The sequence below is a fragment of the Cucumis sativus genome, chromosome 3 (assembly GCF_000004075.3).
Source record: "Cucumis sativus cultivar 9930 chromosome 3, Cucumber_9930_V3, whole genome shotgun sequence".
NCBI lineage: Eukaryota > Viridiplantae > Streptophyta > Magnoliopsida > Cucurbitales > Cucurbitaceae > Cucumis > Cucumis sativus.
In genome coordinates, this window is record NC_026657.2 from 4,894,248 (window position 1) to 4,966,336 (window position 72,089).

At 30.1% G+C, this 72,089-nt stretch overlaps 5 protein-coding genes, 1 long non-coding RNA gene and 1 pseudogene across 7 annotated transcripts; all 7 read right to left on the reverse strand.

Moving 5' to 3' along the window:
* Nucleotides 1-4,496: 4,496 nt before the first annotated feature.
* On the reverse strand, nucleotides 4,497-8,793 carry LOC101213222 (organic cation/carnitine transporter 4). The gene is made up of 2 exons (XM_004149890.3): nucleotides 8,288-8,793; nucleotides 4,497-5,898 (listed from the first exon to the last, which is right to left on the reverse strand). The coding sequence occupies exons 1-2, from the start codon at nucleotides 8,682-8,684 to the stop codon at nucleotides 4,742-4,744; spliced, it is 1,554 nt and encodes a 517-aa protein (XP_004149938.1). The 5' UTR covers nucleotides 8,685-8,793; the 3' UTR covers nucleotides 4,497-4,741.
* Nucleotides 8,794-20,012: 11,219 nt separating this feature from the next.
* LOC101212983 (putative polyol transporter 2) lies at nucleotides 20,013-22,584 on the reverse strand. 2 transcript variants are annotated; one of them, XM_011652241.2, is made up of 3 exons: nucleotides 21,825-22,584; nucleotides 21,382-21,728; nucleotides 20,013-21,266 (listed from the first exon to the last, which is right to left on the reverse strand). In XM_011652241.2, the coding sequence occupies exons 1-3, from the start codon at nucleotides 22,039-22,041 to the stop codon at nucleotides 20,223-20,225; spliced, it is 1,608 nt and encodes a 535-aa protein (XP_011650543.1). In that variant the 5' UTR covers nucleotides 22,042-22,584; the 3' UTR covers nucleotides 20,013-20,222. The 2 variants fall into 2 exon arrangements, with proteins under 2 accessions (XP_011650543.1, XP_031739214.1); XM_031883354.1 differs by having other exon boundaries at nucleotides 21,382-22,584.
* A 4,160-nt stretch (nucleotides 22,585-26,744) lies between these two features.
* LOC116402595 lies at nucleotides 26,745-29,475 on the reverse strand. Its single transcript, XR_004215044.1, has 3 exons — nucleotides 28,751-29,475; nucleotides 27,990-28,027; nucleotides 26,745-27,110 (listed from the first exon to the last, which is right to left on the reverse strand). It is a non-coding gene; the product is annotated as an uncharacterized LOC116402595 (long non-coding RNA).
* A 1,747-nt stretch (nucleotides 29,476-31,222) lies between these two features.
* LOC101211540 (alpha-farnesene synthase-like) lies at nucleotides 31,223-36,694 on the reverse strand. Its single transcript, NM_001280745.1, is given in 7 exon segments — nucleotides 31,223-31,630; nucleotides 31,721-31,972; nucleotides 33,180-33,327; nucleotides 34,823-35,041; nucleotides 35,147-35,516; nucleotides 35,807-36,086; nucleotides 36,505-36,694. Coding segments are annotated over 7 exon segments (1,686 nt in total). The 5' UTR covers nucleotides 36,619-36,694; the 3' UTR covers nucleotides 31,223-31,327.
* A 9,021-nt stretch (nucleotides 36,695-45,715) lies between these two features.
* Nucleotides 45,716-46,597, reverse strand: LOC101212504 ((+)-gamma-cadinene synthase-like). Its single transcript, XM_031882979.1, is given in 2 exon segments — nucleotides 45,716-46,361; nucleotides 46,466-46,597. Coding segments are annotated over 2 exon segments (726 nt in total). The 3' UTR covers nucleotides 45,716-45,767.
* Nucleotides 46,598-46,665: 68 nt separating this feature from the next.
* Nucleotides 46,666-48,428, reverse strand: LOC116401664 (annotated as a pseudogene).
* Nucleotides 48,429-62,893: 14,465 nt separating this feature from the next.
* On the reverse strand, nucleotides 62,894-65,789 carry LOC101211697 ((+)-gamma-cadinene synthase). The gene is given in 7 exon segments (NM_001305699.1): nucleotides 62,894-63,247; nucleotides 63,331-63,579; nucleotides 63,682-63,820; nucleotides 63,902-64,120; nucleotides 64,584-64,965; nucleotides 65,136-65,427; nucleotides 65,553-65,789. Coding segments are annotated over 7 exon segments (1,704 nt in total). The 5' UTR covers nucleotides 65,682-65,789; the 3' UTR covers nucleotides 62,894-62,953.
* Nucleotides 65,790-72,089: the final 6,300 nt, after the last annotated feature.

Consider the following 72,089-nt stretch of genomic DNA (forward strand, 5'->3'; position numbering starts at 1 on the left):
CCTAGCTCATAAAGAGTAATGAGATTTATGTATATTGGTTGTAATTTGAAATGTTCAAATTTATTTTAGGAATTAGTATAATGTTTCACAAGTTATAGCAAAATAAATTAAATTAAAATAGCAAAATAAATTAAAAAATATATAAGTTATAGCAAAATTTTGGATTTTATCAATGATAGTGACAGTTATAGCATATAAGTGTTATCAGTGATAGAATTAAAAAAATTTCCTATAGGTTGTAAATATTTTGTAAAATTTGCTATTTTTGAAAATTTTCTAATTAACTAATAGTTTAGTTTAATTTTATTGAACTAAATTTGATTAAATTAAATTAATTTAAAATTATAAGATATTGGAGAGATATTCATTAAATAAGATTTAAATGAAATATTAATTAAACATAATTGAATTAATTGTTAATTGATTATTTAAAAATTAATTAATTAGTAGATTTGAAATTTCTATCAATTTAATGTTTTTAAAATTAATAAAATCTCATAATTCTCTCGTACTCTCTCAAGAAAAGGGAGTTATAAATGTATAGAAGAATAACTGTTTTTCATAATTAATTAAGCCAATGCTTATGCTCTCTCCAAAAATAGTTTTTCTCTTAAACTTTTTTCCATTTTAATTGGTTCCCACAAATCAATCTCATCTCAAAGAATAGGAAGGTCTCTGACGGATGGTGTCCCAATTTATAGTTTTCTTTTTCTTTTCATTTCATTTTTCTCGTCTCTTCAAAAGAAAGTGTGGGAGACAAATAGACGTGCGAAAGGGGGTTTGATGTATGTTAACACCTGAGTCAACTGAAACCAAGCAAAGAGCACTATGGTTAACTCTAGTGTAACTCACAATTTCATAACAGTGACAGAAGCCTGACGATTGAACCTTCATTGGAGGAAGGATACAAAAAAAATGAAGGTCGTGAATTCTACAGCTTTACTCATCGTCGGACTAGTGAAATGAACGGCAATACAGTTGAGAGGATGTAGCAATCCCGTAGACTTCGTGGTTGTAGATATGGATGACTTTGATGTAATACTCGGAATGAAATTTATCCTTGAACATCAAGTGATCCTAATGCCTTCAGCCACTTGTCTAGTGATCACAGGGTCTGCCCCCACCGTTGTTCAGACAGACCTTCGCCAACCTAAAGGATTGAGAATGATCTCGGTCATGCAACTGAAAGAGGGTCTCAGTCGAGGTGAAACAATGTTCAGGGCCATCTCGTCTGAGCCTTCAAATAGACTGGGGGAGACAGTTTGCAAGACACAAGATGTGTCGTAGAGAAGTATTGTGATGGGATGCTTGATAGTTTACCCAAGTCAAAATCGTCTATGAAGAATGCTTGCATGGCACTGTCGAAGTTAACTGAACTTTAGAGACAGTTGAAGGGATTGTTTAGTGTAGGATTCATTAGACCTGCAAAAGCTCCATACGAAGCCCAAGTCTTTTTACAGAAGGAAGAGAATGGAAATCTGCAGTTGTGTGTCGATAACCGTATCTTGAATCAAGCCCTGAGAAAAGGCCAACTCTTGGGTTCGTGGATGTGACTCAATATGTTAAAGTTCATACTGTTGCGTCTGATTATGCGTTGGATGGTGTTCTGGTACATAATAGGCACCCTCATCGCATTTGTGAATCAAAAGTCGAGTACCGCAGAAAAGAGTTATACGGTGTTTAAAGAAGAAACACTTGTCATATGATACACTGTCTGAGAAATTTGAGACTATATTCACGAGCATCCACTTATGTGAGAGAGACGAACAATATTGTTACCGACCACTTCAGTACTCAGTCGAAACTAACTTTGTGTCAAGCAAGATGGCAGAAAGACATGCATGCACGGACTTAATTTTGGGTCGAAACATAGGAAAAGATCGAGTAATCAGGGAGTTGATGGCCTTAGTCAGAAAAATGATCAAGTGATTCGGTGCATGTAGGCTTGTATACATGCATATAAAATTAATGTCCTAATGCGGGATGCGTCGAGAGAATCCTTGCAGAAAAACTTTGTCACTAAAAATGATGTGAGTTTTGCTAAAGTCTGTAAGATAGAACAAAAGAATTGGGTTCAGTTACTGAAGATAGCCTGATTTTGTGTTAACGCTATAATGTGTTTGTCAATTGATAGAAGCTCGTTCGAGATTGTTTGTGGCATGCAACTCGTACTGCGGCACCTTGTTGATACTCCCTATGCTAAGAAGGGTCCTCAAGCTCGCAATTTTACCAATAAGTGTAAATCAGACATCACTCGGGCCAGTCTAGAGGAAGCCTCGAAGCGATTGAAAAGGTAGGCAGATAAGAAGCGTCACTCCCTGAACTTTCGTGTGGGAGAACAGGTCCTCGTTAAACTGCGATCTGAATAGACTCGGTTATGAAGATATAGAGACCACCACCTCATGAGAAGATATGAGGGACTAGCAGAAGTGGAAGAAGTTCTTGATGAGAGAGCGAAGAAAGGTAGAAGACCCATGAGGAGGATACATGAATTCCTAGCTAAGTGGAAGAACCTCTCCGTGGAAGAAATAAGTTGGAAACGTATCGAAGACCTTGAAGCGTGAAAGCAGAAGATCGAAGAATTCCAACTTTGCCAATCGATAAGGACGTCAACTGTTTAAGTAGGGGAGAATGTCAAGGTCATACTTGTTCAGGGCATTGTTTGCCTATGGTCGTATGCCCAAGTACCTTCGATTTATCTTATCTTTATGCTTGTATTTAGTGTAGCTAATTGCTTTTCTTTTTAAGTCATAAAGCTTGGGTGTGACGTTTCGACATTTTCATATGCAAGCCTACGAGAGCTGAAAATGTTCAAAATGTACTATAGGGGAGGCATAGCATAGTTAAATTCATGTCCAAGCATTGTCGCACTCTTTGCAAACAAACATTTTTTCTTGCAACTGAGAGTCTTCATTCCATATTATAACGTCGATTTCAATGTCTTTCTTTTTTTCTCGTGTTTTATAAACAACTTTCTCAAGAACGCAAAGAAAAGTTACATCATACGTCGAGTTTGCCCGTGACTTTCAAATTTTGATCGACTGACTTGCATTGAGTTCGAACAAGTATCGCACAATCATTCGTCCCTAGTTTGAAAGACTACGATTGTGACACCTTTGACACTTGTTTTCCACTTCCACTGACTGCCTTGCATGCCTAGGGTCATTTACTTGGTTGCATAGCACATCCACTTGGCTCTAAAAACACCCTTCACAAACAATGTTGTCTAGCATGCCTTTCATGGCCATAAAGCCCTCACATGTGGCTCTTCCCTTGAACGCTTTAAAAAACATCCAATTATTCTTTAACGCCAAGAAATACTCAATTAAACCCCAATTTTTAATGGGTGTCCAAGAACCAACCAAAAAATTAAGAAAATCTTACTAAAACTCACCCAACTTAGTAAATCCGGTGAACGGGGTGGCACTTCACGACAACGATGAAAAACGATGGAGATCCCAGGTCGTAATGAATGGCGAGGAAAAAACCCACAATAATGAGGCGGTGATGAGTCGAATATTTGAGAAAGCATGGGACTAGGGTACCAATGAACATGGGTGGAGACATGACGAGTGACGAATGAACCAAGTTGTTGGCGACTCGGAGGCAAGACTCTAATATATAAATAAATATGAGACCCATTTCCCTTTTTCTTTTGGAATAACAAATATATATATAAAACCTTTTTCTTCCTCCAATATTATATACACTTAATATTCTTTTTTTCTTTTCCTAATTATAATTCTCAAATCTTCCGATTCCTTTACAAATTCAAACTCCAAATAAATATCTTAAATCCAAAATTTCAAAACTAACCGAAACATCCAAATCTTCGTGAATTTACATATTTTGGATTTTCTCAACAATAATAGTTTAATTTAATCATTAAAAACCAAATTATAATTCAATTAATTCAAGGTAATTAAATAAACTTTTTGAAAGTTTGGGATGTTACACTTTTTATTAAAATATATCATTCACACGTCTCCGCATGAATGTTTATGACATTTGCAACTATTACAAGGTGGGTCAACGTATCTATAATGTCACCGTGATAAGGGTGTGATAAGACATTCATGCTCAGCATATATAATAGATCCTTAAGTTATTAATTAAACATGATCCACATGTATGTCGTTGACATACTATTCAAGATTTCATATGAAAACCTCAAATTCTTACTTTTAATGAATAAATTAATCATCTAATTAATTTCTATGCTTGAGGAACAATTTTCAACCTACACATATGCAAAATAAGATATTCAAACTACAACTTACAATTTTTCACTAGAAACTCAAATTTTCCTAACACAAAATTGTGGTTTGTCGATGTAAAAAAACAAAGACAATTATATAGAAGAAAAGAACAGAAATTTTTTTTGTATTCCATAAAAATAAGTTAAAAGATCTCTAATGCAACAACATTGGAATAAAAAGAACAATGGCAATACATTAAATTTGCACATTTACAAAAACCATCAAACATACTTCAAGTTTTTTTAAAAATGATATAATTGTTGTTCCTAAAAACTTACACAATACTATCCCTAAATCAGAACTATAGAGAAGCCTTGTATTTGTAATGCAATTACAGCCTACTTTTCTCTATCTATTGCCAAAACCAATAAAGAAGAATCAACAAAATTGTGTTTTGAACTTTAATTAATAAACAAAACAAAAAGTGTGGCAAGCCAAGAACATAATTAAAGTCACAATAACATTCCCCAGTCTTCGAAAAGTTAGGCATCACAATTCAAATTACAAACTCTTTCCCCATCTTCCATTCCTCCCATTGTATCATACAAAGGCTTATTCAAAGTCTCCGGCAAGTAAAAGGCCAAAGCTCCTCCCACAATCCCACACCCTGCAAACACCGCGAACGGCAGCCCTCCTCCCATCACCACCACAAACGGTGCCAATATCGCCCCCATCTGCGATGCCTGAGTTGCACTCCCTAAGGCAGCGTTCCTAACAACCGTCGGAAACAGCTCCGCCGTGTAAATGTACAGGAGATTATAAGTCCCTGCCATCCCAAATATTCCCAACACTCCACACCCCATTCTAATGACCTTCCAAATCCCCACTCCCTTCATTAAACTCCCAGCCCAACAGAACACCCCGCTGAACCATAATGTCCCTATTGCCAACGGCTTCCTCCCACACACGTCCAACAGCACCGCCGTGATCAAGAACGCCGGCATTTCCGCCACTGCGTTAACTGCTACGTTCATGTAAATGTTCGTGTCGAGATTCACAACATTCAAGCTCAACCCATAGTACACAACAGCGCACATGAAATTAATAGCCACAGCTAGTATCAACCGTATTCGAGTAATAGGAGAGCGGATGACATCCAGTAGTGAGCCCGATTGGGTGGATCCTTGGATTTCGTCGCGCTTGGTGTCTTCATCTAGGGCGAGAAACACTCCATCGGGGAGGTGGTTTCCATTTGCTTTGGCTATAGCAGCCATGAGGTTTGTGGCCTCGGTGACCCTGCCACGGACGAGGAACCACCGAGGGGATTCAGAGAGGAAAGGAAGGACAAGGAGAATGAAGAAGAAGGAAGGGAGAGAGGAGGCAATGTAGAGATGGCGCCATGAATTGAAGAAGTAGGCAATGGCGGAGAGGGCAGCAATGCCGAAGGAGAAGAAGTAGAAGGTAGACATTCCAGCGATGCCGCGTTTGGTGGGGCCGACGGGCTCGGTTGCAAGGACAAAGGCGCAGAGACCGACACCGCCGGTGCTGAAGCCGGTGAGGAAGCGGAGGAGAGTGTAGATGTAGTAAGTGGGAGAAAAAGCGGTTGCAATTCCAAAAATGGCGTTCAGAATGCATACTACTGTGAGAGATCCTTTTCTTCCCAATTTAGAATCTGAAAGATGCCCAAAAACTCCTGCACCTGCATCAACATACTATTTCAATTTTTAATAACCACCCTCATTTTCCATTCTATGTATTAATTCAATTACTTTCAAATTTAATTGCAAATTCTTAACCCAATGTAATCATTTTACTATTTTCACACAAAATTAAAACTACTCTTCCTACGTTATCATCCTACATCATCTATTATAATGTTATCACTCGAAAGATTATTCTACTCATTATGGGTAATTTTGGACTAAAGAGCAAAGTTGTCCCAAGAGATTTTGTGGGCGTAAATGGGCCAAAACCCAATCCGAACTGCTTGATCATTAATTACCTAGCAAAAACCATCAGATATTATCCCATCTGAGTCGTCTTACCAATGGAATCAGAAAAAAAAAAGATCTTAAATAGATTTGAAACACGATCCTAAAAGGATCAAAGCAATGAACTTTATAAATATACTATGGAGTAACTGAGCACGATAGATCGCAAGTTGATTCACTAGAGGCCAAAATTGATCTGTTAGAGAAGGAGAGGAGTTCATCAATTTTTTTTACAATGTTCTTAAATACACCGGACTTGAGTTTGGACCTCGAAAACATTTATATTAATAACATAAAGCTTCTCTATGTTTTATCTTATACTTCAATTGAAACACTCTATCACTATGTAAATACAATCATATCCTTCCAAAGACCAACAACTAAAAAGAAAGAGGCTTCAATTTCCACAAGACTGTCAATGGAATAAGCCAGAGGCGCAAACCCTTTTTGACCCACTAATAGTTTATTCTCTATTCCATTTTGGAATATTCTTCTCAATTCTCAACCTTACCTTCATACATCCAAATACGATATATGTTCTCGACATCTATTATATGATATCACGTCCATATCAAATATGATATATCTTATCGACATCTATATACACACACACACGAAGATAAGACATGCAAGTTTATGATTTAATTTCTATTTAAAATGAAAAAAAAAAAAGGAAAAAAGGAAAAGGAAATACTGTATTGATATGGGAAAATTTTGAATGCTAATTTGACAGTTATTATTCAATTTGGACAACCACAAAGCCAATCACTTTATTTTGCTTTGTTTTGGTTTTTGTTTTCTTAATTAAGGATAATTGCTTTTGTCTTCCATTAATCCTATCGTCTTCCAAAATTTTATAAAATTATTAATATATATATATATATATAGGAAAATTTTTATTTTTATTGTTGTAGAAGGTTTAATATTTCAAGTTTAGTTGTACTGAATCTCTTTCTTCTATTTTTCTATTTGTAATCAATGTGTAGAATTTTTCCACGCATGCTTTGAAAGCCAAAAGCCTTATATGATTTGACTAGTCGGGTGGGGCAAGACCGCGAACACATTTAACGCATTACAATAATGCTTATAATACTACTTGTTTAGTATGATAAAGGTAAAGGTATTTGGAGGCATTCTAATAACTAATATAAATTTATCTCAGTTTAATAATTAAAGTTTTTGCTCGAATTATAGGTTTTTATTTTAGTTAAGTTGCAAGACATATGCTTTTTTTTTTTCTTAATCTCATTTTAAATATTTTCAGGTGGTTGATTTTGATATTCTAAAATATTTATTTTATTATGTTGTAGATATCTCTAATACACATGACACCGCCTTGACCAAAACCAAAGCAAGTTTTTTCTTTTTCAAATTTTTAAGGCATATTAAATTAAACATATTTTTTTAAAAAAAAATTGTAAGACAAAAAGAATTAAACATATTTAATTTTAAAGTTGGTATGACAAACACTAACCCTACTTTCTTTGGGGTAAAATTTTATTTGTGTTTTAGTATTTTATTTGTTTTTAGAGTATAAATAATTTGTTATTTTTAGTATTTTGAAAAACAACTTTTCTGCACTTGGTTCAAACTTACAATGATGATGTCAATACTATCAATCCCAGTTCAGTTCACTTCTTTTAACAAAAGAGAGACTGAATTAAATCTGTATCTTTGTTAAAGAAATATGTGCTAGGGAAGGGAAATACAACAAACAAAAAAACAATAAAAGAGAAAATTTTGTTTTTACTTGAGTTTAATAATTTTGAAACTGACAAAAAGTTGTTTTTTTTCTTTTCAAAAGAGGCAATAAGATAGAACTTGTTTTTACTTGAGTTTAATAATTTTAAAAGAGAGGTTTTAAAGTAATTTTGAAAAGATAATGATTGAGATAACGCTTTTCAAGTTGATTTTAATTGAGTAGCAAGTAAAGCTGGCACAAAAAATGCTTCTCAACATTCAATTCAATCATATCCAAATGGCTAAGAAATTTGTTTGGTTTCAATTATCATAATCAACGTTATGAATTAACAAAAATAAGAAAAATAAGAAACATATATAGTTATAGAGAGAGAGAGAGAGAGATGGGAAACTGACCAATCATACAGCCGCCAAAAAACAAGGCCTGAACCAATCCAACCTTATACTTATCACCGCAAATCAATCCCCATTCAGACACCGTCGATATCCCCGCCCCTCCGCTCCACCTCCACCACCCTGCTTCTATCCCACAAACCCCACCCTTCTCCTCATCACACCCCGAACCGGATCCAACACAAACCCATTCCGGCTCCCGGTCCGCGAATATCATAACCATAGTATGAAACGCCTCAAGCGCCCATGCCAGGCTCGTCAGGACAAAGTGCTTCAGTTGCCATCTCCCAAACTCCCCGCAGTGCTTCTCTAGCATCTCGTCCACCGTCAACCTTTCCGATATTTCCTTCTCCGGCGCCCCCAGAAGAGGCCACCGGATTTCCCCCGACGTCTCCCTCATTGCCCTCCCTCGCTCCCCAAATCTCTCCTTCTTTTATATATAATTTCTCTCCTCCCCAAGAGAGAGCGATGGTTTCTTTTCTTTTTTTTTTTGTGTGTGTGTATTTTGGAATGTGATGCATCTGTTTATATATACACACAATTTTCTTTTGGGTTACGGGAACACTTGGCGCGTATGGCCCACCATTGTCCATGAGGATGTTGGGTGTTCACTGTTTTCAGATTTGAAAATTATCTTCATCACTCCTAACCATTACCTTTTTTTAAAACAAAAAGGATTTAAACATATTGTTGTCTTGCCATTTGTGATATATTCATATAATTATTATTATTCTCTCTAGGTATGGTTAAAACTTAATTACAATTCCTAGATGTGATCGTAGATTTTTTTTTTGTTTATTCACTACAATTTTAATGTTTTGAAAATATACTACAATTTAAAAATTATCCAATATATATTATTTAAAAGACAAACATAAATACAATTTTAAACATACAAATACGAGTCTTTCATAAAATAAAACAAAACGACCAAAATACTTACACTATAACAAATTTGAAAACAGAAAAAGCTCACCGACCTATCATGAATTTCTTTTTAAAATGCTCCAAAATTATCATCTGGCACGTCTAATATTTCTTTTTAGTATTGATTTGAATTGTCAAATCTCAACGATTTTTTTAAGATCTTTTTTAAATTTTTTATATTTATCACACGACATAGACCATCAAATAATAACAGTTAAAGAAAATAAAAGAAAAATTTGAGAAAAAAGAATAAAAGGAAGAATCAAAATTGAAAATTTGCTATAAAGTAAGGACAAATATAAAATTTTAAAAAAATAATCGGTTTAATAGAGTTTTCTTAAATTGTTTTATGGGTTGTATATATTTTGAAGTTTTTTTCCATTTATAAAAATTAACTTAGAAATATTTGAAATACATTGTTTTAAATATATTTAAAATACTTTTTTTTAGATATTAATATAAGATAATTTTTAAAAATAACCAAATATTAAGGCAAAAAATGTAATTGCACTAATGTAATGTATTGTGTTATATATGATTTATAATTTTTTGTTGGGGAAACGTATAATCAATAATTAGGATTATTATAAAATATAATGAGGTAAAATTGTATTTTATGTTGAGTGAGATGTGAAGTTGGAAATTTATAAAATATATAAATAAAAAAATGAAATCAAGCTTCACATGTTAGAGAGGCAAATAATAAAGTAATGGATAATAAAATAACAAATATAGAGGATGAGAAAGAAAAAATAGATTGATTCTCACTAAACTCAAGATTTTGTCCAGATTTTGAAGTTTTGACTTCAGATGGGTGAGGGAGGATGAGGCATCCACCTCGAAGTTTATTTTATTTTATTGTTTATTATTAATGATTTTGATCTTTCACTTCCCAGATTTAGGTATCTATAACACTAATTGAGAATATCAAATTTAAAATCTCATCATTTTGGGCGTAAGTATATAGTTCATATATTTGCGAAATAAGCACTGGAAGAGGCCAAAAGGTCATCACAAGAGGGTAATGAAGTTATTGGAATCCCAATACGGTATCACGTGGTGGGGATTCAATACTGACCTTCCATTACAATCAATTTTTATATTACAAACAACCATTTCATTTTTTATTTTCTTCTCTTTCAAATATATCACTTTTAGTTTTCATCACTCTATAAAAACACTCAAATTCTTAAATAAATTAATACATAAAGCAATCTTAAAGTAACCTAAAACAAAAACAAAATTTAGCAACTTTTTCTTTTAGTTTCTACAATTTTTATATCATTTTTTGAAGACACACATTTATATAAGCTCAACTTTTAGAGAGCGAGATCTTTTCCTAACAATTGGTCTATTGGTTTTTAAAGCTATATTTCTCTCCCCTACTATTTTACCTCTAAACTTATTCCACACCTATAATTATCAAATTTCTAACCAAATTTCACTCTTCAATTTAGTTAAATAAATAAAAAAAATATTTAATTAAATTCAAATTTAACGACAGATCACTATATTTTAATATTTGATTGTGACAAAATCTTTCATAATTTTATTTCGACTTATCAATTTTTCTTTTTTCTTCATTTTGGATCAGAAAATGGAAGAGTTGTGTGAATAAAAAAATGCAAAAGAGGTTCATGGCCGAGGGTACGGTAAAGATGCCCAAATAATAGTTATTTTGGAATGTACTTGTTGTGTTCAAAACGACGTTAATAAGGATTCAAATTTAATGACACTACAAATTCAAATCCAATAATTTATTAAATATTCAATCCATAAATATTTGATTAATTTTAGTTCCATAAAACCATAAATTCTAAATCAAATATTCCATGATTATTTGTCAGGTTGAACTTCATGACCCTTTTTTTTTTTGGTTTTTATCGATTTTTTTTATTATTTTGCATTATCCAATTGTACAATGTAATTGACATTCACCGTTTAACTGCATTCCAAATAAATAAATAAAATATATATTTTATTTTGTTTCAATGCTATTATGTTTGTCGTCGTTTGTTAAATCGATTAATAACGATACACAGTTTTCCAATATTGCACTTACAACATCAATTTTAAAAAATAGATATAATTTATTTCCCAAACATCAATTAATTGATTGACACGTAAGCTTGCATACAAAAAGTTCAAAAGTAGTTAGTTTAGCTATTTTTCAAAAATATCTTTAAAGTTTGTGATTTTTCAAATATAGCAAAAAAATAATCAAATCCATGATTTTATATGTGTGGGCTAAACATGATTTTTTTTTTACTATTTTCGCAAATAATAAAGTACGTGTTATAGACGTAGGTTATGTTTGAATTGAATTAAGAAAAAATGTTTTCAATAAATTCATCTTTGTTACGCTCTTTTTTCTAAAAATTGTTTAAAATATACTTAAAATTTTGGTTTAAATGACTTCCAAACACTTTTGTTTTTTTTTTCAAAACAATTTATTTTCTAAATTAAACCCTTGAAAATGTAATCCAAACAGATTAATTGTTATAACTTATTTTGTTATTTTTGCAAGTGGCCAATTAAAAATATAAATATTTATGTATTTGATTTAGGATACGAATTTTTTAAAAACAAACACAAGAGTACGAATTAAAAAAAAAAAAATTATCATAACTCTTCTTGCTTATTCCTTCTCCTGAACAAAGATGATAGTAATTTTTTCCATTTTCGATAATCCTTCCTTTTTCGTAATCTTTTCACCCTTTATTTCCTTTCTTCCTCCAAACAGTCCTTAAGATATGAATTATAGTAAGTAGAAGTATTATAATCAAAATGTAAGTAAGTATAATAAGTATCTTTACAACCTGATAGAGTAAAAATGAAACGAATGTGAAAGGGATGAACCTCAATTATTATAAGGTGAAAAAGAAAGGGCAATGGGCATGTGGACCCACAAAGCCACGTGTTTAAAAAGTTCAAAAGGAAGGAATCTTTGAAGGAAAGGGCTGAGGAAAAGGGTTATGTATTAATAAAATAAAAGCTTCTCTATGCGTTTTATAGTTCACTTGGAAAATACAAATCATATCCTTCCAAAAACCACCAGTTTAAAAGAGAAAAAAGGCTTCAGTTTTCACAAGATGGAAGAGGCGCAAACCCTTTTTGACCCTCTCATCGCTTCTTTTCTATTACATTTTCCAATATTCTTTTCATTTCTCAACCTTACCCTCATACCTCCAAATATGGTATATCTTATCCACATCCATTATATCATATCACGTCCATATCAAAAATAATTTGACAAAAATTAAAAAACAAAAGGAAGTAGCTCACTCATCTTATCAAACAAACAACAGAGTTATGTTCATTTTTGTAAGGCAAACATTCAACATCCCTTGTTTAGGAGGAAAGTTAGAAAACATACCTTTCAAAATAAGTAATTTTTTTCGTATACGTGCTTCCTAACAAATTCAAATTTTCAGTTTCAATTTAAACATTGAAAATAGACACTAATAAAATTCTATCAATCTAATTATATTTTTATAAATATTTATATTTGATAATGTCATTCTTTTTAGTAGACGTAGTTTCATTTTTCTTTTTCTTTTTCTTTTTAGGATCAAACGGTAGAATTAGACTTTTGAATTGAATTCTTTTTAATCAATATCTTACTTTTTTTTTTTTTTGCTAAAGAAAGGAAACATGAAAAGAATAATATATGAAGAAGACATGCAAGTTTATGATTTAATTTCCATTTAAAAAGAAAAATAGAAGAAAAGGAAAATGAAATACTCTATTGATATGGAAAAATTTTGAATGCTAATTTGACCGTTATTATTCAATTTGGACAACCACAAAGCCAATCAATTTATTTTGCTTTGTTTTGTTTTTTGTTTTTTTAATTAAGGATAATTGCTTTTGCCTTCTATTGAGGGGAGTTTGAAAAAAAAACAAAAAAAATAATAATTATGATAAAATGATGTCACCTACAATTTTAAATTACAAAAATAGTAAATTTAGAAGCATATTATCATCTGTTTTTTTATTTCATAATACTCCTAATGTATGTATACATGTATATAGGAAAAGTTATTTTTATTGTTGTACAAGGTTTAATATTTCAAGTTTAGTTGTATTGAATCTTAATAGATGGATACTTTAGGTTTTTTCTTCTTCTTATTTTTCTATTTGTAATCAATGGGTAGAATTTTGTTTCCACCTGGAAGACATCTAATGCATTACAATACTATTGTTTAGTATGATAAAGGTAAAGATATTTGAAGGCATCCTAATCACTGAGATAAATTTATCTCAGTTGAACCATTAAAGTTTTGCTTAAATTATCATGTTTTTATTTTAGTTTAAGTTGCAAGACAGTTTTATTTTTAATCTCATTCTAAATATTTTCAGATTGTTGATTTTGATATTCTAAAATATTTATTTATCATGTTGTAGATAACTAATACAGATGACCTTGTTTCTTTTTCAATTTTTTAAGGCCTAATATTAAATTAAACATACTTTTTTTCTTTGAAAAAATTGTAAACCTTTGATTTTAAAGTTAGAAGAGAAGTACTAGTAAGACAAACACAAGTTATGTTATGCGTCAAATGAAAATAGTAAAATTAACAAAAAATATTTTTTTAAAAAATAAAATTTTAACACATACTCAATTACACTCAATTACCTATTGTGAGTTAGTAATTAGAGAAGTAGCTAGGAGAACACATAAACCAATAAACAATAAATCATAAATACATGAGTTTAGTAATCCAGTTCGATTGCCACGCATCTACGTTTGAAAAGTCTTAAACCTATGATAAGAGATTACATTACTCGTGTAGTAATTGATTGTTACAATGATATAATTGAGGGTACAACATCAGGAACCAATGTGCTGACCATTAACGGACTCAATAATCAAAATCGAATTGTACAATAACAATTATCATAACATTAATAGGATTACTTCCTTTAATCAATGTCCACTTGCAATCCTAGCTTCAAGCATCCTTGATAATTAGTTGATCGATTTCTTATGTGTCAGAATTTTGTACCGTCACACATTAGTTCTCGAAAGTGTATCCTGAACGTTTACCACTTGTTATAATATGAACGTTTATCACTTGGATCATAGTATGTTTTTTAATAATGCAAAATCACACAAGAACACCCATTTTTATGAATGACACTGCAACTATATATAATAATTTAAACAAAAGTAAACCCTAGAATAATAATTCAAATCCCATCCCAATATAGAGGGATATGATAACAAACAATTTTAAAACCTCAACCAAATTAAATTAATTAAAACAAAATAAAGGAAGTTGGAATCCATAACTAACACTTTTAATAGTACTATTAAAGGTAAATAATTTTGTTGTTTTTATTATTTTGGAAAAAAACTAAATAATTTTGTTGTTTTTATTATTTTGAAAAAAAACTACTTTTCTATCCTTGGCTTCTATTATTGTTATTATTTTTGTGGAATAGAAAGGTAGAGTGATGATGTCAATACTATAAATCTCAGTTAACTTCTTTTAACAAAAAGAGTGACTAAATTAAATCTGTATCTATCTTTAAATTAAAATATATGGTAGAGAAGGGAAATATAACAAAGGAAAAGCAATGAAAGAGAAAATTTTGTTTTTACTTTGAGTTTAATAATTTTGGAACTGACAAAAAGTAAAATTTTCTTTTTATTCAAAACACAGGCAATTAAGATAGAGACGTTTCAAAGGATAATATCATAACCATAGTATGAAAGGCAGCCAGGCTCCTCAGGACAAACTGCTTCAGTCGCCATCTCCCAAACTCCCCGCAATGCTTCCTCAGCATCTCCTCCACCGTCAACCTCTCTGATATTCCCTTCTCCGGCGCCGCCAGCAGAGACCACAGGATTTCCCCCGACGTCTCCCTCATTGGCCTCCGAAGAAATGTGGGCGCATATCTGGCCATTGACCTGTGTTTCATCTCTATCTCTGGAGGATGTTGGCTGTTCACTGTTTTCAGATTTTAAAATTATCTTCATCACTTCTAACAATTATTTTTGTAAAAAAAGGATTTAAACATATTGGTGTGTTGCCATTTGTGATATTTTCAAATAATTGTTATTCTCTCTATGGTATTATTTGTGTGAATGTGTTGTAGATTTTCCTTTTCTCAACTAGTTTATTATAAAAATACATGACGAATTTAAATTTATCCAATATTTATTATTTAAAGATAAAGATAAATATAATTTTGAAACTGAAAATATTTGAAATACATTAGTTTGGATATTTAATTTAGGATAGTTTTTTTAAATAACAAAATATAGCAAAATTCATTCAACTCTTTCATTTATTTAACATTTTTTTCCCTATATTTTGTACGAGGAGATGTATAATCTATTATAAAATTGACATCATGCATGGAGGACAAATTTTTTTCCGCTTCCCTCACGTTTTAAAAAGTAAAATTGTATTTTCTTCGATGAGATACGAAGATGGAAATTTATAAGATATATAAATAAATAGACTAGGTTATATGATAATAAAGTAAAAATAAAAAGAATAACAAAAAAAACAAAGTATATTGATTCTCACTAAATTCAACATTTGTTACCTACGTACTACTTCATATATTCAATAATATATAAATAATGTTATCTTCAATATACTAAATATACCGTAGTGTATTTCGAATACGAAATATAAATTCTTACTAACCTTAAATGAACAATATATATTATAATATATTCGTAATCACTATTGTTTCAAACATAATTTATTATTTATTATATATAAAATGAATATTTAAAATAAAATACATAAACAAATAAATCGGTAGCATAACCTTTCATTCATAAAATATACAATGTATTGTTTCATACATATTATTCATAAATCAATCAAATATTTAATCACTTTTTCATACAATTTTTTGGATTTTCAATTCTTTCGTCAAAGTCTCTACATTGCAAATATATTCAATTTTTCACTACTAGAGAACAACTAGCGTTTAATGACATATATTACATATACTCATTATAATTTTTTCTCATTTATGTTCATGTAAACATAAACAATTTTCATACATAACCACTATTATTTTAAACATGACATATTATTTACCACGTAAGATATGCATATTTAAATAAAATACATAAACAAATTGATATAAAAACCTTTCATTAATAAAATATACAACGTATTATTTAATATATACTATGAAATATATGAAAAATAATGCAAAACGAAAAAAAGAATGAACGGAGAGAAAAATTGGAAAGTGAAAGAGAAATAGGGAGGAAAGAATTTTTTAACAAAATCACAAAAAGAAAATAATTAAAGAACACTTTTATTATAATATTACCGTAATATAATTAATCACTTACCATATTTACAGAAGATATCTAGTAAATGTAAACCTTAATCATGATCCACTTTTTTTTATTCTATTTTTTAATATAAAGATAGATAAATTTATGATTTTGACCTTATATTTACGTAAAATATTAGTCAATTTACAACACTTTTTTAATTTTTGAAAAATATATTATACACTTTTAGAGTATCCGAGTTAAATAACTTTTATATATACATGTAACAATGCTAATATTAGCCCAATCCACTCTTAGTAAGCCCAATTGTAAATTCCCAAGCCCAATTATGAAACAAAGACTCAACTCATAACCTAAAAGATTAACCTCTAAAACTAAATATACTAATCTAATACCTCGCGGCTCTAAGATGCACACCCTCCATCTTCTTCTTCCTTAATTCAAGTGTTTTCCTCTTCTCCTTTTTGAGTTCTCTCCTACTATCTCTGTCTCATTTTCAGTCCAATGCCCTTCTATTTTTCTTCATCTTCACTTCGTTAGACCGAACCAAATCGAACCGCCCCATGCACATCCCTGTAAATCTTATCAATTCTCTTACTTTTACTTTTTACATTTATATATTAAGGTACATGACAAACAAGTTATTTTAACACGAAATTTTGAAAATCATAGATGTCGATTTAGAACTGATATCGTACCTCTTTAATGTTGATTATAGTCTGACATTGTTGGTTTTTTAATGTCGGTTTAAACTGACATTAAAGCCAATCAACATTAAAGCTTTTTAATAACACTATAATAGATATCAGTTTTTAACCGACATTAAAGCCCAATTTTCTTATAGTGAAATTAGACGGCAACTTCAGTTGCTTCATCTGTGCTCAATCATATATTGGTTGGCATCCCAAAACTCAAAACTCAATGCGATTTTGTTCGACTCAACTACTTCGAAGATATACAATACCATTCACCCTTCAAACTATTTCCAAAGAAACATATATACACTTACTACTTTTATAAACTATTTCCAAAGAAACATATATACACTTACTACTTTTATAAACTATTTCCAAAGAAACATATATACACTTACTACTTTTATCTCTTTAATAATTACATATAAAATTATCACTATGTCAATTTACCACGTAGATTAAATACGAATTAGAAATTTTCACCCGCATAGTTGCAAAATGTACGACGCCCAATAATGCATCATGCTTGGGAAGTTTCTTGGCATATTGATACAAAAAATTAATAAATGCATAAATAGAAAAAATGTTTTAAAAAATCAGGTTTGATAATTGTTTTAAACTTGATTTAGATTTTAGAGTCCTGTAAAACATGCAATATAATATAAGCACAAACAAGTGTTAGTCCAATAACTACACATTTAAATATTTTTGTTTCTTTAGATTCATAACTCATCTATATCTTTTTCAGTGTAAACAAGATTACGGGCCATGAAACCAACATGTTTATGTAGCTCTAAAAATCTTCTTATTCTTGAATTTAACTGATATGGTATATAGACATGTCATCTTCACATGGAATTCGAGTACCTCAACCAAATGATGTGTTGGTTTAAATGTTGTGTTACTTGAGTTAGAGTTCATTATTATTCAGATATTGGTCTTGACTATGTACACATGATGTCTCAATTTAACTACACATGTATCACTCAATTATGTAGTAAGAATATAATTTGGAAAGAAGGTAACCTAAAAGAAATTAAATTGAACTTGCATACTGATATAATACTTTTCCACAAGCTTTAGGGTTTAGAATAAAATTCCACTAACCTCTCTAGAAGTAAGAAATTTATAAGAGGTTTGGCTATTATAACGTTCTTTAATCCTCACTAAGTTATGTCGTTCAGATTGATGTAATTGGTTCAATGATGGCAACAGATCTCTTTTTACTTGTTTATTCCTAGCCATTTGGTACATTTCATCACATTATATTCTACCCCACACTTTTATTATTCAAATAACTAGTATTACCTCGTGTTTGTTAACCATTTAGTTTTTGAAATTTAAGTCTACAGACATAGCTTTTATAAACTTGTTTTTGTTTTTTATAATTTGGTCAACAAATCAACCATTGTAATGAAAAAAATACAAATTATTATAAAAAGCGAAAAGTAAATAGACTTACATTTCAAAAACTGAATTCAAAATACAAAATAATATAATTATCCAACCCGACTTATATATTATATATATAACTTATATCATCAGAGGTGTTATGTTTAGTTTTTTTTTTAGTTTTCTCCTCTTTATTTGTGTGTCGAATATAGTGAAGGTCAATGCCTTAAAATAAATCATTGAATTTATTTTTAAAAGTGAATTATCAAAAATAATAAATTTGACAAACTATTTACAACATATAGCAAAATTTCATATTCTATTAATAATAAACATTGATAAACACGGGCACATTTCTATCAGTGACATTGATAAACAATGTCAGTTTCTATTGTTGATAGAATCCAAAATTTTAGTTATACGTGTTTAAACATTTTAATTTATTTGACTAATTTTAAATAATAAATTTTTATTCGTAAGTGATTTTAAATATCTTATTAATTTTGTAACGTTTGAATACTCTTTCGGTTTATTTTCTAATGTCCAATTTTAGCACCTATGTATATTTTGAATAACTATTATTTTGTAAGTAGTCTTGCATCAATTTATTATTGATTTTTATTGGAAAACAAAAATTTATATTTGCATTATTTTTATAAATGGTAAAATTTATTGCCTGAACATTATTATAATTTAACCCGTTTCAATAAAATTTCAGTTTGAACAACTAAATTTAAAATTTATCAAAATGATACTTTTTATCTCCAGTTTGAAGTTATGTGAGAATATGTCCTTTTGACTTTAGCCAAAGATAGAGTAGAATAATCTTTTGAAAAAATTAAAAAAAAGGGGAAGAAAGGGAATTTTTTTCTATGATTTCTACGATCTTTTATTATTTATATATATCAAACGTGGCCTCACAACTTCTTTTTTTAGTTTATTACTTTTCTTTATATATATATATATATATATATATATATTAAATATCTCAATATTCAGTATTTTCTATTAAATTCTTCCTTTTAAATTTAATTTGATTATTTCCTAATCAAAATTATACCTATTTTCTTTTTCAATTTTCATTTTTCTAAAAAAGAAAATATATATATACATTAAAAAAAATTCTACGACAATTTTTTTAATAAATAATATTTTTTATTATTTCATCTAATTCTTGTCATCTTAAATTTTGTAGCCATCTATTTTTATCCTATTTATATTTTTTTTAATTTTTTAAAGAATAATAATGAGACTTTTTTTAAGTAGGATGTGATAGGTTTAAGACGTAGTGGGAAAGATATTTAATTTGGCGAAGAGTCCTACTGGATGGGTACCACTATTATTATTATTATATTTACTAGTTGTTGATTTTGTAAAAACGCACATGGGATGGCTTGTAGAATTTAGAAACAAATGAAGGCAACAGCTTTTATAATTAAATTTGAAAATTTGAATGGTTCTGATATTTGTATTTTGAAATGAAATGACAAGCTTTGAGTTTCTGAATGTGTTAACGTGTAGTGTTGTTTTTAAATTGGAAAGAAAAATGTTTTTATAGTCGAGAATGATGCTTTGGATTGTTGAATTAAAACCCTCCTAAGTCCTAATTTCAGAAGCATTAAAAAAGAGAAAGAGCCCTTAATTTCTAAGCATTTTCACTGCTTTCTTCGGCATCCAAAGTATGGGAGAATTTCCATAGCAAATTACCAAAAAGCCTCTCAACGTCCTCCAAATTATGTCCACGTGTCTCCGGGAAAACCACATAAAAGAAGACCCAACCAACCATCGCAATGGCAGCGTATACAAAAAACGCGCCGCCTATTGTAATCGCACGGTATAGGGACAAAAACGTCATTGAAACAATTCCACCGGTCACGTTATTCACAACCATCCCCAGACTCATCCCTTGAGCGCGTAACTTTAACGGAAATAACTCCGAGCTCACATAGCTCATTGGCCCAATCCCCATTGAGAAAAACGCCACGTCCATTAACACCATCGAAACACACAACCCCACCACCCACGTCCCTTCCTCCTGCGACCGCTCTATAATCGTCAACCCAACCCCTAATGTTATCAAAGATACGATCATTCCGCCCAGGCTCATCAAAATCAACGGCCGCCGTCCCACACGATCGAATAGGATGGTGGCCACCAAGATAAACGCCGTTTTTACCACGCCCACGGCCACCGTCGCCAGTAGCTTCTGGTCAGATGATGAGATTCCGGCCTTCTCGAAGATTCTTGGGCTGTATAAAACGGCGGCATTCGTGCCGGAGGCTTCCTGGAAGAAATGCACACCCACGGCGGCTATCAAGATGTGGCGAACGGCCGGCGTTGGGTGAAGGAACTCTTTCCACACGCCGCTCCCGGTCTGTTTTCGGATTTCAACGACGTCCTCTTCGCAACTCGCTGAAATTCCGACAGCGGTTTTGATGTCGTCAAGGCGTTGAAGAGATTCTTCAATTGTATCCGAGGTTCTGATGAGGACTTGCTTGGCTTCGCCAAGACGGCCTTGCATTACAAGCCATCGTGGGGATTCCGGCATTACCAGAATCACAAGGGCGGCCAAGAACACCGATGGGACTAATCCGATTCCGAGCATAAATCTCCATCCTAATTGAATTGGAAGCTTGGAGAAAGCGTAATTCGAAATGTATCCGAGCAAGATACCGAAGTTAAGAAACACCTGTAACAAAATCCCCAAAAATTGGTTCAATACTGCCAAGACTTAATGAAATCCAGATCTAAGCAGAGGAGTATCCAGCCCTAATTTTGATTAAAAGATAAATCGAACATCGGACCTCAGGAAAAGAGGAAAGACAGCCGCGAAAAGATGCCGGAGAAACCTCGGTGGTGTAAACAGAGGCAATCAACGAAGAGTACCCGACACCGATTCCGGCGACGAATCTTCCGGCCATTAGGAGGCCGTAGTTAGGGGCAAACCCCATGAGAATGGCTCCGAAGAAAAAGAATCCGGCAGAGAGAGCCATGGTATAGCGGCGGCCGAACAAATCGGAGGTTCTTCCGGCGGCGGCAGCGCCAATAGTTGCGTAAAGACTGATGATTCCGACCAGAATTTCCACTTTCACATCAGAAATCTTGAAATCCTCTTGAATGTAAATTGCGGCACCACTCATTACACCTATATCTGTTTGAATAGAAAAAAAAAAAAAAAAGTTGGAAAGATGATGGGAATGAAGAACAGAGATGAAGAAGTGAAAGGAAGGGAAGCAAAATTTCTGACCATAACCGAGCAAGACGGAAGACATGGAAGCGATGGTTGCACATACAAAAGAAAATTTGTTTGTTTTGTGCTTGTGGACGGATTGAATTAAGGGAAAATTGAGGGCGGAAGTTGGAGAAAGGTCATGATTGTGGCCGCCCATATTTGGTTTGTCCGGAAAAGGTTTGAAGTTTGAAGAGAGTTGAGAGATAGGCAAGCAGATATAAAGTATTTTCATAATGAGCCTTGTGGTCGGTTGGGTTGAATTTAACTGAAATTGTTTGGTTCAATTACGAACATGCCATTAGGTTTATGGATAAAAATATGGACTTTTATTTTTGTATAGATGATCACTGTGTGAGTGTCTTCTTGATCACTCATTCTAACCTTTAAATTCCGTCAGATTTGGTTGAGTGAGTGAGTGAGAGAGAATGTTTCGTAAACGATACTGATTCATGTAGATACAAAGTACCTTTTTCAGTTTTAATTTCAGATCAGCAAACCACATTGTCTTCCTTCCTTCAGTCCAGTCGAGATCAAAAGTCAAATTGTGAGATATTTGTTAAAAAAAAAACAAAATAGCAAATATAGAAACACATTCGTGTTTAGGGTTATCTGGGAGTTTGTTGGAGACGAAGATGGAGTAGGTAAGGGGAAAAGGTATCGGAAACCACAATTTTATTGGAAAACTGGAAAACGACGACACATTTATTCAATATGGAAAACGGAAAGTGATAGTCTTTGTTGTTTTCTGAAATGACACTTTTATTGAAAATGGATAAGGGAAGACCCAAACTTTTTATGCTTTTTACTCTTTCTTTATTTCCCTTTTATTTAAACTATATTACCTAACACCTTAATACAAATTTCAGAGCAATCAATGTTGAATTTCTTTCATTTGTATCATCTTTTGTACTCATAACTCATATTCATCAACTTTTAATGTATTGTATTTGGCATGTTTATCTCAAATTTACATATATTTCTCAATACTTTCTATTAATCTAAAGAAATTGATCATGCCATATCTGTATTTGAGTTTGTGCTTCATAGAGTGTCGTTGATACAACAAGCATACTGTTCACACGAGATTTCAAATAAATGTATTTTGTGGAATTGAACTAATTTGTATATTGATGAATATTGTGAATATAATTTTTAATATTTACTCATTTTATGCTTTCTCTCAAATACAAGATAAAAACCTTAAAACTTCTTGGTTTTCAGTATCTAGGATGTTGTAGTTGCAAGTCGATTTGAATTTTGATCTTCTAAAATTCAAGGAAAGTTTAATCTTCAAGTCTTTAATCTTTGAAAAGATATTGATCTCGAGGTTGATACGAACTTGCACATCTTGAGAGAGCTTATAGAAGTTAGTTTGAATCTTTAATCTTTAAAGTTCTGTTTAAAAAATACTCTTGAACTATTGAAGAAATTAATAAATACCCATGAGCTTGAAAAAAGTTTAAAAAAAAAATACTCTAACTGATCCAAATGTTACACCATTTTCTCACAAACTATAGTTTTAAATTTATTTGACTATTAACACACAATGATAGATCACGAACACAACCAATCTCAATAATTATATATTATTGTTAAAAAATGTAGTTTACTTTAATACACGATGCTAGTTTGATAGATCTATTGGTGTGAGATTATTTTTAGATTTTTAAAATTTTTGAAAATTTAGGGGTATTGTTTTTTTTTTTTTTGCAAATGTATCGTAATAAATGTGGGTTTGAACTTGAGACCTCTTATCCACATATAGGGTTATTAGAGTGAAAGTTCAAACCAACACGAGTCCTTTCAGCATGCTTTGTCCTCACTCACATGCATCCTAGGAAAATTCTCAGAAAGCCACCCAACATAGAATTGCTTCAAGCTAAGCACGCTTAACTTTGGAGTTCCTATGATTGAGCCACTGAAAAGGAAGGTGCTCCTTATTGGTATATGTATTAACTTTTAATTCTTTTAAGTTTTTCTTAACATGACTTTTATGTTCTCAGAATCTCTCTCATTCAGATGTGATACCGATTCATTCATGTCCCCCTCCTAATCTTAGGCGTTACATGAAAAATTTGGATCATTTCCTGATTTGTGTGTGTCATTCTTACAGTTTTAAACTTACATTAATGAGGCATTTAATGTCGTTTTTAAATCGACATCAAAGCAGAAACAACATTAAAGGCCTTTAATAACGCTAGCATAAATGTCGATTGCAAATCGACACTAAAGGTCATTAATGTCAGTTTTAAATCGACATTAAAAGTGAGATTTCTTGTAGTGTCTTAGTGAGGTTTTATGAAATTCTTTTTGCAATGCCCTTTGATAAATCATTTTCATCAAATCATAAATACCAACACAAATCAGTTTATCAATTAAACACTTTATTTCGAAAACATGTCTAAACGCATGTAATCATTTTCACAATAGAATCAAATCATCTCGCAAATCATATAAATATACATTTCATATAAATACCAATTCGCATAACACATCTTTTTCACATAACATAAATCATCTCAAACAAACACACATTAGTTAATTTTTATTTTCACCTAGGATCCCAAATCGTGCTTCACACTTGGTCTCATTATATCGCGTTTACACTACTGTATCAACAACATCTGAGAACATACAGATCCATCCTTGTTGCTCAGACAACTAAGCTTTATACGCTCATGTCAACGCATAAGCAAGCTACTTATCCCCATGTAGCCCATACATCCCATGATGGTCTTGACTTTTTATGTGCACATAAAAGTTAGCATCATCTCAAAGAAACAACTTATGGTTTGAAAATCATTTAATAGTATGAGAATCACAATCATCAAATCAAGCTTTAACATTATAAATCATGCTTGAAAACATATAAACTTTTCATAGAAATCTCTTTTGAAACCCTTTTCATTTGAATTCTTCTTTCAAATCAGTAAAGAGATATCATAATAAAGTTTTTAACATAAATTCATTTGAGATAAAATACTCACAAAGCTTTTAAAGAAAAGCACTCACCACACTTTACCAAAAATTATCATCTTTCTTATCTTCTCATGGAGCCTTCTCGCGGAACAAATCGTCGTACTTAACACTTTGTTTTTCTTCTTCTTGCCAAAGCAAAACAACAACATTTTAGCTCTCTTTTTTTTAGTAAATTCTTTTGTGCTTACTTAATGACAAAGTCCTCTATTTATAGAGCCCTTAAACTATTTTAGTCATGCATAAACTCTTCTCAATTCGCCAGTTTCTGCTTAAAACTCTACATGTATAAATTTAATATTCAACCTAGCCATGTTTACTTAATGACAAATCAAATTTGACACTTTCTTCACCAGACCTTACTTCTTGTCTAACTCCATACCACAAATAACTTTAATCACTTAACACTTCCCACGAATAACCTTATCGCGTGGTTATATTTTTACTATAAGAAACCTTCCTCGTGAACTAACCATTCTTACTCGCTTAGAACACTTATCACAAACTTAAACTTCAAGACTTCTTCATCATGAAACCCTTAGTTCTTATCGCGAAGGCTACCTAAACGCCTAGTCGTTTTAGTCAAAACTTAATTTCTTAACTTACGTGAAGACTTTCTTTTGAGAGCGCTTAGACTTATAGATTTTACTGCAAACTCTTCTTTTCTCAAAGCTTCCTTGCGAATTAACTTCTTAATCGCAAAACTTATATTTAAGCATAAAAGATAATCGCTTAATCCTTTCCTCGGATTTATTCAAACTCCAACTTCTTTAATACTTAGCCGAATTTTACTTCCTATACTCAAATTAAGAACGAGTATTACACGCACCAACCAATTACAACCCAACTGTCAAGAACCACGTTAGTTGTTGCTTTGTGTCGCTCTGTGTAACGAACATACTTGTCCAGAGTGTGTTTACCTATGGCTGTATACTCCGAATACCTGCAATTTATCTTGTATTTATGTCTTGTACATAGTTTAGCTAGTTGCTTTCATTTTCAAGTCATAATGCTTGGGTGTGACGTTTCAACATTTTCATATGCAAGCCTACCAGAGCTAAAAATGTTCAAAATGTACTATAGGGGAGACATACTTGTTGAATCTCTGCCCAAGCCTTGTTATACTCTTTGCAATCTATGCTTTCTTATTGCAATTGACAGTCTTCAAAGCTTGTTTTAACAACGATTTCAATGAATTTATTTCTCTCATGTTTTCTAAAACATTTTTCCAAAAACGTGGATGGAGGTTGAATCGTACATTGAGTTTGTTCGCAATTTTCAGTTTTCGATCGGCTGACTTGTTGATAGGATTGAACAAGTGTTGCACAATCACTTGTCTCGTGTTTGAAAGGTTGCGATTGTGACACGCTACACCACTCTCTATCACTACTAGTCTCGCCAAATCTTGCAGTTGAGGTCAGTTTTGGATTGTCCAGTAAGTTTTCTGGGTTTTTCTTGAGGATCTATACTACCCAGTAGCCTTTGGCTTCAAATGACTAGATAATTCTTATCACGTTTTAGTGTCAGATTGAAGAGTGGTGGTATCGTTTAGTTACTATCCAGCAGGTTCGATAAGGTCACTACTACAAAACTGGCAATACTTGAGCTTAAAAACTGTCAAGAATAAGAGAGGTTTACTTGATAGATTTTAAGCGTCAAGTACAATTATACTTGACAGATAAAAAACGTCAAGTATATAAGATTACTTGACGCTTTTTATGCGTCAAGTAATCCAATGTCAAAAATAAGGAGGTTTTTTGTTTGACAATTTATAAACGTCAAGAGTGTATTTATTCTTGACACGTTTTACATGTCAAGACTTTTTTTTTCTTTTAAATAAAAAACTGTACAATATGAAATACCCATATAATTAATATTGCACCTGTTTTGAAATCCAACAATGATATACAAACATGATCAATAATTGAACTATTTACATTTTTTGAATCAACCCAAACCTTCAATCAAATAACTAACAAATTGCGTATATATCATTGAACATATACATATCGTTGGTCAAAACAATATACTTACAACATAGAAACATATCGTTCTATTACAAAACGAGTTATAAACATCATTCTTAATCATAAAACACAAAGTATATGTAATAATAAGTGTTGTGCACAATTAATAATAAATATTGTTCACAATTACATAAATCACATCATCCTAAAATCTTATTCACAATTGAGTTACCGGTCACCAATGTATTTTCCCTGAGTGAAGTATTCAACGCACAACTCCTCCACAAGAACTTGTTGTTTGCCTAAGTCTTGTTGACCTTCCAAATATATAAGCTTATGGCTGTCTAGAGTATTTCCCCTGAAAATACAATGCAAGTGTCAGCAAAAATCATACTTTCAAACTCTATTCATACTTTCAAAGTCTATAATATTCAGTCTTAACTATCAAGCAAACCAAAAATAATAGGCAAGGCAAACTGTCAAGGTAAAGTCTTCTTTGATCCCGGAGTTTGTGAAGGGAGGACCTTCATCTATGTTGGCTGTAGTTGCCAAGTCAAAGTCCACTGCAGCCTTCTCATTAATATTTATCTCTGAAATTGGGGACAAGGTGACTTTTTCTTTTTAATATTTATCCCCCAAACATTGCTCAAATGTCCAAGGCTCTACCCCTGAAAGTAAATTCAGGGTTCTCAAATAGTCAAATGTTCCGCCTAAAAAGCATTATGGTTTGTACATTGCTTTTATGTTCTACGAGTGGTATAAGGTTGATGAGGAATTATAGGATCTTCAATTCTTCATGGATAAATTTAGAGGGCTAGAGGATGTTTGGGAGAAGTTCATTAGGATAAAAATGAAAGCATACGATGTGTTAAAAATGAAGGAAATTCAAGTATTGCATAAAACTATTCCACACATTTACGAATGTCAATTTACCTTTTTTATTTCAACCAACCTTGCACTGAACTCTCGCCGCTTATTGTTAAAAAACAAAGTTACTAAGATCAAATTGAAGAAATCAAGAAGCAATATAGAAATTCTTTCACAGTATATCAGAAATCAAGATCAAAATATGCATTCTCAACTTGCCTAGAATTAATATTGCGAAGCAAACAAGAAAACATATTTCTTTTTAGACAGAAAGCAAAAATGCTAGAGAAGAAAACAAATTTTTGGTTTGAGCAGTGAAGAATGTCTTAAATCATAAAAAAACATACAAGTACGGAGCAAGCATTTCTACCTGCTGCTGGTAGTACTCTGCTACATAATCTTCAGGACCTGAATACATTCACCAAGAAAAGAGTGAGAAAAAGATGAATGAAGTTCCAAGCTTCTTTTGCTTCTTTATTTTCTTTCTTTCTTAACAGACCAAAATCTAACTATGTTCTATGTCAATCCCAAATTACAAAAAATAGTAGTAGCTATACAAACAGAAACATGTTTTTACAAAGGCAAAAGAAAGATAAATTTTTAACAAGATCCAGGACCATAAACTAGCCAACTCAAAGTAGAAACCCAAAATATTGCGGAACTATTGCTTAACTCTATATACCACAACCAATGAACTTCAGAACTTAAATATGGAGAAAAAAAAAAATACTAAAGTGTAAGAATCAATCAACCACAAAACATTCACACCCAATTATAGCAAAATAAATAAATAAATAATTCTTCAGCTTCTCATTCAGGCCTTTGAAACTTGGTATTACATATTCTCTTGTCCAAATTTTAAATTAAGAATGATTAGGTCAATAGTTCATTAAATAGACAAAATAAAGCCAACGAAACCTAAAATTTCCCCATTATTCAACGCAAAACTAAAAGAATTTTTTTTGACAAAGAACGAAAAGAAAAATCGTACTATGTCAGAACATAAATTAAAGAGGAAGTAACAAAGTGGGAGAAGAATAAATACTCTTCATAAACAAAAGAAAAAATGAATTAAAATAAAATGAATGTATGCAGCAGCTATTATTTCTGAAGTCGACTCAAAGTTTTTACCACTACATATTTTGATGTCAGTATAGTCAGAAGCTTGTGCTTTCCTTCTTCCATTTTTTTTATAAGAAAACCTCAGATCTGATGCATTTCAGTTTGCAACTTCCCATACATTATTAGTCAAAACCTCCAAATCCAAGCCCTAGGTTTCATTAACCCAAACCTCCGAAGTCGTATAGAGTACGTCCTTGCTTATTGAGCGCGTACACAACATCCATGGCGGTGACAGTCTTCCGGAGAGTGTGCTCAGTGTAAGTGACGATGTCGCGAATGAAATTTTTAAGGAATATCTTGAGAACATTCGAGTTTCTTCTCCCTTTTCAAGACCTTTTCCTCCTTTCCCTCTGTCGGACATTGTTGCGTGGATTGGTGGAAATTTTTTGTGCAGAAGAAAAATCATGCAAGGGCAAAAGGGTTTGGTATAATGCATGTGAAGAAGATGAGGAATCGTGGGAAAATGAATTTGTTAAGAAATTTGGGGGAAAAGGAAATTTGGGGATATAGAGAAAATAAAGAAGAAGAAAATTTTGGGAATATATTTTTTTTAGAGAAGGGAAAATTTTATTTAAAATTAGGTAATTTTTGACATTTAAAAAATGTCGAGTAAATAAAATTTTACGTGATGCTTCTAACCCGTCAAGTATTGGAGAAAAAAATTGAAAAATGATGTATTTTTCTAGTTTTTCGTTATTCTTGACATTTTTTAAAACTATCAAATATTTCTAAGTTGCAGGCGTCAAGTAATCCTATTTTTGTAGTAGTGGTTTTCATTAAGATTTTGGTGATTGGTAAAGGTGAGAATGATGAAAATGTGAATTAGAGTTTTGAGTAAGGATTTGCTTATGTTAGTTGTATGTTTTCAAGAGTTTCGACTATATATTAAGTTTTGGCTTTGGTTTCACAATACTCATTACATTTTGATGATAGATTTGAATTTTAGGAGAGTTTGAGCCACCGTCCAACCATTCAAAGTAGGCGTTTCGCATAACTTGGGTAAGATTATATTTTAAGCTTTATTGAGTGGATTTTGAGTACCCATTGGTTTCAGCATTATTATTGAACAACCCATAGTTTTTGGATACTAGGGTTTGATAATTTGAAGGCCGTTAGAGGATTGTCCTTTGAAGTTAAGGTTACTTTGCTATGTACTTGGAAAGTTTTGGAGTAATTTTGTTGAGTTTTCTTAGAATTCTCAAACGCTCATTGAGTTTAAGCATTCAGATAAAACTACTCATGTTATTACAATCCTTGAGATGAATGCTAAAGATTGAAAATGAACTTTCTATCAACTTTGCAGTTCGCTTGGGTGTTACTTCATAAGCTTCGAAACATAAAATGGTTTTAGGTATTATATTCGTATTTAGAAAGTTGTTGATGTACTGTCAAGACAATTTTTGACAAGGTATCGACAAGGTTTTAGATAAATTTAGTGAGTTGTCTCATAGTTCTTAAAAACTCATTTAGATTTGGCATGAACTTGATATTACACATATTGTTTTGTATGAGAGATTGAAGATTTGGGGATCGTGGAAGCATTGATCAACACACTTAAGGTCATTTTGGACAAGTTGGGTAACTTCCTAAGTTATTGACTCGTTTGATTGATATTGAGATTGTTAATGGATCTAAATCTCTAAGATATGGATATTGGGTATAAGAGCGCAGTGAAATGAAAGGCCAACAAGTTTGACTTAGTTTAGACATTCAGTTTATTAAGAATTTAGATTTGAGGTTTAATGGGTCGTTGAAAATGGATTTTTAAAATTAACGAGTGTCATGTTATGGATATGTGTTTTGAGAGATTTATTAGTGGATTGTAATTCATTTAATTTGTAACTAAATTCCTAATTGGATACAAACTTTGAGCTAGTTTGGACGACTGTGTGGTGACACACATTTGATGTGATTTGAGTTTGAAGTATAAATATATATATATATATATATATATATATATATGTAATTTTCCACTCTTTTGAGGTTTGACAATTCATATCTAAGAGGAGATGCTACCAAAATTTCTATGAATTTCATAATACTTGTTCTATAAAAGTTTAAGTTGAAAAAAGTTATTTTCAAAAAGGTGTTTTCATTCCACGATCTAGGTTAGAGGAGAAAACTTAGAACGAGGTGTGACAAAAAGCGTTTCTCTTATTTTTTATACGGGATTACTTGACATTCTTAAAAACATCAAATACACATATACTTGACTAAGAGAGAATGTCAAGTAATACCGTTTTCGTAGCGCGGAGTCATATGTTGTAAAAAAATTAACTAGAAAAAGGAGGATAACAATACACCTAATTGAAATTTCAAATTATATATACATGTGGGTGAATGACATGTGTTCTCATTTTTTGTTTGAAAAAATGAAGAGATGTCACATTCACATAAATTTGGGCCACCTACTTTTCTGTATATAGTTAATGAGAACATTATGTAAAAGACTACAGACCACACATTTGTTGATAATATTTAGTAAGAACATTATTATATACATATATAAAATCATACAAATACAATAATCAAAACATAAACATAACAATATTTTTGTGTAAGAGAGAGCTTTTGAATTAAAAAGATTTAGAGTGGTACAGAATCAACAAGCAAAGATTTGATATGGGCTTTTGTGGAGCCATGAGATTGTGTATATCCATCTCCATCTTTGTAAATCACATTAAATAATCTTGTAAGGTTCAAAACTCTCATAAGAACACCCCTTGGAACCTCATCTTCTGTGATAACAGCACAATAATTCTCAACCATATCCTTCCATAAATCATCTATTTGTTTACGTAATGCAATTAGGGCTTCGTACTCTGATAAATGATTTTGTTCCATGTAACATTCAATGGCAGAGGCCACATGACCTCGCTCTTGTTCAAACTATGAATCAAAGATGATTTATTGATCAACATATGTACTTTAGTAATTAAAATAAAGATAATCATGGAACTAGGAAATGATGTAGCTAACCTTATGTGAAACGATGTCGTTCATGAGCCTACAAATAACAGCGGAGGCTTTGAGAATATTAGGCATGGAGGTGATCCATTGAACGATTTGTTGTGTGGCCATGTGTGAACCCATCCCTAAGAGAGCTGTTACCATAAGCAATTTGTGGCCAAAAGATATTAAAGCAATATCCAAGTATTCTTCCACTTTTGGGGTGTATCCTTCCTTACACCATGTGGCCTCTACCAAAAATACCCTTCCAAGCTCCTTTGTCTACAAAATATACAATCTTAATCAGTGTTGAATCATCACAAAACTTTAAAATTATTAGTATTTCTTTATTTTTTATTATTGTTATTTATTATTTTTAATTTGTAAGAATTATCGTTGTCACGTGCCTTAGACGACACGAAACGACCGACGTTCTAAAAAATGGTTAATTTTAAAATAATACAAAAAAGAATTACCACTAATATCTTTCATTAGAGTTGAGTTTGGGAGTTGTTTGTGTATGAGAAAATTTTAACACTATAACACTCGTTTGAAAATCGTGACCAAATTTTATATCTTGAACTGAAAGCATTATTTAAATAAAATTGATTTGAAAAAATAACATTTTCAAGACATCTTACCTCAATATTTAAAATGGTGATCTCATAAAATAAATGGAAAAGATTCCATCTACAGGACTATAATAATTTTTTCTCAAGATCTATTGTATGATAGTCTTTGTATAAATGGTTTAACACAAGGGTTAAAAGTACATGCATACATAGGTATATTTAAAGCATAAATAAAATATGAATTTAAGAGTGTGTGAGTTAGGATTGAATAGTAAGAATAAGGAAAAAATAAAGAAGCAAAATAAAATAAATAAAATGAAAAAAAAGTGTAACTAATAATAGAATTTTTTTAAAATATTAGATTTTACTATTATAAATCCAAAATTTTATTATATTTTAATTTATTTTACTATTTTAAAAAATGAATTGATTAATAATAGTAATAATACGATAACAATAAATATAATAAGGATAAAAGTAGGGAGAACTAACTTTTTTTGTTTGACTTTTGTTTCTCTATGTGTTTCCAAAAGAGAGGAAAAATTTAAAGGTTGAGACAAAAAAAATTTAATAACAATAATGACAAAAGAAAAAGAGATAGCAATAAACTTTTCCTCATTTTCCTTTCTTTCCCTATATGTTTTCTAAAACAAAAGAAAAACAGACTAATGGTTAGCTCTCTAAAAGAGAGTGATGCGTGGTATAAAATGCATATCCTTATAAGTTAATCCCTACAAAATAAAACTTTCAACTAAGTGTTGATTAGAAGAGAAGTGACAAGAAAATAATAATAGATAACATATCCTTAATTAAAAGTTAAGAACCAATTAGTAAGAAATAGATAACAAAGGAATAAAGGATGGTTTACTAGAGGAGACTCTCATTTGTTCAATGTTAAGTCCTAATATTTCTCATACCGCTTCTTTCATGTGATGGATGCAATATGGTGTTGTTTCTGTTTCCTTTTGGCTCATTTCTTGTTCAATTTCTTCAAAAACATCTAACAAAGCCTCGTAGTACATCTTCATATAATTTGGAAGTTGCTTTGTTTCACTCTTGTCCCATCTGCAAAATTAAATATTCCATTATTACACTTCTTCTTTTACTTCAAATTTAGAAAAATTATTGTAGTTAAATGGTAAATAATTGATAATAATATATACAAAGTATAACAAAAGTTTAGTTTCTATCAATACAATACACTAGGAATACAAATGTTTCTACCACAAAAATATTTAATTTTAAAAATAATTAACTGCTTTAATTTAAATAGTTCTAAAGGAGTTTAAAGGGAGGGATTTTCAAACAAATATTTCCTGTCAATCAAAACAAGTCTTTTGCATTCAATCTACTTCATGCTCGAACTTTTTTTATTATTTCTTTTGTAATGTGTCAAATTTGATGGATGATCCTCTAACTCCTATGCTTTTGTTAAAGTATAGTTTATAAGTATTAAAATAATTGGAAAACTTTTAAATTTTGGCTCCTAATTATGATAACAATGAAATCATAAAATTCTAGATTTTGTCCAAATTGGTTTGGGAATGTGAACGTGTTTAATTGAAATTATGGGTGTTTAATTGGGAGTGAGAAAAGTAGAAATAATGGGTGAGTGAAGTGATAATAGGATAATATATTTGGTAGGAGTATTAATTAACTTCTAATTTATATACAAACATTTTTTTTCAATAACATGGGGTTTGATAGAACAACCACCATTAAATAGTATACATTAAACACACTATAAGTTGAGATATACTTTTTTTTTTTTATAGTACAAACTTTATATCACATGAACATTATGTTCACGTTGCCCTTAAAGAAAGGTATAAATAAGTAAATTAAACTAAAATTGATGGATATTTTATGCATTATTTATTATGGATGGACAATAATATTTGCTATATTTAAAAATATTTTTAGCTATTTTATCGTTAAAAATAATTATGATAAAAGGGATAGATTTGATGTTAGTGGATTTATGAACAACTATGAATTTTACTTTTTAAAAATTAATTTCCATTCAAAAGTTTTTGTAAAATAATTTTTTTTGTTAGAATAGAATATAGAAGAATAATTATAATTGGTGGCAATTTTAGAAATAATAGTAAAATATATAGCAACATTTTTAAAAAATGCAAATATACAAAATCAATTTAGGATAAACTTTTATGCTCGATAGATCAGTTACATATAGAGTTATATCATTAATAGAATTTGACAGATTTTGTTATATTTATAAATTTTTTAAAATATTGTTATATACTTCATTACTTTTAATCTAATTACTATATTTGCAACTATTCTAATATAGAAATGAACGTTCCAAGGGACAATTATGTTGAAAAATGAGAAGGCATACATGATATTATTTAAAATAATTAAAGCTATTTTCAAATATACATAACAAAATCAACCAACTTATTTATAAATATATGAAAAAAAGATCAAGTGATATATATCTAACTAGATTTATGACGATTCTATCACTAACATTTTATTTTGTGTGATGAAAGATAAAAAGAAAGAAAGATAGATAAAATGAGAGAAGGAAAACCACCTCTCAAGTGCAAGGGTCAAGAGTTTGAGTTCTTCAAAAGTGCCATAAACATCATAAATGTCATCTAACATTGATCCAATAGCAATAACTTTGGTCATAATAAGTCTAGCGGTTAAAAGTTGAGGTTCAAAGAATATCCCAAGAGCAAAAAAATATCCCTCCACAATCCTGTTCCTTGCAAATGACAGTTTTTCAGCAAAACCATAATCATCCCACCACCTGTTCCAATCAAACTAAGTTAATTATTTATGTTTCTTTAAAAATGAAAAATGAAATATTAAACATAATTAAACGAAAGCATATCAAAACTTTAAAACTGTTCACTTTGAGATGTAAGCAATCTCTGTCTGATGAAGGTTTTGCAGTTTGTTGAAATCCATCTTTGCAAAGTTAAGCAAACTCTCATTCCTCCATGGCTTCTCGCTGTACAAACCAATGTGGTGTCTTGCTTTAAGCCTTGGTAGATTCTTGTACATCGGCCACTTCAGAGCTTGCCGGATTTCCGCTGCAACCATTGGATCGGTGGTTGGGTCTTGGACAATGGCTTCCAACTGAGCGGTAGCAAAACAAAACGCTTCGTCTAATGCTTCTTCTCCTTGCATCCTCAATTGCGATGCTTCATATAAACTCAAGAGTTCTTCTACATTGTTATCGTATGAACTTTCCCATTTTCCTCGAAACCTATCGAATGGCTCTGCAAAAGAAAGATTGAAGATTATTTTGCGATAATAGGCCACTCCATACTTTTATGATGAACAGTATTACATGCCTTATCTATCTTTTTTACCCCACTATAGATATAAAGATATTCATTAATAATTATTCCTAGTTTAACAAGTTTTTGAATAATTGGATGAGATGCATCTAAGCAGTCGGTAGTTAACCCGTTTGAACACATGATTCTCATTCTTTGATATCCATATTAAATCTCTCTTATTGAACATAGAAACCTCTAACAGGTGAGGGTAGATTTAACAGACTTACCCGATGATACGTTGTAGCCTTGTTGTCTTAGAAGTCTGAAACAGAGAGTCATATTGTAAGGATTATCATCACCATTCTTTTCTGAAGTAATAGTAATATGATGGAGTTGTTGAAGTATGTTGTTGATTTCATTTTCGAAATGATAACAAACGCCTAAGCGTTGGATTAAATCGATGAGTCTCAATTTCTCAGGTTCATCTTTTGTTGTAGAAACCAACTCCATTTTTATTTCTTCTTTCAATTCTTCCGTTTGTTTCTCCATGACCTTGTTGCCTTTTTCCTTCAAAAAAATGTACCAAAGTAATTAAGTTTGAGATTATATGTCACCACAAATAAATAAATATCAAAATGCCAAAACACTGCCTATATATATATAGTAGGATAAATAATCAAATACTCCAGTAACCAAATTACTGACATATTTTAACGATATCTAGCTTGGTCAATGAATAATGATTCTTAACTGTCTTGGAAGAATTATTAGAAAGGTAAAAGTACTCAAAATATTTACAAATATATAATAAAGTTTTCAAGTCTACAAATGATAGACACTAATATACTTCTATCAGTATCATTGATAAACAATGATTTGAAGTGTATTAGTGATTGCCAATATTTGGTCTAGATACTAAAATTTTACTATATTTTATAAAACTTTGGTTTCTTATACTGTATTTAAAAACAATCGTGATTATTACCGGAGGGAGAGAATGATAGGAAAGAAAGTAGTCTCCCCAAACACTCGCTTGAAATTGAGCGGACCTTCGAATCACTTCAAAAGAGTTTGGAATTGCTGATACGTTTGAACTCATTCTCCTTTTTTTTTAAAGAAAAATATATATATCTATATATGTTTGCTGTCGAAATTAGCTTTAGCTTTTTGGTGAGGAAGGAAACGAAGACATGTTCTCCAAATTTATAGAGGGAATGATGGGAAAGGAATGAGGTTTAGCTTTGGAGAGATTTGTCTTTATGTTGCACAATTTTTCTTTTCCCACATTTTATTGAAATAACTGCCAATATAAGGATTAGATTAAGAATACTAGTATATATAACAACATTTTAAAAAAATTGTAAATATAGCAAATTTTTTCAAAATCCATCCATAACAGAAATCTTTCATTGATAAACCGTGTTGTAAATATTGGTCAATATAATCATTAGTACACCGTAAGAGTCTAGTAGTAATAGACTATTATATTTACAATTTTTTTTAAATCCTAAACAAATAACCCTAAAGAATTAATTATTATTCTTAACCTTGCTCTAAATTATTTGATCATATCTGTATTCGTATAACTCTACTTTAGTTAAATAAATGACTACTCCTCTACAGGTATGTTAATAAATTGAAAAACACCTAAAAATGAAAAACACGTTATTTACAATAAAGATGTGTAAGCTTTTCATTTTCTTTATTATTTATAGGAAAATTTCTATGGAATTAGTACTAAAAAAAAGTTTCAAAAACAGAAAACAAATTTTTGCCATTTTAAATGTGGTTTTAACTAAATGTTGGCTTCAAATTTTGATTGGATATACGTCCCATTCATTTATCTTCCCAATTTTTTTGTTCTATTTAATTGACTCGATTATATTTGGTTTTCAGCCTTATATAATTTTCTATCTTAAGTATTTTTTCATTTATTCATATTATCTATATGTGATGGAACAAAGACAATACCTACCTGCATGTAGATACCTATTTTTATTTTTCTAACGATGGCTAAACTTTTATTCTTATTACTTCTTCCTAATTTGTGATACACTCCGATTCTATAAATAGAGACCATTGTCATTTAAAAAAAAAAATAGTTTCTTAAACAAAGAATTCTTTGGAAAGAAAAATTTCTTACCAAAAAAATCTTTAGAGAAAAGTTTTTTTTTTTCTTCCGAACAGAATCTCTGCCCATTGGAATAAAAGTTTATGCAAAAGGTATTGTTCTTTTACATTAAGTTAGTATCTTTACTTTTTTTGTTTCCTACTTTTTTCCTTTTTTATTCCTCTTTACCAAATCAAATCTCGTTAATATATAAAATTGTTTTTTATTGCTTTCTTTTACTTTCATTGTTATTTTTTTATAAAAAAATCTTAGTCTTTTTTCTTTATCTCTAAAAACTAGAGAAAAAGAAAAAGATAAGATTTTTTTTAAACCTTGACCTTTATTTTTTTCTCTTTAAAAAAAAAAATATATATATATATATAAAAGATTATGCACTTATATTTAAATTTCTTACGTCTTACTTTACTTTTTATTATATTATTATTATTATTATTATTGTTGTTGTTGTTGTTATTATTATTATGGGTGGCGGCAACAGCCTCACCTCTATTTAATTTTTTTTTTTCCTTTTTCTTTTTTTTCTTCTTTCTTTTTCTATTTGATATATTTTCGTTTTTTAGTGTTTTTATTTCTTTTAACTTATTTTTGTTGCATACATAATAAATATTATCATGTAGTATTAAATTTATTAATATTATTTTTTACACCTTGTAATGCTACCACGATATTTTATATCAATTTTTTTTATATCATATTTATATTTACTTTTTATCATTTAAAAAAAAATCCATGGAATTAGAAATATTTGGAAGTTCGTTATTTCTAAATTCTTGAGATAAGGGAATCGGTTCTTTGGGAGTCCAAGATCGATTCCCAACATTTTTTAAAATAAAATCTTATCATACTTGCTTAATTCATTGTGTAATATATTTGTTGCTTAATTCATTGTGTGATATATTTGATTCTATTGTGTATTATTTTCTATTGACCTAATTTTAAAGTCTTTCTTAAATTTTCTTTTTTAACCGTTTAGAAATTTTTACTTTAAAACTATCATTTTTAATTTTTTTAAAAATGTTTAAAATATGAATCTATATTTCATAAGTTTTCCCTAATCAACTTTTTCAATAACTCACTTCTATTTCGCTAAAAAAATTCCTAGGATGAAATTTAGGAAATTTGGGAGTTCGATTTCCTACAAATCTTAAGGTGAGGGATCAATATCTTTGAGAGTCCAAGATTTGATCCCAAGAAAAAATAAATTTAATCAATATTTTTATCTTTCTTTGAAGACTAGTGCATGATAGACTTTGAGAAATTGTAATATTTTCTCATTTTTTTTAAGGTGAGAAACTTTTATCAATATATAGTCTAATTAATTGAATATTATTCCACTTATTTTATGAGTTCATTGCTTCAAATATTGGAGCAATGAGGGGTAAAATAAGACATTAGTTTTAAAATAAATTAAAAAATAATTTTCAATTCAAGATTTTAAGTTTAGCCACCATTTTTCTAAATGGGTGTTTTGGGGGTGCTAATACCTTCCCCACACACAAATGACTCCCGAACTCAACTCTATTTTTGGCAGACCATTTTTTTAAAATTGTTTACTTTATTTTGATGTCCAATCACACCGTAAAAAAGATTGGTGGCGACTCATATTTTCTTTTAAAACTAGCTCTTTTGAGGACGTCGGCCGCTCCGCATCGTTTCGGGCACGTGACGACAACTTGATGACTTCACTGAGGACATGAGGCTTTACCTCGAGAGTTTGGACATTTTCTCTTTTATCTTGAATTATTTTATTCTAAATTTATTGTGTGTAGTTATTGAACATTTAATTATTACACACACAATCACGAGTCTCCTACCCAGGCTTTACCTTCATAAGATTAGAATTGAGAACGGAATAGTGTTGACCTTCGAGAAGCTTATGCTTCCGTGCATGCACATGAAAAATTCTCACTCAACTTGGTCAATTCGTCATGTATTACTTTGACCAAATTGGGAACCTTTATCATTTAGAAATTTTAGAATTAACCTCACTTTTAAATTTTGTATGCATTATACCAGTGTATTACAACACGCATTTACACGTATATTTCTTTTTAATTTCATTGATTGATTCTTTTTACTTATGTTGGTTCAATTATCACAATTGCATAATTTTTTTTAATAAAGGTTAACACTATTTCATTTTTCAATTTTGGTTTTTCTTAATCAATTAACATCTTAGTAATTAGAGTTTTTTTCATAGTTCAAAACTTTTTTTAAAAGAAGAGAATTCTACAACTTTTCTTCATATATTTCAAAGATTAAACACTATTTTTCTTTTGAAAAACATATTTATCCAACTTTTTTTTTTCATAAAAGAATATATATTCAGTAATATTTAGTATCATTTAATATTTTTTTAATATAATAACTATTTAAATCCAAATAAAAGAATCATGTCCGTATTAAATAACATAGCTTTAAAAATTAAAATTTTGAGAATGATTTTTTGAAATACTAAAAAATATGATTAAGAAAATTGCAAAAAGAAAAAAAACGATTGTGTAACTAACATTTCGTTTCATCAATTTATTTTTTGAAAACGTCATGCATATTATTTTCGACTTTTTTTTCAATATTCTTAAAATAAATTTGGACATTTTACTAAATATCCATCCAACAAATTTGACTAAGTAATTGAAAGAGAAACTCTTAAATCAATATATGCTTCTAATAAATGATTAATTTTGACGGTTTAATAAAACTTTTGGGTTGAGTTTTATCTACTAACTTTTTCATCTCATATAACCATATTGTTATACATTTTATCTTGTTAAAAATTGCATTAAGTAAATTTTGATTTCTTCCTAAGAAGTCATACTTTTACTAAGACATTTTTGTTGCCTCATTTAATAAATAACTAATAACGTTTTAACGTTAATAAATTTTTTTTTTTTGGAAATATAAACTTAAAGAGTGAAAATATTTGCCAAAAAAAAGTTTTTTTTAGAAAGAAAATATATTATGGATAGTGTTGTACTATGCTATTATTGCATTATTATATCTTTTACTTGTATGATCTAGCACTAAGAGTCATTTCATTATCATGCACTATAATCATATGTTTACAAACACGTACTTGTATGTATGTTATAAACCGTTAGCTAGTATTTTATTTAAAAATCTCATTAATTAGTAATTGCATTTAACTTTTTATATTAGTAATTTTTTTATTCACTTTAGAATGATGATATGTTGCATTGTTGATAAAATTTCACATGCATAAATCCTATGCTAGTAAATAACTTTAAATACCTAACCATTCTCTCTCTTTAGAAGGATTAAAAGGGTCAAAGTTTTTACAAATAGTTGAAAAGATTTCCACCCCTCATTCATTATTGGTCGAGATCATGGAAGAGTTTTCCAACCAAGTGCAAGTAATCAGGAAGATGTGTCAAAGTGTTAAAAGGACAAGTGGCAATGGTTTTAAAGTCCCTCGCTTAAATTAAGGATAGACCAGTAGTAGTAGGGCATTCAAACAAGTGAAATTGGTATAGAACCAACCTTGAAACGATGTTTCGCCTTACCCACATGCTCTTACTTCAAAAAAGCTATTAGATTCATCATTGGTTAAACACAACAAATGTGCCATTTGACTGACTTAGTTTTTACGGCGAATGAGAAAACTGACATGAAGACCTTTGAAGACAAGTCCCAAAGAAAGTTTATGTCAAAGTTTTTAGAAGAGAGATTGAGTGTAATAAAGAACAACATTTATGAAGAAATTAAGGCGACACAATTGTGTCTAGTCTTAGACGTCATCATTACAACACCCAAGTTCAAGAGGCTAAAATTTGGAAAGTTTAATGAAAGTCATTTCATCATATACGATTGAAGGATGTCAATCCACTTCCACAATGACAATTTCTTTTCACCAATTCCAAGAACGTTGGATTTGACATTATTTGATCTCATGATAAAGAACATATTTTTTGTTAAGTATGGGGTGTGACGAAGGCGCTACGAAAGTGTCAACCTAGTTGAGATGTTCTGGTGAGGCTATTGATCCCACCTCTGTTTTTAGTTGTTTGTGCATAAGAAGATAGCCTAGTTAGCTCAACTGCTCATTAGTATATGTAGTTGGATATCTCTCAAGTGCGCAAGTATTGAAATAGTACAAAGACATTATTAGTTTGACCTCATACCATTTAAATCATTAGTGTATAAAAGGAAGCATTAACCACTTCTAAGAAATATGCTTAAGGATGTAAAAAAAATTGTCGATTAGAGGCAACCACTTCTGAGTGAGTAAGAAAATGTCACTAGTGTTATGACTGTTTCATACTGTGATAAAATGCCTCTTACATTATGATAATGATGTTTAAAGGAGAATGGATTACAAAGGATGCAGAAGTAGAAGTTAACATCATTAAAGTACGATCCCACTAAAAGAAAAGATGAAGTGCATGAGATCGACTTAGGACAGAGCATTATCAGTCATGTGTCACTACCATCATTTAAACAAATGAACTACGAAGAGGAAAAGTCAAATAAATAAAGTAAAGAATGACAACGAAGCACTTATTTCCATTATCGTTAGTAGTGCAATTCCATATGATGAGTTGATTTCTCCACGTGTTGCAAAATTTGGAGCATCCCAATTGGAAATAAAGAACTGCCTAAGATCGCTAGAGAAATGGATGGTTATTTTCTATTGGCTACCCTTGAGATCAAGGCAACACCTTTGTAATAGGGGCACCTTTTAATCTTTTGTTGAATTGGATGACATCTTCATAACCATATGTATCGTATTTTTCACAATAAAAATGGATTGTTGGCTCCCACTTGTTTTTCAAGTATATTCTTTTTTGTCGTCGTGAAAAGAAAATGATATCAATGAAGGCCTCATAAATGAAATCAACATGAAGGTTTGATTTCATTTTTTTATCTCTTAACCACGAGAGGAAAAACTAAAATATGTAGTGACTTGAGACGTTGAATAGAGAACAAAAGGTTTGTTGAGATAATAAACCAAAATCTTTAAATCTGATAATCATCGTCGTTGTTGTTCATAAAATGGATTAGTAGGAGTTTTCCTATTTTTATCAAAGATTATTCGAGGGCAGTCTCCCCTTATTTAATATATAGGGTGAAACTGGCTTTTTCTGTCAAAGTCCAAGTATCATCCATCTGAGTAAGACTAAATTGCAAAGCACACAGGATGCTTGTCATCGTTATTTGCAAGAGAGAGCCAATCTCGAAGAAGATTCCCTTGCTTTAGAGACTAAAGAGCCTTTAAGTTCATTATTTATGAAGAGTTTGAAGTCTAAGGAAGGACTTGAAGACTAATATCTAAGTTACATGATCGCTACCTTTTATCGATCTACTTATTACCATCGGTCTCAAGGACTAAAGATGATATTTTATTTGGTAAATAATCACTCCACAGCGATTTTCAAGACAAATTAGCAGCCAGATTACAACTCAAGATCATGATACCTAGTTATCAATTTTTAAATCACCTATTTTGTATGCTCTGACTTGTTTTCTTCTTTTGAAAAGAATCTTGAGAATGTTTGAAAAAAAGAAAACTATTAAAATAAGCATGTCTTATTAAGCATATACATGCATACAAGTATTCATGAATGACATTTATCAATTTGATTTTAGTTGTGATGGCGCTTGTTTTATCCCTGGTCTCCAGCTTATTTATTCTTTTGTCACGAGGCACTTGTTTTATCCCTGGCCCTTGACACCATGTTGCTGTGGTGACGTTTCTTTTATCTCTACCTCCAGCTTATTTATTCTTTTGTCATGAGGCACTTGTTTTATCTCTGACTCTTGACACCGTATTGCTGCGGTGATACTTGTTTTATCCCTGGTCTCCAGCTTATTTATTCTTTTGTCATGAGGTGCTTGTTTTATCCCTGATCCTTGATACCATGTTGCTGTGGTGACATTTGTTTTATCTCTACCTACAACTTATTTATTCTTTTATCATAAGAAGCTTGTTTTATCCCTGGCCCTTGACACCGTATTGCTGCGGTGACGCTTGTTTTATCCCTGGTCTCCAACTTATTTATCCTTTTGTCATGATAGGCTTATTTTGTCTCTGGCCCTTAACACCATGTTGCTATGATGACGCTTGTTTTATCCCTCACTTCCAACTTATTTTTCATGTCATGAGATGTTTATCTTATATTTGGTCCTTGACGTTGGTAATTTATTTAAAATATCTTAGTTTGATGAGTTAGTGGCTACACCTTCGTCCACCTTCTAATTCTACAAGGATGCATGAAGGATTTTTATCCTACCAATATTTTTCTTTAAAAATAATATTAGTAATAATTGCTAAACTTTTATTTATTTATTTTTGAAAAATAGTAAAAAAAATAGTAATAACATACCATCTTATAATATCTCATTTTTATTATTTTAAAAAATTAAAAATAAATCAATTTATTTTAAATAAAATATTTAATATCACATTTATCTTATTTGTACTATTTTAGAAAAAAATCAATAAATTTGTTTTAAATAAGATCTAATATCAATTTTAACTTACTTAAATCATTTTAGGAAAAAAGAAAATCAATTTGAAATAAAAGTATTTTAATATCCATTTGATGTATTAATTTATTTTTCACAAAATCTCAAAATATCTCATTTAATTTATTTTAGAAAAATGAAAATTTATTCTATTAATATAATATCAAAATTTGAATCTATTCTTATTACTTTTTCCTAATTTGTGGTACACTCGGAATCTATAAATAGGAACTCTTGTCATTTGAAAAAAAAAAAAAAAGGGTTTCTTGAACAAAGAATTCTTTGAGAAGAAAAATTTCTTAAAAAAAATATCTTTAGAGAAAGTTTTATTTTTTTTATTTTATTATATTATTTTTTTCTGAAGAGAACCTCTGTCAATTGGAATAAACATTTATGCAAAAGGTATTGTTTTTTTACATTACGTTAGTATCTTTGCCTTTTTTTGTTTGGTACTTTTTTTATTCCTCTTTAGCAAATGAAATCTTGTTAATATATATGATTGTTTTTCTCGCTTTCTTTTACTTTTATTGTTGTTTTTTCTTTTTTAAAAAAATCTTAGTCTTTCTTCATCTCTCTAACAAATAGAGGAAAAGAAATGGACACAAGACTTTTTTTTTTAACCTTGATCTTTAATTTTTCTCTTTAAAAATATATATATATATATATAAAAGATTATGTACCTTATTTAAGTTTCTTATGTCTTATTTTACTTATTATTAATATATCTATTATTTGTTATTAACATTTTTTAATATTTCTCTTTCTTTTACTTCTGCTTTTCTGTTTTTAACTTCTTTTTATTATTATTATTACTTTTACTTTTATATATACCTATATACATATTTAAAAAATAACTTATTATTAATTTCTTTTGTATAACTACTTTTTATATAATAATAATAATAATAATAATAATCTTATTATTATTATTACTTTTTTCTATCATGTCAGTGTAAAGGGTTGAGTGGTTACGTTACCTTTCTCTTTTTTTTAGAGAAATAAGAAACCTCAGTTTTCTTTCTTCTTTTCCTTTCTTTTATGCGTTTCTTTTATGGATTTTACTGATAACTTTATTTGTAGAAGATGGTGAGATGATGTAGACGAAGAGAAGAAGTAGGAGAAGATGCTTGTTAAAGTAGTTCAGTAAGATATCTGCGTCCACTGTGTACTAATTTGGGAGCAAGATTGTATTTCAGTATATGCTGTTTCCAATGATACAAATGTATTTATAGATCTATCCTAAGGCTTTAGTTAAATATTTAGTTAAAGAAGAAGCTAGAAGAAGTTGTAACTAACAAATTTGAGCTAGATTTATTTTACAAAAAAGGATAAACTACTTATTAGTTAAGATTTTCACAAATCTCTTCCTTAAAATATTCAATTTGCAAATTTTTGTGTCTTCTGACTCTCAGCTTTTGATGTTGTCAGTCCTTATATGGTTATAGGAACCCGATTGTTTAAAGACATTTTAGGAATTTTGTTCGAGAAAACAGTTTAATAATTAAATATGTAGCACCATTTCTAAATAATTTTAAAAAAACAACAAAATCTACTCAGGATACACCAGCACTGCTAGCAATTCAGGGTGTCATATGAATGCATTCATAGACTTCAATTAATAATTACAAAGGTTATGGATTGATAAGTAAAGGCTGAATAAGAAGCTTAGTCCTACCCTTAGAATTTGTATATCCACCTTCATCAGAATAAAGTAGAGCCATAACTCTTGTGAGATTTAATACACACATTAGAAATGGCATTGGAACAATAATCGGATGAAGACAAGATTCATTTATAGTCTTCCATGCATCTTCTACCTGCTTAAGAAACTCAGTACATGTTTCTTCTTGTGAACATCCATAATTATCCATGTAACATTCAACAGCAGACACAATATGTTATCTTTCTTTCTCAAACTATAAAAGAAGAAAAAAGAGTAAAATATATATACACTGCCTTTTTTGAATAAGGAGTGAAAGTGCACATATATACCTTGTAAGAGCTCTACAAATGATGCTTGAGGCTTTGAGAATTTTGGGACAATCAGAAAGCCAATCAAATACTTCCTTTGTTGCAATATCACCCATGCCAATAAATGAAATAGTTGAAAGTAATTCATAACCTGATGTAGTTAAAGCCACTTCCATGTATTCTTCATATTTTGGTTTATAATTTTTGTTTAGCCATCCAGCTTCTTTGAAATAGGATTCAGCTTGTCTTTTCATCTATTCACATAAAAAAAGTTAAAACTTGTTATACATATAAGAAACATACCATTATTATTAGGGATATCAATAGAAAAAACTATTAGAAGAAAGAAAATCCTTACAGCTTCTTTTGCAAAGGGAGAGCGATAGGATATTCCATCATTGACTATCTCTTTATCCATCTCTTCAAAAAGATCAAGCAGATCAGTTCTATAATAAACTTTCATGTACTCCGGAAGTAGTAGATTGACCATATGCACACGTCGCATCTAAAAAATTATAGATCTTATTTAAATAAAACCTTCTCGTACAGATATATTTTAGCAATGATCCAAGGCTAAGAAAGTAACCTTTTGATTGCTAAGGTGAAAAGTTGGAGTTCTTCAAACGTTCCATTAGCATCATATATATCATCCATAATTGAGATCATAGCAATCACTTTAGTCATTATTTTTCTTCCAAACTGGAAATGAGGTTCAAAGTATATACTCAATATCCAAAAGTAACACTCCACATTTCGATCCCTCCCAAACGGAAAGTTTGTTGAAACGTTCAAATCCTTCCACCACCTACAGTAATTATTTCCATCAAGACAGGTGAATTGTAAGATTTCAAAAACTACTGTAAGATCAAAATATGTTGCTAAATCAAGATAAACGCTAGCTCCTTTGGTTAATTATCATTTCATTTTTTTATTTTTGTTTTTGAAAATTAAGCATATACTTAAAATATGGATATTTGGCTTATAAATGAGATTTTGTTGTAAACACCCTAACACACAAAAGTGTGCTATTTCAAATTAATTAATAAAAGATATTATTAATCATTTAAGAAGTTATCTTTTTAAGAAATAATTTTAATATAATTTATGAGAATATTGGTTTCACGTAAACTTCTGTGAGAGTGAAAATAGAATTATGAATAAAGATATCTTTGAAACTAACTTACCTCAAGGATAAACATGACTAATGATGAATAATGATCAAAGTTAGTTTTGTACCTGCAGATTTCGGCTATCTCCCTCTGGTGATGTTTTTGTAAGATGTTGAAGTCCAGTTTGTTTTGAGAATGTAAGCAAAGTCTCATTGTGAGAAGGTTGTTGCTGGTAAATTTCAAAATACTCTCTTGCCTTGACTCTTGGAACACATTTTCTAATAGGAAATTTCAATGCATTACTAACTTCAGATGCAAAATTTGGATTAATATTTGAGTAAAGATGAATATATGCTTTAAGATGTGTGGTTGTAAATTCAAGAGCTTCCTCAAGCAAAGCTTCTCCATGCCCCCTCATATGTGATGCTTCATATAGGCTCAATATTCCTCTTTCATCCTCAACCAATGACTCTTTAAATTTTCCATTGTTGTCCATGAACTTCAAAAATATATCTGTTTTTAATTTAAATTAAGAGTGAAAAAGAACGCATGATGAGTTCTTAAGTTAATTGAATTTAAAAAATGCTTAATTTTGGAAGTTTCTAACTCTTTGCACTTTGACCTCGAATAATGTTTAAAACTAAAAATAAGAAAACAATTATATTTGTGTATTTAACTTACCACATGAAATCCTATAACCATGTTGCCTGAGAAGTCGAAATAGAAGATCATCATCTTCACTATCGTTGCTACTGAATAAAAGGGAATTATTATAAGACACATACATATGTTCTAAGAATTGATCAATCTCATCTTCAAAATGATAAGATACTCCCAGCCGTTGGATTGAATCAACCAAATTTAGCTTTACCAATGGATTTTGCACAGAAGCAATCACCTCCATCCTTATTTCTTCTTTCAAGTTTTCAATTCTTTCTTTCATGCCACCATCTACTTTCTGAAATAAAAAAAAAAAAAATCAAATTTATTAAAAATATAAAAGTATTAATTAAAATTTAAGCACGAACAATAAAGTACTAGTAATTAAATTTTAAGACAATAAAATAACTTTTACCAATGCATCAACAAATTTAAATGAAAGAAAATGTTCCTTCCAAATAGTAGGATGAAATTTGCAAGAGAACGCTTAACAACAGAAATATCATTGGTTTTCATAATGGAAGCTGGAACATTTGAAACTTGAGAAGACATGATTTCTAATTTTTCAAAGTAGAAAAGAAAAATAGAAAAGGTATTTGGGATAATCCTCTTGCCAAAAAGAAAAATGTATATGTTATTGACTTGAGAGTTTGAACTATGGGTGAGACACTTCGTGACTTTCAAGCAGATTTATTTATAGGCTATTTTTCATAGATATTTTGCAAATTCTTATCATATATATTGTATTTTGTCCAACATTATTTACTTATTTTTATAAAAGAATTTGAATTTAAATTTTAAATTAAAAAAAAAAAATTTGTTTCCCTCCCTATTTTTTCCCAATCATCCCTTATTTTTGTTTTCCTTTGTCACCATGCTCATACATTCCCACTCTTCCACTTTCTTTCACTCTCACACCTTCTCCCACTTTCTCTCCGTAGTCTTTCACTCCACTTCACTTACTTATCTAAAAATAAACTAAATAAACGATCAAACTTACCCTAAACCTTTGACTATAAGAAGAGAAGGAGGAGATTCTTTTTTGAGGGGATTTTTAGAGGAAAGGTACACTTAAAAATAGAATTTTTTTCATATGTATTGTGATTTGAGAAGAGATTGAGAGGATCAAGAAAAAACATTTTGCATTTAAGTCAGGTTAGTTTTTTTTTTCTTTTTTTAAATTCATGGTTGATGATTCTGCGTTAGTTATTTGACACCCATTTAGGCGTTGTCTTAATTATTCATTTGAATCACTCATTTGGCTCCTATGTTAATTATTCATTTGCGTTAATTATTTGCATCTGTATTAATGTGTTAATTCTTCATTTGCCATCCTGTGTTAATTAATGAATGAGCATGTTGGCTTATTCTAATTACTTGGCACACATTTGGCATTTTGAGTTAATTATTTGCATCTCGTTAATTATTTAACACCAATTTGGCCTCTTGTTTTAATTATTCTCATGTATTAATTAATTAATCGGCATCCTCCATCATGCAATAATTATTTGGCATCCATTTGGCTATTTGACACCCATTTGGCCTCTTGTGTTAATTATTCTCGTGTATTAATTAATTAATCTACATCATGCATCCTGCAATAATTATTTGACATCTATTTGACTATTTGGCACCCATTTGGCCTATTGTGTTAATTACTCTTGTGTTAATTATTTTCACATATTAATTAATTAGCATGCTGACCTACTTTAATTAAATAATTAGTATAGCAATAAGGTTGGGTACCTTATCCTAATAACACTATGGATATAACTCACTTTGTATTTGATATAAACACAATGATCCAACGCGTTCGTGTAGTTGACATGCGAGTGAGGGTATCCTATGCAATGAGTTTGCATAAGACCGGACCGCGAAATAGTAACCACTAAATGTAACTCCTTTAACTAGTTAGGTTTCTATTTCATTAGGATGACCTAGTTAACTTAGTTTTAATCCTAAATGTATTATGAACTCTTGTTCGTGTGAGATTATTCTTTCATTTGTACGGGTATGAGAGTGGCTAGATCACCAACTTAATAAGCGTATCATTTTGGGAACAAGACCGAGTGTGGAGCTAGAAAAATAATTACACAAGATAGAATTCACTCATTCCCTACTTTGGGTAACTAGATGATTGTTCTTTTAAATGGTGTTTCGAGGACTTGAACAAAGGGCCCCATCCTCTCTATGGCATGAGAGAAGTTTTTGTTTATTGGTAGGACCATAAACAGGTTGTTCAATAGAGGAGTACTAGTATTTAAGGATTAGAGGTAACTTAGGGGTAAAACGGTAATTTGATCCAACTAGTGTTTACAAACACTCGTAAAGAACTAACTTACTGTTATTGGTCTATATCTGTGGACACAAAAATATATCTACAGTGAGAAGAGTTCAGCTGTGAGTTAATGAGTTTAGCCAATTAATCTCAAATCCTTATAGTTTCTGATATGTAGTTCCATTAGATCCTCTTCCTAGCTCATAAAGGGTAACGAAGTTTATTTATATTGGTTGTAATTAGGTTTTATTTATATTGATTGTAATTTGAAATGTTCAAAATTACTTTGAGAATTAGTTTAATGTATAGTGATATATTATAATATAATGTTTATTAAACTTTATTATATAAATTTAATTTTTGATATGATTTAAAATTAATTTATGAGATAAAAAATATTTGAATGAGTTTAAATATTAATTTAATATGAATTGGATTCATATTAAAATTATTGGTTATGAGAAACTTATATTTGAATATGATTCAAATTCAATTTAAGTTAAATATAAGATATTTAATTTAACTATTAATTAATTGGAGAATTAATTAAAAGTTTAGTTTTATTTTATTTTATTTTATTAAATTAATATAAAATTATAAGATATTGGAGAGATATTGATTAAATAAGATTTAAATGAAATATTAATTAATATATGATCTAATTAATTGTTAACTAATTGATTAATTATTAATTAATTAGTAGATTTGAAATTTCTATTAATTTAATATTTTTTAAATTAATAGAATCTCATAATTCTCTCCTACATTATTTTCTACTCCAAGAAGGAAAGAGAATTATAAATATCTAGAAGAAAATAGTTTTCGAAAAAAAAGTAAATGTTTTTTCTCTCTACAAAAAGAAAATAGTTTCTCTCTAAACATTTTTTTCCATATCAATTGATTCCCACAAATCAATCTCATCCAAGAAGATAGGAAGGTCTCTGACGAATGGTGTCCTAATTTGGAGATTACTTTGTAGATTCAGTGACAAACAAATAAGTTTTTCTTTCTCTGATATATAATTAGAAAACATGCATCTTTAAGTCTTAATAAGAAAACTACTTTCTTAATAAATTTTGCCAATGTACTTGTATTTTGGGATTTTCAAATTAATTTGAGAAATGATTCTGTAGAATCTTTTACTACCATATGCTTTTATCCCTTAAGTCTTTTGCTTGGGTTAGACATGTACCTTCTAATTAAACTAGATGAATAAGATAGATCAGACTTAGTAGAAATCATTAGGTACATTATACTCCATACATTTGTGAGTCGGGGATGTTTGTCATGTACTTAACGTGGTTGAGATCTTCTGGTTTTGGACTGTTAGCTGATAGTTTGAAGTGTTGTGCAAGAGGAATTGCTACTTGCTTAACAACTAACATGTTACTTTATAGCAGTAGTTACTTTGGTCTATTGTTAGAATCTGTTTTGTTCTTTCTCATGTGATGTCAATGCCTAGAATTCTCTTAGATTCTCCAAGTTTCTTCATATCAAATTCTTCCTTCAAGACTGTCTTTACTCTTGTAATATCAATTTTAGATTTTTCTACAAGAGTAGGTAAACCTTAGAAGAATAGAAATTTGAATTTATAAATACACAACTATCATAGGAACTTTTATTAAAATGAAGTTTAGGGATGAAATCATCAAACCTTTTATACCAACACTTTGGTGATTGTTTTAGACCATAGGTTTTTTATGATAACATACCTAGTCTTATTTACCTTTTTCCGTGTATCCTTGTAGTCACCTAATTTTATCCTATATTATTTTCAATATTCTTTAAAAATATATATATAATGACTAAGTTTTTTATTTTTTTCTTAAAATAATCATTGTTAAAAAAAATTCTTTAATTAGCATATTTATCATTTTAAAAAATCAACTTAATTTTTTAAAAAAACTTTTTAATTTATTTGTTTTAAATAAAATCTTATTTTGGCTTATTTATATCATTTTAGGGAAAAAAAACCGAAAATCAATTTTAAACAAAAATCTTTTAATATCCATTTGATTTATTAATTTATTTTTGACAAAATCTTAAAATATCTCATTTAATTTACTTTATCTATTTTAGGAAAATAAAATTTTATTTTAGTCACATAATATCCAATTTTTATTTTATTCTTATTCATTTTATTTATGGTACACCATAGATCTATAAATAGAGGTCTTTGTCATTTGAAATGAAGCAAGAAATTTTTCATTAGACAAATTTATGAAAGAGAAAAAAAATTGGAGAAAGTTTCTTAGAGAAAAAATTCTTTAGAAAGAGTTTAGAAAAAAAATTATTTAGAGAAAATGTGTGAGGAGGGATAAATATTGTTTGAAGAAATTCTGTGCAAAAGGTGGGTCTTTATTTTGTTCATTACTTTATTTTCTTTGTCATACCTAATTCCATGTGAAAATAAACTTAGTTAGAGGTTGCATTGGATAGAGATTTACTCCGAATGATCCGCACCTCAAGTAATTTTCTTTGAGATTTGCATCATTATTTATTTTTCTTCTTTTCTAAAAGAAAAGAAAATGTAGATTTTTTTTTATTTTTTTCTACTAATTTTTTAATCATTATTCTTTTTTTTAAAAAAAACAAATCCTTTAGCCTTTTTCTTCTATCTAAAATACAGATAGAAAGAAAACGACATAAGAAAAATGTTTGTTTTCTTTATTTATCGTTATTTTTTACTTTTTTTTTAAGTTCAAACTGTTGACACTAATTTTATTTTGTCTAAAATATAGAGAAAGAAAGAACCAAATATAAATGAAATTTTATTATTATTGTTTCTTTAGTATTACTCTTTTTTTTCTTGTCATTATTGTTTTCCTTTTACTTTTTATTTTATTACTATTACTTTTTTCCTTTTTACTTATTATTATAATTATTTTTGTTTATTTTATAGCGTCGCCACCCTTCTCCTATTTTTTCTTTCCTTATTTTATTTATTGTTATTATGTTTCCTTTTTTTTACTTATTTACATTAATATCTTAATAATTATTGTTATATGTAAATGTACAAACTCTCTGTATTTAATTTGTTTTTAATGTTTTAAAATCTTTTCAATTAAAAATTCTCTATGTTTTAAAACAAATATTTTTTTAATCGTTTAACAAATTTGTTTATAAATTTTCATGCTTTTCAAAATATTCAAGATTTAATGTATGATTTCATAATGTTTCCTAAATCAATCTTTTTTAATAACTTATACCGTTTTCCTTAAACAAAATCCTACGACAGAATTTAGAAAATTTGAGAGTTCGATTTTCTAGAATTTTTGAAGTGAAGAATCATATTTTTAGAAGTCCAAGATGTGATCCTAAGAAAAAATGAATTTAATCAATGTTTTAAAAAAAATCTTTATTCAAAGACTAACCTATGATAGATTTTGAGAAATTATAATAATTTTTCATTTCTTTAAGGTGAAAATTTTTCTTCAATATATAGTATAATTAATGGAATATTATTTCATTTATTTTACGAGATTACTCTTTCAAATATTGGAGTAATGAGAAGTAAAATAAGACGTTAGTTTGAAAATAAATTTAAAAATATTTTCAATTCAAGATTTGAAATTTGGCCACCGTTTTTCTAAATGGGTGTTGTGGGGTGTTAATAACTTCTTCATACACAAATGACTCCCGAACTTAACTCTATTTTTTGCAGACCATTTTTTAAAAAAATTACTTACTTTATTTCGGTCCAATTACACTGTAAAAAAAGATTGGTGGTGTCTCCTATTTTCTTTTAAAACTAACTCTTTTAAAGACATCGACCGCTCCGCGTCGTGTCGGGCATGTGACAACATAGTTCATGTATATGTCTACTATCAAATCACCATGTAAGAATGTTGTTTTAACATCAAGTTGTTCAAGTTCTATGTCTTTTTGAACAACTAATTAATGAAAAAAAACATTTTTATAGAGGTTTGTTTAACAACCGATGAGAATATTTAATGGTAGTCAATTTTCTCTCTTTGTGTAAAGCCTTTGGCAACAAGCCTAGCTTTATATCTAGGAGGTTGAAGACCGGGAATTCCTTCTTTAAGTTTATAAATCCATTTGCAAGATATGGTCTTAAAATTTCTAGGTAGCATTACCAAAGTTCATGTATTATTGATAGTGAGAGATTTCATTTCATCATTCATGACATTTATCCAATGTCTAGAAGATTCATATCATTTGGGGAAAAACTTACAAAATCTACATTACTGTATCTAGAAGGAGGAACAATAGTCCTTCTTTGTCTATCTCTAGCTAAAGAATAATGTGATAAATCTTCTTGTTCTTGAGAACATTTTCCTCCTTCTTCCAGAGTAGGTGGTAGAGAGATACTTGATACTGTTTCTTTCCCGATGGAAATAGGAAGTTCATTCGATTCATAGTTTAGTGGGTGCTCCACCTCAATCTCATGTGGTTTATAATTTGAATAAAATGTTTCATAGCTTTACCAAGCATAAACATAGTATCTTCCTTAAAACCCACATATCTACTAGTTATACACTTTTTTTTTCTTCCATATGATGCCACATTCTAAACCCTTTAACTCCCTCTGTAAAACCTAGGAACATACATTTTAAAATTTCCACAAACCTTGAGAAGCAACTGACATCTCAATTATCACCATGATCGTCGTTACAACAACACAGGGAATCATCATTCATTATTACACTACAAAAAAATAGGGATATCCTGAAAATGCTTATCTAGTGCATCGAGATATGTGGTGTCGGGAGACAGAGTAACTCAAGAAGTCGCAAGATGAGCGTCAGACTCACTCTTCACCGACGTCACGTGTAAAACTTTGGGAGTTGTGTGACTATTCTTGACGCCATTAGTAACATATCGAGAATAGTCACACAACTTCCTACGTGCACATGCAAGGTGTCAGAGAAAAGAAAACAACTAATTAATAATTGTTTTTATTTCGACGCCATGCATGTATGTATACATCAGGAGTTGTGTGACTATTCCTAACGTGTTACTAATGGTGCTGAGAATGATTCAAAACTTTTGACGTTTTTTGGTGCGTCGGGAGTTCTATCATTTATTGATCTAAAAGAGGAAGAGATTGAGAGAGACGAATGGCAAATAAAGAATTGTCTGCTTGCCGCTGTTTATCCTCAACGTCGCTCGTCGTTGCCTTGCACCACCATTTGCCTTCTTTCACTGCTCGTTGTCCTCTGCTGCAATCACTTCATTTCGTTAAGGTAATGCTTTTTCTTTTTCTTTTTTTAATTATTTTGGTTTAGGTCGGTTCATCTTTCGGTTGAAGGAGAAGGGGTAACCTATAATAATAATAACATTGATAATGATAAATATAATAATAAAAATAGAAAGAACAAAAGTATTCCCTTTTCTCTCTCTATGTTTTCCATAGGAGAAGAAATGTTAAAGGTTAAGACAAAAAGAAACAATGATAATAATGACAAACAAGAAGAAAGTAAAAATGAACTTTTCCTCGTTCCCTTTTATCTCTCCATGTTTTCAATCCAACACATATACACTCAATTTATCTAAGTTTCTATGGACAAATATTAATAAGAAGAATTTCGACCAAAGCAAGTTGTTATATACTTGTTTAATAAAATAAATTGTTGCGATTGTCCTATATGTGACAGAAAAAAAATATCGTTAATAGATAAACAATGACAATTTTTTTTAAAAAAAGAACGGTCACGATTGTAATATATTTGACTGAAAAAGTTGTCGTCAATAGCAAAGTAATGACATTTTTATACAAAAAAAAAAAAAAACTGTCGCGATTGACATATTCATGACAATTAAAAAATGTCACAATAAATGAATTTATGACATTTATTTAACCGTCGTTAATACACAAATGATGATAGTTATTTGTTGTCATAAAATAAAATATGACAGTTATTTGACGTCGTTGAATTCTGATTAACGACATTTATTTCATGTCATAAAATAACTTATTGCGACAGTTTTAAAAACTGTCATCGAAGGACTTTCCATGATTCCTGCTTCTATGACTGAAAATAACTATCGCGAATTTCGTTTACGACAGTAAATAACTGTCGTCGTAGATCACTTTTCTTGCAGTGTATTCAACAATTTGTAAGCAGTGTACAGAAATAATTGCTACCAGAAAAGCACCTAACGTTCAAAAAAACGTTTATTACAATCAAGATCTAGAAGCTTCTCAAGTTTTGATTATTATATATATATATATTTGAATATTCAATATTAGATATTAAATTCACCATTCCTAATTTAATTGAATTATTTTTTAATCAAAATTGCCCAATTTTTTTTTTAATTTTCAGTTTTTTAAAAAACACATATATTAACAAATGTTATTAAAAAATATACTAAACAAAATTCAACTACATTCTTACTATCTCATCTAATTCTTACCTCCTCAAATTTATATTTTATGTACGTATATATATCTACCTATTTTTATTCTACACATTTCTTTTATTTTTCAAAGAATAATAATAGTAATAAGGACAAAGATTTTAAATTTTAAAAAAAGTAAAAAGTTTGTAATAATATAAAATTTTATAGTAATCATTTAAAAAAACACTTCTATAAAAAGAGGAAAAATAAAACTTAATGAGATAAAATCTCGTAAAATCTCATTTGATTTATTTATACTATTTAAAAGAAAGAAAATTAATTTACTTCACACAAAATAACCTAATATTTTAATTTGATTTTATTTCTATTGAATTTTAATACCAGACAAAATTTCTTGTACTAATGATATAGAAAAGCTCCTTAATTTGGTTTTGTTAGTTTTCTAGATGGGGTAGTTGCAAATTTAGCAATTAAATTCAAACTAATTAAGTATATAACACAATTTTAAAAAATTTACAAATATAGTAAAATTTGTCAAATTCTATCCATGATATAAGTCTAATAGACCATGTTGCAAATATTAGTCTATCACTGATATATCATATGAAGTCTATCAGCGATACAAGTCTATCAGTGATAGTTTTGCTATATTTGTAATTTTTTAAAAATGTTGTTATATTCTTAATTATTATTGCTAAAATAGTCATCTATTGCAATTTTTCTTTCTAAATTTAATTTGCAATTCAACCATAATTTCCATCCAACCTTAAATTATTTAACAATTTTGTTTTTCTTTCTACCCACGTAAGGAATATCTGATGACTTCAATTGTTATTATTATTATTTTTGGAGTAAATATAAGCTTCAACTTCTCTCCATTATTATTATTACTATTTTAATAACATATTTTGTTAATATATGTATTTTTAAAAAACAATCGGAGATTTAAAAAAATATGGATAATTTTGGTTAAGAAATAATCAAATTAAATTAGGAAATGTGATAACTAAAAAAATTGAATATTGGATGTTGAGATACTTATTAAATAAAGTTGATATTAATTTTGATATGAAAAAATATTTTTAGAATTGAAATATTTAATAAATAGGGATAGTGGCAAATTTAGCAATTAGATTCAAAATAATTAAGTATATAGTAACATTTTAAAATTTTTACAAACAGAGCAAAATTTGTCAAATTCTATCAATGATAAAAGTCTATCATCGATAGACCATGTTGTAAATATTGATCTACACGTCTATCAGTGATACAAGTCTAGCATCGATAATTTTGCTATATTTGCAATTTTTTTAACTGCTGCTATATCCTTAATTATTATTCCTCAAATGATCATTCATTACAATTACCCTATATATATTTTAAAAAAAGAAGACATAAATATATAAATAATAGAAAAAGAAAGAAGGAACCAAAACTATCAATAGTTTCTCATAAGCCAAATTTTTAGGTTAGTTTCTAAAATCACATTATTTAGAAAAACAGTTTGAGAAATAGAAAACACATTATTGCCATTTTAGACGTGGTAGGGTTTAGTTAAATGTCGCTTCAAATTTTGGTTGGATATACATGATCCATTCATTTATCTTCCTTCGTTGAATGGCTGGGATTTTTTTGTTCTATATTTCTTTTATTTCCAAATTTTAATTCTATTTAATTGACTCAACTATATTCGTTTTCAGCCTCATATAATTTTCTATCAAGTACTTTTTCATTTATTCATATTGTTTATATGAGTTTGAACAAAGACAATACCTACAAGCAAAGGTCAATATATTTTTGTGCCACATTAGAGAATTTAGCTATTTGAAAAGGGTAATATGTCATATGTGTGCTATTAATGGTTCCATCAAGAGGGTTGGGCTTGGGTAACTGTGTAAACTTTTACGATGTAGTCTATAAATTGAAATATTTAATGGGATGTAAGAGCAAACATGTAGTTTTATTTAAGTTAATGGCGAAGGTGGTATAAGAATGGTTGGAACTTATTCTAAAAGCTTAAAAGAAAGCAGATGATAAAGATTCTTATTTATTCATGATGGATTTATATTTCTGAAAGGATAATTTGTGAGGGAAGTAGGAATCAAATAATGAATTAACGTTGTTTCGCTTTAATGGGTTCACTGTGGTGAAGTATAACATTCTGTACTCCTCTCTATTCTTCGTAACATTTAATGGATTGTCAAAGTTTGATCAACAAATCTCCCTAGACATTTTGTTGTAGAAGTATAGGTTCGTGGCTAAATATTGTTGGTCATTATTCTCTTTCACCTTTTTTAGAGGTTGATTAGGGGTTGAAATTTTGGGAGAGGAAAAATAGAGCTTTCAATTGTGTGAAGAGGGACTTATTGAAGTTTGGTCCTTTGTAAGGTTTTAGTTTCATGTTTCTGTTTGAGCATCAGTCTCAAAGACCTTTTATAATTATTCCCTAACAATATCTTATTTAGTCTAATTCTCAGTAACAAAAATTACTCAGCAAAAATAATAGAGATCCAAACTTTTTTCATTCAAAATGAGAATTCATTATCCACTCATAAAAAGTAATAGGATGTATGTCTCTTATGATATTTTTTTTAAGAGATCCTCTCAACTTCGTTTTTTTTTTAACTTTTAATAATCAAACCTATTTATGTTTTAGGTCTTTAACGATGAACAAATGTTGAATTAAATTTAGAAATAAAGTGTTGGTTGAGTATAGGGAGGGAGTGTCGCACTTTATAATTTCACGTCGAGGATTATGGACGAACAAGGTGTCCATGTAAGAAATGAATGAATTCAATTTGGAAGTCATTAGACGGTGTGGGGCGACATCTATTAACAATTGGAATATCCCTAAGCTCTTATATAGACTTGGTGTATCATGGAGAGGCAGTGAACTTGTGTAGTGGTATAGAAAGAGTTGATCAAGGAACTAGCAATCACTACATAATTCAAGAAAATGAAATGTTGGATATGCTTAATGGAAAGTTTGGAGAATGAAATGCCCTTTAATGGTGTAGAACAAAAGACAACAAACTTATTTCAATATTTAATGAATAAAGCATATAATGAGTTATACCTTGGTTGTTCATAATTTTCCTTATTGAACTTTTTAGTCAACTTGATATCAAGGTTCTGATCAATAGTTGGAGTAACAACTCTGCATTCTAAAGATTGGTTCTGGCTATCCTGGAGCTATAGTAGCCTTTGATTAAATTTAGCTTTGAATTATAATGATTTGTTGCTTCATTCAGGTGTGACGTCGCTTCTTGTACGCATCTGGAATTCGTCCCTTGATATTCTCAACACAGTTTTCCCGACTTGACTTTCAATGATTTTACATACGTCGAAAGATTTTTTTTTATGTATTTGGATATATATTCTGACACATTAATGTGCCAAGAGACCCACTAATTCTTGTAGTGTCATACAAACCATTCACACTTTCAACTTTATTTAGGCATATTGGAATTGAAGTTCATGGTTCCTTTTCCATCATCTTTATTCTCAAAAGCGTGTGAGAGAAATGGGGCCTTAGATTTGTTATGTTTAGCTAGTTTTAGTAATTCTTTTACCATAACGTTTCTTCATGTTTCACTGTTTTTGTTTTTGAAAAATTAAAATCAGGAAGGTAAGTTTGAATGATAAGTAATTTTGTCTCTGTTCTTCCACAAACGAAAAAGAAAAGAACAAGTTGGATGAATCTATCTTATATTTCTTGTCCCGAATTTTTTTCTCGGTTCCACATTCGTATAGTTTAATAGTATTATCAAAAGCTTACGTTATAGTGTACAAACAAGTCACGATAATCTAGAACTAACAACAATATTATTTATATCATTCAAATGCTACCCAAATATGATACGTAATAATATCATTTCACTCTAACCATTATGACTTAAATGACAACCAATCATACTACTTGGTAAGTAGTATAGTGTTGTTTTAAGATATTAAGAAAGGGGTATTTCAATTTTAGTACAACCGTTCTAGATTTAGAGATTCAGAACTCTAACCTCTCTAACTAATTTAACAATATTCAAGGTTAATTTACATATATACAATAAAAGACATAAATATTGGCTCGTATAACAAAAAAAAAAATCATGAACCAACCATTGTATTTTCATAAATTTCATATTTGGTTTTAGTGGTTTTGCATTTTGTGTTGAATGTCTACGCCTCTTCTTCATATTATTACTTTTCTCTCATATATATTTATCATGTCTTATTGTTCACGATTTCATTTAGATTCGATACAAGATCGTTTAGATTCGATACAAGATCATTTAGATTTGGTACAAAATTGTTTAGATTTGGTAACACTTTGTTTAGATTTGGCAAGATCAGTACCAAGATCTTGTACCAATACGAAGATCGTTTCATGACGATCTGAATGATCGTGTACTTAATGATCATGTACCATGTTTTTTTTCATCTGTTTGTTAATTTACGTTGTGAGCTTCCGAGGTTTTACTATTTTATTAAAAATTTCCACATGATGTATATATTTTTGTGCTTCGTTCTATTATTTAAAAACCTCTATATCCAAATTTAAAATATTAAAATAAAGTCAAATGAAATTTTTTTAACAAGATATACATATGAAAGGTAGTGAGATCAGTAGCACAACTTAAACATCTCAACTAGATTGTCGTACTCTTAGTTGTCAGCCGTGGAAGTATATCAAATCTTTCCAAAGATACATGGAAGGCTTGTGGCTAGAAAACATATCAAACGATCAAGAGTTTGAGCCGTTAACCTAAGAGGACGAATAAATGATGCTGTTCCATATTAGTCCAATAAGGACACTCCTACAAAAAGTATTCCACATTTTCCTCATGATTCTTAGCTTTTTTTTTTTTCTTTTCTTTTTGGTTAAGACGCACAATTAAATTAAGGAATCTAGCTTACCATTTTTTCATTATGTCGATCAAAATTTTGTACTAAAAATTTAGCTATATATATTATAATTAAATTTTTAAAAATTTAAATTTAAATTTAAAATAAAATATAAAGTTATATCTCAAAAGTTTTAAATAATATATAAAAAACATATGAAAACTTTCAATTTCAAAACTAAACACTTCTAAATATAACAAAATAAATCAAAATATTAATAAACGTAACCAAAATTTTCTTGTTATATCACAAATATAATATATAGAGCATGATGGACTACGATAGATTACAATTTATATGTTGATAGACTCATATACCTAGATAGTAGTTTATTGCGACATTTTACTATATTTGTATTTTCAATAGTTCTCTCATTTAAAACAATATCTTTCATTAAATGTAGAGAAAATTGTTTAAATTAGGAGTGTAAAAATAACTCGAGAAACCTGATAACCCGACTACCTAACCCATATTATATGGGTTTGGTTGACTTAGTTTAAGATGTGGGTCGTTGGATTGCGTTCAAAATTTTGAAACTTTTCGGGTTGAGTCATGGGGCTTGGAGAGGAGATGTGACAGTTTGGGTCTAAATGAAACTCCCTATTTTGATTTGTTTTATCGTGACAATTTCATCGCTAGATTTCAATATTAAATTTCAACCAATTTGAAGTAGAAACACTATCCAAATTGTTCTAAGACACTAATGGATATTTCAAACTCTCACACTTCATAATTTAGAGCCAAACAAATAATTGATCCTAAAATAACAAATAGAAAAACGTATGAAAAAGAAAATGACACCAAAAAAATATACTCGTTTACTCCCAAAATTGGTCTACGTTTAGTCTTCTGTAATTGCTGATTCTTCTGTAATGGAGATCGAAAAGAATCTCTTAAAACATACTTATAAATCTCTCCTTAAAAAATAACCCAAACAAAAACTATTTCGATAACTTAAAAAATAACCCAAAGAATATCTTCAGCATTTTAGTTTGCCGGAGCATCAACATCTCGAACTCTACAAACATATCCAGTCTCGCTAGAGAAATGTCCATGGAGCATCAACATTTTTTCTTCTTCAGGAGCAGAAATAAAGCTTCACAATTTCACTTTTTCATTTTCTAAAGATGAGTTCCACCGCCACACAATTTCTTCCATTATTACAAACCTCAAGTTTTACCAATTAAATTCCATCCTTTGGAAAGAATTCATCCTAAGGAGTGGAAGCCTAAATCACCAAAAAAAGCCGATTATCTTTAAAAAAAAAATCCAGCATCATGCTTTCAGCTTATTTTCATATAAACCCACCTTCGTCATACTGTGTAATTAAAAGCTTGCTTAAGGATTAAGCAAAAAGAAAAAAAAATGGATCTGGCGTTTTGTACTCCACAATTCCTGACATCCAACTATTCCATAAAAAGAAAAATAACATCTAGATGTAAAGAAAAGAGCAGCCAGATCTGCTAATCTTAAGAATGAGAAAACAGTTTCGAATTTTGATAATTAAATATGTAGCAGCTTTTTTAAATAATTAAAAATATAACAAAAGTTAGAATTTGGTGACAGACACCAATTACAAATGCAATGGATCAATAAGTAGAGACTGAATAAGAAGTTTAGTCCTACCCTTAGAATTTGTATATCCATCTTCGTGAGAATAAAGGAGAGCCATAACTCTTGTGAGATTTAATAGACAAATTAAAAATGGCATTGGAACATTCATTGGATGAAGGCAACATTCATTTATAGTCTTCCATGCATCTTCTACTTGCTTAAGTAACTCAGCACATGTTTCATCTTCTGAGCGTCCATGATTGCTCATGTAACATTCAACTGCAGAAACAATGTGTTCTCTTTCTTTCTCAAACTAAAAATAAAAAAGAAAAGAAGTTAATAATATAGCAGTTTTAAATTTTTTGACTTATTTGACGCAGAGAGAGTGACACATACCTTGTAGGAGACAACATCATCCATGAGTCTAGAAATGGTGGTTGAGGCTTTAAGAATTTTGGGACAGTCAAAAAGCCATTCAAATACTTCCTTTGTTGCAATGTCACCCATGCAAACAAATGAAATAGTTGAAAGTAATTCATAACCTGAACTAGCTAAAGCCACTTCCATGTATTCTCCATATTTTGGTTTATAATTTTTGTTTAGCCATTCAGCTTCTTTGAAATAGGATTCAGCTTGTCTTTTCATCTATTCACATAAAAAAAGTTAATAAACTTGTTATACATATAAGAAACATAGCATTATTATTAGTGATATCAATAGAAAAAACTATTAGAAGAAAGACCTTACAGCTTCTTTTGCAAAGCAAGAGCGATAGGATATTCCATCATTGACTATCCCCTTATCCATCTCTTCAAAAAGATCAAGCAGAGTTGTATAATGAACTTTCATGTACTGCGGAAGTAGATTGACCATGCTCATGTCCCATCTAAAAAATTATAGATCTTAATTATATAGAACCTTCTCATACAGATATATTTTAACAATGATCCGAGGCTAAGAAAGTAACCTTTTGATTGCTAAGGTGAAAAGTTGGAGTTCTTCGAATGTTCCATAAGCATCATATATATCATCCATAATTGAGGTCATAGCAATCACTTTAGTCAATATTTTCCTTCCAAACTTGAAATAAGGTTCAAAATATATACTCAATATCCAAAAGTAACACTCCACAATTCGATCCCTCGCAAACGGAAAGTTTGTTGAAACGTTCAAATCCTTCCACCACCTACAGTAATTATTTCCATCAAGACAGAGGTGAATTGTAAGATTTCAAAAAACTATTGTAGGATCAAAATATGTTGCGAATGAAGAAAAACGCTAAAAGCTCCGTTTGTTAATTATCATTTCATTTTTTTTTTTTTTTTTTGAAAATTAAACGTATAGGTGCTTAAAATATGGATGTTTGGCTTATAAATAGGATTTTCTTGTAAACACCGTAACACACAAAAGTGTGTGCTATTTCAAATTAATTAATAAAAGATATTATTAATCATTTAAGAATTTACCATTTTAAGAAATAATTCTAATATAATCTGTGAGAATATTGGTTCCACGTAAACTTCTCAAGGAGAATAAACCATTGTGAGAGTGAAAATAGAATTATGAATACAGATATCTTTGAAACTAAATTCCCTCATGGATAAACATGAATAAATAACGATGAATAATGATCAAAGTTAGTTTTGTACCTGCAGATTTCAGCTATCTCCTTCTGGTGAAGTTTTTGTAAGATGTTGAAGTCCAGTTTTGAGAATGTAAGCAAAGTCTCATTGTGAGAAGGTTGTTGCTGGTAAATTTCAAAATACTCTCTTGCCTTGACTCTTGGAACACATTTTCTAATAGGCAATTTCAATGCATTACTAACTTCAGATGCAAAATTTGGATTAATATTTGAGTAAAGATGAATATATGCTTTAAGATGTGTGGTTGTAAATTCAAGAGCTTCCTCAAGCAATGCTTCTCCATGCCCCCTCATATGCGATGCTTCATATAGGCTCAATATTCCTCTTTCATCCTCAACCAATGACTCTTTAAATTTTCCATTGTTGTCCATGAACTTCAAAAATATATCTGTTTTTAATTAAAATTAAGAGAGAAAAAAGAACGCATGATCAGTTCTTAAGTTGAATTCAATTTAGAAAATGCTTAATTTTGGAAGTTTCTAACTCTTTGCAGTTTCACCTTGAATAATGTTTAAAACTAAAAATAAGAAAACAATTATATTTGTGTATTTAACTTACCACATGAAATCCTATAACCATGTTGCCTGAGAAGCCGAAATAGAAGAGCAGAAATATGAAGATCATCATCTTGACTATCGTTGCTACTGAATAAAAGGGAATTATTATAAGACACATACATATGTTCTAAGAATTGATCAATCTCATCTTCAAAATGATAAGATACTCCCAGCCGTTGGATTGAATCAACCAAATTTAGCTTTACCAATGGATTTTGCACAGAAGCAATCACCATCATCCTTATTTCTTCTTTCAACTTTTCAATTCTTTCTTTCATGCCACCATCTACTTTCTGAAATTCAAAAAAATAAAAAAGAATCAAATTTATTAAAAATATAAAAGTATTAAATTAAATTTAAGCACAAACAATAAATGGCTCGTAATTAAATTAAAATATGGCAATAAAATAACTTTTACCAATGCATCATCAAATGTGAATGAAAGAAAATGTTCCTTCCAAATAGTAGGATGAAAATTTGCAAGAGAACGCTTAGTATCATAAATATCATTGGTTTTCATAATGGAAGCAGGAAAATGAGAAGACATGACTTTTCAAAGTAGAAAAGAAAGATAGAAAAGGTAGTTGGGATAATCCTCTTGCTAAATAGAAAGATGTGTATGTTATTGGCTTGAGAGTTTGAACTATGGGTGAGACACTTCTTGATTTTAAAGCAGACTTATTTATAGGCTATTTTTCATAGATATTTTGCTTGGTTCAAATTCTTATCACTTAAATTCAAATTAAAGAATTGCATAAGCTACAACACGTTTTTGTTGATGAGTTTTATATTATTTTGTTTTTATCTACAAAGATATTTTGACATGTAATTAAAGAAATTAATATTGGCTTATTGGATGTACCAAATAATTGCGATGTGGATGGAGCCGATGATATCAATAGTATCTTATTGTATATCAATATTTTTTAGAGAAAAATACATTTTTAATTAGTCCTAGAGTTTTAGACAATAGGTGCATTTAGTATCTGAAGTTTCAAATTGGCCATTTTTATCTTGAGTTTTAAAGAATAGTTTTAAAAGGTTCATCTCTTGTCTCTCTCCGTCTTTCTTCCATTTCCATTACCATATTTTTTTATAAAAAATAAACCAATCACAATGGAAAGTTCTAGTTGTGACCTCTCCTCCATCTTCAATAATGAAATTTTGACATGGTTAAACAATTGTCTTTAATTGAGTCTCTCTCACTATAGTTCTCCCATGCATAGACTATCAGTCAGTTTCAAAGAGAGAACACATCTGAGGTTTCATCTTTAAATGCTTCAAATCAAGGGAAGATTGTAATTTCATTAGAGAATTTGATCAAATTTGAGAGATGGGTTTTGGTTGAATATGAAGAAAAATGGGAATACAATTAGTTTGTAAATGAAACTCTACATCATTCCAAACCTTACTCCCTCGATAAAATGTGATGATGAAAAGGTTAATTCCCACCTCAAACAAAAGAGACACTGAAACTAAAACTAGTGGATAATGAAAAAAAAAAAGGAAATATGGTGCATCCAACTGTTGAAGATTACGTTGGCAATATATAATTTCTAAGGCAATACGTGGTTTGGCCAATGGTCTTGCATATAGTCTTAACATTCCAGTTTTAACCTTAGAAATTTGTTCTACCAATTCTATCCTTAATTATGGAATCTTTTAGAGTTGTCGGTTTTCTTTATTAAATAAATCGATATTGATAATTGTGCAATCATAGTACTTTTCGTTTTTCATACAATTAGCTGCAAAGCTTCGTTGAGCAAAAGTTATTATTCGTACGACAAATGAGTTCATAGTATTTTGCTCATGTTCATTGTGCTCCGCTGAAAGTTCAACTTTTGTTTGCAAGAGCATATTGGTACAGGGGAACCCTAAACCTATGTCATCAAGGAGGCCTTAGGGGAGCTTAAGACTTACAATAATTCTACAAAAAAAAGAAAGTTATTATTATTAATTTAAACAATATTAACTTTAGCTTGTTACCTAAAATATTTAGAATTTCAATGTAAGTACAATTTTGTTTAAATTTTTTTTTCACGATTCTAACTTTTTATTAACTTTACCATAAATAAATATTACAACAATTATTGTTAATTTGATTTAATTAACTTTAACTTTTTACCTGAAATATTTACAATTCAAATATAAGTACCAAAACATCATTGTTTTAAATAAAAAATAAACGACCGGGAATTGATCCCTCACCCCGATTTCAGCTTCCAAAAATGAAAACTAACTTGTTGCATAAACAACGCCGATGCGACGCTGCATTTGAGTGTTTTGGCACTCTGAAGGCTGAGCATGAACGTGCTTTTGTCAATATAGTGACGCTATACAATACTTATGAATATGATCCAAGCCGCATAGGATTCAAAAACTCCCATTTCAGCCGTTCCAACCTCAATTTCTATTTATTTTCTCATATGTTTTAGTTTGTTTATGATTTCAAACTTTTACTCATTGATGGACATGTCGATAATGGGATAAGGTATCATCTTCTAGCTTTGGTTTCAAGGAATTTTTCTTTATTTTAATTGTCATGGTCCACTCCAAAACACTATGTTCAATAAAGTGGAGACGTGACTGTCTAGACATTTTATGCGAGATTACCCACGAAGCAACACGTAGAACGCCTAGTAATCGAGAATAAAGAAAACCATAAAATTTTAGTGCGGAATGTAGACTTAGATAAAATATGGAAAGTTCATTGATATTATAAGTAGTAAAGGTACATTTAGTACTCTAAATAACAATCTTTACAAAACCATTAAACATAACTTAAAACAACACTTGGACTCTTCTCGCCTAGTTGCTATATATGTTATGCGAGTTGATAGTGGCCATTACCAAAATGATGTGTTCTCAAAATTCACAGTAGGTGATCATAGTTGCAAGTTCAACGTTGGATATTCTTCGCTACCTAAGGAAAACTAAAACAAAACGTTTGAAAGGTTAGAACAAAACGTGGATCTTTTATCAACACCTTCAATAAACCAAGTTTATCTTAACACATTACAGATATTTTACCAAATCCAGCGATATAAAATAATATGTAACCAATCATTATATGTATAAGTTTGAAACAATTATTCAAGGCATTAGGCGTCTTTCACCATTTCAGTTTTATCAACAATTCGTAAATAATAGAAACAATCACTTCCTTTCATTATTCATCAAATTGCATAGTATGTGTTTCGCATAGCATAGTCTTTTACGCTTAATTATTATGCTAGTTCAATTACATTTTCGAAGCATTTCCTCAGCTCAATCGTTCCTCACATTCTTTTGCCAAGTTGCAACTATATGGAGTAATCTCAACGCATTTAGCAAGTTTCATCAAATCTATTATACAATACACCTCTTTCCATGCTAGATCACTCAGCAAACAAAAGACATCCAGATCACACAGCTAGTATGAAGCATCCTCTTAAGATCACACAACATGAATAAAACATTTTATTTCAGTACACACAGCAAAGATAGAACATCTTATCCCAGATCACACAGTAAGAATAAGACATCTCATCGCATATGGTACAAAAGATCATTTGAATTCATCATTTTAAGTTATAACAAGTCTTATAAATTTTTTAAATACTCATTAATCTGTTTCATGACAAGTCTAATTCATTTGTAAAATCATGTGTAATTTAAGAATTGAAAATCATGGGAGAAGTCATATTGTTCATAACCTTGATAGAAATATAGTAATGATTTCATTACATTGAGAAATCGTTTTAGTTTTATAATACATTCGTGTAAGAACCACTCACATTCACAATAGCTAGTTGCTTCCCACGAGCTCCCTTGCATTTTTCAATCGAGTTCAGACTTGATTAGAATAAGACCTTGGAAATTCTTTCTAATTTCTTTTAAGTAAGTTCAAAGTAGAAGCAGCTTCAGAAGGATCAAAATTCACCTATTTATTGACTTTTTTGATGAAGTTTTCTATGTCAGAATGATTACATCTACTAGTGGTGAGAATTGGTTTAGTGTTAAGATGTCACATGTCTCTGTCAAATCTTTATATTGGATTTAGATTGAACAACAAGATCAAATCAGAGACCGAATTTTCTACACGAGGATGATAGCATTACTTCCCAATGAAGTAAGCTTATATCACAACAAGGATCCCCATGTAGTCTTTTCTCGTTGCATCACATAGGTTATCTCCGCCGCATTGAGTCTTAGTGTGTAAAGGCAGATTGTGATCAGGGTCTCATGTTAATTATCTTTATGAGAATTTTAAAAAAGTAAAATATTTTATTTTACTTTTAAGTTGTTACTTTAGTTAAACTCTATAGTTGTTACTTTGGTCAGACAAGTCTGTGGCAAGAGATTGAGAACTTTCATCGTGTTACTGAGGGGTAGTAGCAGCTAGGATTTGGCGAGAAGGGCTTGGTGTTTTAGATTTTTGGGGAGTTGGAGTTTAGATTTGTAAGGAGGACGATTGTGTTCTTAAGTGGGTGGTGGTCGTCGTTTTTTAGGGCAAAGCGAGATTGTGGTTTTGGTGGTTTGGACAACAAGTTAATGACTGCAAAAGGAAGAGGGTCCTTAGACTCCTTGGCTCTAAGTTTCTTTTCTCTCTTCTTGGATCCAAATGTCTCATCCTCACCTTTCCTCTATGATAACTTGTCGAAATAAAAGTTATTATAGCATTTTATGTAAATAATGAAGTCTTACTGCATAAGATTTGAACCAAACGCAAGGAAAAGTAGAAGACTCGATTAATTTGTGTATCACATACTGCAAAAAAAATTAATCCCTATTTTATCGCATTCAACTTATCTTATTGCAGGATTTTAGGCCAAAAGAAGTATAGTCCAATGATAGAACGTCATGCGAGGAGATACCCGCAACTAGCAAGGTGATGATCACAATAAGCTAGGCGATCTGAAGCACTAGCTGACAAAATTTGTTGGTGCGAATTTCAGAAAAAGGACAAAAGGATGTCTGCACAGCGTCGATGCTACTTTATCAAAATAATTAATTAGACATGGAATATCCTGTCACATCACTCCACGTCTATAAATAAAGACGTTTACTTTAGAATCAAGTGTGTAAAATTGGATCTCGGAAAGCAAGCAAATTTTTCCTTTCATCCTTTCTGTCTTAAAACTTTAGGTGAGAGCCTAGAATAAGAGAGAGAGAGATTTTTCCTACCATTTTCCCTCCTCACAATAGACAAAATTCAAAACCAAAAAATATGAGAAATCATATTTTAAGGCTCGATTCATTTGTTTGTATTCCATTTTGTATTTCTTTTGTATTAAGTTGTAATATTAACTCTATAGCCAAGAATCCTAAAGTTTTATTTATGATATTAATATATTTCTTCTACCATTCTCTAATTTCTCTTATGCTATTCACTTTGAATGCATTCAATTAGTTTATGAACAATGTAATTTGTGATTAATACTATAGAATCTTATTGTATATTTGGTAAGTTCTATTTAGCTAAACGCGGACATAAAAGCTTTGTTTTATTCGAGAGAAAAGACAATCGCACTGACAGTAATCACCTGACAAGTGAAAATCCATATTTAACTAAACGAACGATAAAGAGATCGTAGCAATGCAATCTCATCACCAAATTAATCCTTTGCCTAATTTGCCAAAATGTTCACATGTGTGGCAAAAGCACCGAAAGGATACTCGCCTTAATTTAGGATAAATTTCTTGTAATGCATACACACTAATTAGATACAAATCATAACTTAACTTTACGTATTTGGACCCCGAGAGGTGAGCAAGTATGACGAAAGCATTGAGACAACGCTCGCCTTAATTTTGAAGTTAATAAATGCTTTGTATTACCTCGAATTATTAATGCACAATACACTGCGATTGGATAGTTAAATATTCTTTCATTCCATTCTTGTTACATGAGTTCCCAATCCATTACACTTCATTGCCATGTTCGATCCTCTTGCACCGCCAATTACACCTTAGTGTATATAGTTAGGACAAACATATTGTGCATACTTACACTGTATAGAGTATATCACATAGGATTAATTGCACAATAGATTCAATTAGAACACTAATTCCTTGAGTTTGATCCTAGGCTTACCAGGAAACCTCTCTTCGCTTACACTTGGACGATTGAGAGAAAAACTTATACTGTATGCATATCATTTTGAAGTTACCAACGCATAGGTAGGACATACATCTTTTATTGCATCATTCTATCCTAGTTATCTATTAAGTCATTCACTTAGTGTCTAACATGACTTATCTATGTATGAATGTTTCTATGACAATTACTTAATGAGGACTCTGTAGTCATGCGATGAAGACGTACATACTGATTAATTCACATACAATGATGGTTACCAATGACTTATCGAATAAAGACACTAACAGATAACCTACCTTGCATACTCAAAATCCTGACAGAAATACCAACCAATGTGGTCAACCAAAAAATAGTTTATTGTTTTCTAAAGATAAAATAATGAATGTCAAATCGATATCAAAATAAATTGTAGGCTACGTGTTTGTTTCATTGATAACTATTATGACCACCATCTTTAGATATGTGTTCTTGCATTTTCCTTAGATTTAATTTCAATTAGTTCTCATTCAACAAAGCTTCTCATTGGATATTGTGCTACGAGTGAATTTTTAAGAAAAATCAATTAGTTCTCTACAGATCGACCTATTACTACTCTAATACTATGAAATTGGTATAAGAACGAAACTATTATTTGGTTTGATCAAAAGTCCTGACAACTTTTGGTCAAATCACATACATATATATACATATATCAGTCGAAGCACCATAGTGCTAGTATTTCAAATATTGAGGCACACAATCTTTTTCGGGTAACAGTTTTTTTTATTTTTTATGGTTGATGATCTCGAACTCCGTTTTAGCCTGGTTTTCAGTCCAGTGATTCATTCTAGCCTTTAAGATTCTAATACCTATAAAATCATAAAATAAACATAT

Coding starts and splice junctions, on each gene's coding strand:
- LOC101213222 (XM_004149890.3), bottom strand. CDS start 8,684: ATGAGGGAGACGTCGGGGGAAATCCGGTGGCCTCTTCTGGGGGCGCCG. Junction 5,899..8,287: donor TTTTGGCGGCTGTATGATTG/GTCAGTTTCCCA, acceptor ATGTTGATGCAG/GTGCAGGAGTTTTTGGGCAT.
- LOC101212983 (XM_031883354.1), bottom strand. CDS start 22,041: ATGAAAATACTTTATATCTGCTTGCCTATCTCTCAACTCTCTTCAAAC. Junction 21,267..21,381: donor GTCTTTCCTCTTTTCCTGAG/GTCCGATGTTCG, acceptor ATTTTGTTACAG/GTGTTTCTTAACTTCGGTAT.